Source organism: Scomber scombrus, chromosome 21, assembly GCF_963691925.1.
Source record: "Scomber scombrus chromosome 21, fScoSco1.1, whole genome shotgun sequence".
Taxonomy (NCBI): Eukaryota; Metazoa; Chordata; class Actinopteri; order Scombriformes; family Scombridae; genus Scomber; species Scomber scombrus.
In genome coordinates, this window is record NC_084990.1 from 14,948,448 (window position 1) to 15,018,295 (window position 69,848).

At 39.6% G+C, this 69,848-nt stretch overlaps 2 protein-coding genes across 2 annotated transcripts; both read right to left on the reverse strand.

Moving 5' to 3' along the window:
* Window positions 1–252: 252 nt before the first annotated feature.
* Window positions 253–25,110, reverse strand: LOC134003205 (SH3 and cysteine-rich domain-containing protein 2-like). The gene is made up of 11 exons (XM_062442337.1): window positions 25,021–25,110; window positions 12,798–13,167; window positions 11,228–11,322; window positions 6,071–6,155; window positions 5,604–5,716; window positions 5,399–5,462; window positions 4,196–4,251; window positions 3,969–4,057; window positions 2,022–2,073; window positions 629–766; window positions 253–351 (listed from the first exon to the last, which is right to left on the reverse strand). The coding sequence occupies exons 1-11, from the start codon at window positions 25,108–25,110 to the stop codon at window positions 253–255; spliced, it is 1,251 nt and encodes a 416-aa protein (XP_062298321.1).
* Window positions 25,111–38,897: 13,787 nt separating this feature from the next.
* med1 (mediator complex subunit 1) lies at window positions 38,898–50,032 on the reverse strand. Its single transcript, XM_062442741.1, has 16 exons — window positions 49,891–50,032; window positions 47,984–48,090; window positions 47,641–47,719; window positions 47,396–47,450; window positions 46,928–47,060; window positions 46,699–46,727; window positions 46,510–46,581; window positions 46,061–46,135; window positions 45,754–45,917; window positions 45,523–45,634; window positions 45,174–45,298; window positions 44,504–44,631; window positions 44,010–44,211; window positions 43,803–43,898; window positions 43,572–43,677; window positions 38,898–43,487 (listed from the first exon to the last, which is right to left on the reverse strand). The coding sequence occupies exons 1-16, from the start codon at window positions 50,009–50,011 to the stop codon at window positions 39,608–39,610; spliced, it is 5,484 nt and encodes a 1,827-aa protein (XP_062298725.1). The 5' UTR covers window positions 50,012–50,032; the 3' UTR covers window positions 38,898–39,607.
* Between the last annotated feature and the right edge of the window lie 19,816 nt (window positions 50,033–69,848).

A 69,848-nucleotide genomic window follows, 5' to 3' on the forward strand; every position in this document is an offset into this window, starting at 1 on the left:
TCACACAAAGCAAAGTTATGCTACAAGAAAAGTAGCTCTAAAGAACTCTAAAGAAGTCCCCTCCTTTATGTCTTAACCTTTAAAACCTTCTGCAGTAAAAAGCAAAGTTGTGGGCATCTCCTCAAGCTGTCAATTCACTTTTGGAGGGGAGGAGGTGGGTGGCGCACAGTGAGGTTTCAGGTAAACACTCCTGAGTATTCCTCCGTCATCGTGAACTTTATTAGCAAACTGAGGGGTCGAGGAGAGCTGTCATCATATTTCTAGCAGACACTTCACAGGGACCAAGCCTCTTTTCTTCCCGCTGCTGAGCCGTAGAAAACTGTCAGTCTCCTCATTTTTCCCCACACAGATCTGCAGGAGAGAGGGGAGTGGGTGAGAAAGGGGAGATGGGAGCGTGGAGCAGGAGGAGGGGCAAGTGACATTCAGTATTGTGAGAGAGTTTTTGGACTGAGGCTAAAAGTGAGCTGCATTGGGAAGCCATAACATGCTGTCCTCTGTAATCTCAGCAGTTTTCTGCATGAATTTGCATACATTTTTTATGTATTCAGTGTGTGTGTGTGTGTGTGTGTGTGTGTGTGTGTGTGTGTGTGTGAGCGAGTGATAAACAGTGTATTTTATGCGCGTTCACCTGGGCCTCTTTCACAGTCATCTCGCCTTTGTCTCGGTTACCATGGAAACCAGCCGTGACCTTCCACACCCGCTCACTGGGGCGAACCCGCTGCACAAAGTTGGCCGGGAAAAATCCCACCTTGTCTCTGCTTTTCCCCTGGTAAACATGAGCAAACACACACACATACACAAACACACTGTTAGTCTTTGACAGATATACATAGATTTTTTTTTTTAACCCATTTAGGAAAAAAAAAGAAATGGTCACTAATTACTCGTTTTGAATCGTGGTACACAGTGGAAGAACTACAGGACTTCTTATTGTCTGAGTAAAATGTATCCTCTGTGAAATGAGCCACAATTTGCTTCATTGTTGACAACTACTATACTTTCTTTCATTTCAACACAAACAGAAGAACATGACACAAGCAGCTAATTCAGTCCTTGTCCCACTTCATATAATTAGATTCTCTGTGTTTTTGTTTACTGGACCATTTGCCTGAATATGCATCACATTTATTTCACAATAAAAAAACTGAATTTGAATAAACTATCACAATTAGCAGAAAAATTAAAATAAAGACTGCTTTTGTTCCCTAATTAGCAACATCAGACCAAAAAGCATCTGTATTTGTGGAGCACTAATCCCCCATTATTCGCTTTAGAGACGCTGTCCAAAGGCGTTCAAAGCCAATGGGGGCTGGAGTCACATGAGATGTTGGTTCTTTCACATTAAGCAATGTTTACACAGAAATGGCACTACATTTCTGTGGGTGTAATTGCCAGTTATCTATAAAGAAATGTGTATGTATTTGACATTTAAATCACCCCCATTATAGTGTGCAAATGTTACCAGAAGCATTTGAGTATGAACTGTCCAAGAGTAAACTAGACAGTTCAATTGTCTTATTTTTGTTAAATAATCAGGTTCGAACTAAAAAAAATAAAAAAAATAAACAAAATAAAACAAAAAAACATTTACTCTGACAAAATGCTTATCTGCAGCCCGTTTATGAAAATGGATAATCTGGTACTTTTCCCTGGTGTTTTGTTCATGTAAAGACCCATCTGTCCTTTGGCAGGTGAAGGTTAAGTTCTTCAGCTGCCTTATTAAACACCAACTGCAATCTGTCTTATTCCTCTTTTCCTCTCCATGCTAACTAGCTCTGCTAACACCCACAACTGCTGTCCTTCAATCACACCCACCAGCTCCTTAGTCTTACTGTCTCTGAACAGATGAGCTTTGGATGGAGGAGTCAACTGATTCTATTACCACTTAACTGAAGGCCGCATGTTTGTAACATCTATTCAATCTTCACTTGAGCACTTGCTTAGTAGGAGGAATTACGTAAATGAAAGAAAGCAATAAAGAATAGGAATTGTAATGACTTTTAAATGTTTTCATAGCCCACCTTCCACCAGTCTTCGTTGGAGTCATCTGTGACTTGAACTCTGTCGCCCGGCCTAGAGCAAAAACATTCAGACAAAGTGCTTACAGAGGCAACTTGTACATGATTATTTAAGCATTTATGAGCATCCGCAATCCCAATCTGGCCTGCTGTTTCCTGCTAACTGTTAGCTTCCTATTTAGTCTACAGAACATGAAACTATTTTCACATCTAACTCTTGGCATAAAACCAAACTTACTCTTAAAAATGTCAAACCAGTCTTATCGCAGGAAAATGTCATAGTTGCATTACAATCAGCGATTAATAACTTTTACATTAAGTAATGTTTCAGAATTGAAACATTGTACTGCAAGAGGAAGAGAAATTACTATAATGAACAAGTTATTTCTCAGTATTTCTCCTGAGGAACTTCTCCCATGTGACTGCTAGTATGGCAACAGGCTTGTTTGGTTTTTTACTCATTGTAAACAAACACTTTTGACTACATTTAAATTACACCTTATCTTTAGTGGGTGTAAGTAAGTATCTTAACTATTTTGTCTGACATACCCCCACAGCCTTGTCAGATGAAGTTGAAGTTCATCAACACCATGAATGTGTTCATTTGAAATTACTTCAAACTGAATGTTATTTGAAACTATTAATTATATAAAACAATAATATTCTCATACAATTTAACAGTCCATGTTTAGGTTAGTTTGCATTTGTACAGCTACCAGATGTGATTGGTAATCAGTAGACATTTCAGTCATTTGACTTTTGACTATTTCAGCTATTTGATACTTTTAACTAACTATATTAACCATATATGATACATTTAGCTATTTTAGCTAAATATTTCAATAGTTTAATACATTTAGGTAACTACAACTACTAAAACTACTAATACAGTATATTTGATACATCTAGCCATTTCAACCTTATCTGTTATTGTTAGCAAACTATTTAAAAAGCATGTGGTATCTTTTCTATTCAGTTTCAGCTGTTTGATACTTTTAGCTAATTATTTCAACAATGTCTGATTTAGCTATTTCAACTATTTATATTAGCTAAATATTTAAACAGTTTGATACATTTCGCTAACTATGTCAACTACAGCATATATGATACATTTAGCTATTAAGCTAGTTATTTTTCACAAACTATTTCATCTCGTGTAATACATTTAGCTTACTATCTCAGCGATGTCAGAAACATATGTGGTAACTATCTGTTAGCTACCTATTTCACACATAGATACATTTAGTGGTTTCAACCTATTTTTTATTGTTTATTGATTACTTTTAGCTATTTCATCATGTATCCCTACCTATCTATTCTTACAGTTTAAACTTATAGCTAAGTATTTCAATTATTTAAGTTTGAAAATCAGGCTATAGTGGACATGTAACCTTTGTAGCATGGTTGAAGTTGCTATAACATTTTTCTGACTTCTTGTTCTCTTGTTTTATGTATGCTACATTAAATGTCACACGGAAATGAGTTATTTTCTGTTGAGAATGGATTGCTTTGTCCTCATGAAGAGATGCCTCTTCTTGCACAGACGCATCCTCCAGATTACTGGTGGGTGTCATACCACACTCAGCAGTTTCCTACACCTACTAACACACAAAGACTATTTTTTTTCTGTCACACACTCAACGCAGCTGTTTGTCCTTCCCAGCCTCCCAGCACGCTCCCTTCCTCCTCCAAACCTGAACCCTGCAACCCCCTATGATCATCCTGCTGAGGAGGCAGATGGTGTGTGAGTGTCAATGAAAGTTCGGCTGGGTACACACTTCTTCTCTCTCACCTGATCTCCACACACACACACACACACACACACACACACACACACACACACACACACACACACACACACACACACACACACACACACACACACACACACACACACACACACACACACACACACACACACACACACACACACACACACACAGGACTGACTGTAGTTCCAAGTCGTTCTTCTCCTGAGGCAAGAACTTGTAGAGTGCCACATAGGTGTGGATGGGGTGAACCTCTACCCGCTTGGGAGTCTGAAATAAAGAAAGATGGCGAGAAATGCTCATGTGGAAATCTGAAACTGAGTGAAAAGGATTTTTGAAGGGGGCTGACAGAGTGCAGCTTTGCCAAGAAAGACAAGCTAAAAGAAAAGAGAAATGCTGACTACACACCTTTAGGCTGACCCTGTCTTCTGAATCAGCCTTCTCGCTTTCAGGAGGGGTGAGCACTGGAGAGACAGACACATGAACACAAGGAAAGAGGGAGAAACAGAGAAAAGAAATGGGAGGGAAATATGAGAGTGAATGTGTGAGAAAAAGAAATGGAGAGGGGGAAAGAGTGTTGGTGCAAGAGAAAGAGAGGAGAGGAAGACACAGAGAGCGAAGTCATGTCACTTTGCAGCAAACAGAAGGAAGGCCAAAGCCAAGGTCATTTTCTGTAAAGTGGCAGCAGTACAAACAGAGATGATCCCCTCTCCTGGGACTAAAGACTGAGAGGGAAAGTACTGGGTAGAGAACACACACACACACTCCCACACAGTAGCTATAGTGTACTGTGTGTGGTTAATGTAATTATTTAACAGTCCAACATTTAGCTTGTATTGCTCCTTTACAACAAGTATATCACATTGTGGAAAGACCCTAAACATCTGTACTTCAACTGCCAGGGAAAAATAGTGTATTCTATGTAAAATAAAGTTTTCTGTAAAGTTCCATACACTGAAACTGTTCTTTTTCCTGAAATTTAATAAAGGGCTTGGGAGGAAGGTTTCACCAAACAAACCCCCAAGCTATTTATGATGAATTTTTCTGACAAATTACATTATTTTTATTGTGACTCAAACACACTGACATTTAACAGCAAAGAATATATTAACTGTAAACAGCAGCTGTGTTTTCCGTTTTCAAAAATGCTTGCTTGATTAATCAATTTCCTCTGATGGGGAAATGAACTGCAGAAAAGGAGGAAATACAAATGTTTCCACTAACATCTCTCTTACTACACCAGAATGCAGTACAGCAACAGCTTACATTGTTCTGGATCTAAATAAATATCCAACAACTTAAACACTGTTTGTGTTGATTTGGACACCTGGACCTAGCCACCATTGCATCATTCGTCCTAAACTGACTTACTATGACTAGAAAACCAGTAAAACCATTTTACAGTTTTTAAAAGCCTGATAAAATGTAAACATTGCCACTAAATTAGGAATAGATGAGGCAGGTTAGGGGAAACCACAATATGCAGTTATTGACCACAACTCACCTTTAATGCACTGGCCATAACAAAAGAAAGATATTATTAGGAACACTGAAATACTATGGGGTTCATCTTCAAAGCTATAAAATACAATGAAATCAAGAAGGACTTACTTCCTGGGATAGTTTCCTCTTCAGCTATAGGCTGGTTCTCTATCCTGTCTTGCACGTTTTCTACCTATAATAAAGACATGTTTGCAGCCAGCAATGTCAACAGCATTCTTAGTATGATTGTAGTCGACATGAATTTATGTGAATGACTGGGGTTGTCTGTGTATTTTATGTGTCTGTGTATTTTATGTGTGTGTTTGTTTTATACCTCATGACAGGGCGACTCTGAGATACTGCTGAAGCTGGAGCGACTCATCTGAGCCAGCGATGTCCCATAGCGCAGTGCCTCATACACAGGGTCAACAATGCCATTATCTGCTTCTACACAGCCAGACAAAATGGAACAGAGCAACATATGTGCAATTTTATAGCTGACACTATACTGAAACACACACTTGCATTTACACACACACACACACACACACACACACACACACACACACACACACACACACACACACACACACACACACACACACACACACACACACACACACACACACACACACACACACACACACACACACACACACACACACACACACACACACACACACACACACACATTGACCTGTCAGACATCAATGGCTCAAGGCCACAGACAAGGTGATAACTCATCCTAAGAATCCAGTTGTTTGATGCTGTGATAAATCAGCCAGTGGCTCCATCACTCACCCTGAGCAGCAGGAGCTTCTCTGACCACACCCAGTGGATCGCTGGTTAGCAGAGGAGAGCTAAAGTTTCTCTTAAAAGCTCCTGTCTGACAGGCGTGCAGAGAGATGGGGAGACAGAGAGGCGAAAGGATAGGACAGGGATAACAGGGGAAGGAGAAATGTTATTTGAAGCGGAAAAAGACAACTAGGGCAGATGTTTTGCTGTAAGACAATACCTGTATGATTTTATCTGGGGAAAGTGCAGCTACAGTTTCTGTGATGAAAGCTGAATAGCTGAAAAGGTTTTCCAGCTCAACTGAAATCTCTAACAAATAACTGTTGTGGAAGTGTAGTACAAGTCAAAAAGTTTGGACACCTTCTCATTCAAGAGAGTGGGAATGTGTGTCTAACCTTTTGGCACGGTCCTGAATACTAATGTATGCTATGCAATGAAGGCTATCAGTATGAGACAGGATGTAAGCCGATAATATTTGTCGAGTGCAACGATAATGCCTATTCTCCAGCTTGAGCTCCTTTACCTTACTCTTTGCTAAACTATAATGAATGTCCGACAACTGCCAAGCATTGAAGTTAAATTGCTAATGTAGTGTAGTTGTAAAGGAAACAAATTAATACTACTACTTTATATATTTTTATGTCAAGCTGTGTTTTAGTTTTTCATGTGAGCCCTACAATATATGGACAGCAGGAGGAAGAAGAGAAATTACAACAAATGAGGTTGTAGTTTGGTACTTCTACTCTAAAAGACAGTTTAACAGAAGTGGGAAAAAAAAGCCTTTGACACACTTTTCCATCTTGATTCTTGACATATTTAAGTGAGATCAGCTGATATGATCTACCACTGTATTATTATTACCCACTCTCGGTGGCAATGATACACTCACCATGAATTTGAGTGAATGAATCTCTGAAGAAATTTCCCCAGGCGCTGTATGCCCAATGAAGCATGACTAAACTTTTTCTCATCTCCCTTTCAGCAAATTTATCTACATGGTCCAAGTGTTTAACACCACAAAGGCCCTTCACTGTCAGACTAGAGACGATCAACCAGTGCAGATCAGGTAATGTACAACCTTTGATATCTGATTCTGTTTCTTTATTTAGCCCGAGAAATATGTTTAGCTACAGTACGTGACTCATCAGTCTAATAGACAACATCACAAAGTCCTGTTTTTGACAGAGGAGCTGTGATGAATCTGTTCTATCCTCTCTGAATAGAAACCAGTTACAAAGATAGTATCTCAGCTTTATTTCATCTCAGCATCTCTTTTTATATCTGGTCAAAGTGCTACATGCTGAAAAAAACATGCCATAAAAAAAATGTCTCAAAAGTTATTTTTCTGCCGTAATGCTGCTTGAATTCAGCAGCATTTAACTGCTGAGCTTCATTTAAATCATATGAATATGATAAAACAGCATTTTCTGGACCACATATTATTATGGAGGCGAAAATATATAAAACTTGCCACTTTGTCACTCAGCCTGACCTCAGGAAAGGCAATGTTTTTATTACTTTACATAAAAGGTATTTCACACGCATGCCACATCATGATACATCACCATCAATGAATGGAGACATTTCACTTTGGTGCAGCATTAACACTTTTGAACATGTTGTGCGCCTATCATCAACGATGTCTGCTAGTGAAGTAAAGGAATATATTTATATAAAGGAAATACATCAAAATGACTGCCATGACAATTTGACTGATCTAGTGAGCATAGACCTTCTGCAAAGTACAAAAGTCATCCAAAAGTCAAATGGGTCAATGACGTATAAGGATTTTCAACAACTCAATTTTAAATAATAAAAACAAGCATATCTAATGCAGTAGTTCAAACATTCAGAATGTTGTGTACCTGACAATTCATATTACAATTTGAAAGTGATTTTAGTGGGGGTTTCTCAAGATTAATTGGCACTGGCCTGAAAAAAAAGTCATTTGGTGCGACCATGATTCATCTTGAAATGTCTTATATAAATAAAAGACCATCATTTACAAAGATTTAAAAAAAAAATGCAAATACTTTGTTTCCAAACACTTTATATTACTGAAAACTTGTAAAAAAAGATGTGAAGCGTGTTAAGTAAATTAATTTATTTCAAGATGAATCGTGGTCGCACCACATGACTCTTTTTAGAGGCCAGTGCCAATTAATCTTGAAAAACCCACTAAAATCACTTAATTTCAAATGTATAATATGGAGCTTCAGGTACACAACATTCTGAATGTTTGAACTACTGCATTAGATATGCTTGTTTTTATTATTCTACAATTGAGTTGTTCTAAATCCTTATACGTCATTGACCCAAATATCACTTTAAGGTATGGAAGAAATGTGATGGCGGCATTCACGACTGACTGACAGGAATTTGCCCAGAATCTCTTCTTCGTCCCTTTTCTTAGGGAACACAAACTTAACCTCTGAATAACACTGAAATGACTCCATATCCATTTCATAAGAGTTGTGTCATATTTGAAACTAATAATGCAATGATAATAAGGGGAGTGATTGGGAGTGATAAGAAGTGATTTGATGCCATTATAAAATGAGCAGTTATTACAGCTATAAACAGCTTTAAAAGCACTTCTGCCCATTTAGAAAATCCCACAGGTGCTCTGATACATACCTATGTACAGATGACAATGCATACAACTCCAAGTGTCTTTCAATTTGTGTTGTTATTTTCCTGAATACTGCTTTCATTATCATTGTTTTAATCTATTTGTGTCCTGTGTTTCCTGCGGAGCACTTTGTCACAAACAAAGGATGCCTCTGTAAACAAACTTGGCAAATGCTTCACTTACTGTTGGATTATGCTAATTAATGAGTGGCAATTGCCCTCATCTTCTCTGCCAGGGCTCCAATTTGAATCAAGCTGTTGTGTTCAGAACTGGAGGTAGATAAATTATTTTCTCATCATCAGAAACTTTGAATCTTCCCTTTCGCACCCAGACAAATTACATCTCAAGGTATCGGCAGCGGTTACTGTACAGCATGACTGAACAAATCTTGAAATTCAAGTGAAGAGACAAGCCGATATTTCAGTTTTGCTCAGTTGAGATCCACAGAGAGCAAGATTAGACTCTGACCTCTGAGATTTAACAGAGGAGATTCACACAAAGTCTGCTGAGGATGGGTGTGTATAGCGTTCCCAGAGAGGCACTTATTTAATGCAGTGCTCAGCTTTAATCAAACTATAATACATCTTTAAGTTTAATTAACTTTGATTTGCAAAGGGTTGTCATGATTCCAAAGTCATTTAAAGCTGCTTGATTTTGAGGATATTTTAAAGCCATTTGTCATATATGGCTGCACTCGGCAAATGGGCTGAGAGCGAGCCAGAAGAAGTGCAGTCATCAATATTCTTCTTTTTTTTTTTTTGTCTGTTATTACACTACTTTACATAAATGCAAGCTTGTGCAAGCTGTGCCTTAGTCACACCAAGATGGCCTGCTCCTCCTGCTCTTCACTGGACTCGGGTGCTTAGCGGCCACTTTGCTCTTTTCTCCCTGCAGTAGCCACATTACAACTCTGTCTGACCTGAAGTCATCCCAGCAGTCAGACTGGCACTTCTACTCAGCAAATCAAGTTTCCTCCACCCGTCACAAGGATTAAATTTATTCTTGCTGTTGTCTGACTATTTCTGTCATTTCTTTATCAACATCAGCACATTTATTGCTCAAATCAGCTCTACGTTCCAATATTTTTTTGCATTTCCGTTAAAGTTCAAATGATGCATCAATATGCCATGAAATGAGCAATTACAGAGCTTTTACTAAAATTCCAACAATTTATTTGCACTCAAAACCTTTGTGCGTTGCTGTAACTTCACATTAGTTACGAGTCTGTGAACCCCCGACCTTGAGTTATGTAGGTGTGTAAAGAAGTAGCCTCGAGCTCCATCCAGTTTCTGTAAAATACCTAATACTTGCTTTGATGAATGTGCAATGATCGAAAAGGACACTGCCGAAGGCTTGGCGAGAGCCTGCCGTGTCATATCCTCCAGGGATTTTGTGTGCCTCAAACACACTGAATTTCACACTGAATTAGCCAGACCAGCTGGTACAGGGAGATATTGATTTTCTGACAGAGTTGAGAGGGGAGGAAGGAAATGTAGCACCCAGACAAGAGGGAGGAAGAGAGGAGGGAGTTATGTGAGAGGAGCAGCAGAGGTGTGAGGAAAGGACAAAAAGGCTGAGTGAAAAAATGTTGGGACCTGGACTTAAACTTTATTAGTATCATGCTCCTTAGCTTTTTGTTCCTCTTAAGGCATTTATAGTTGGAAGATAATTCTATCCCATCGCTTCCCTTTCACACATCTGCCAGTGTCTTAGTCTACTTTGCAAAGCCCTGGTCAATTCACATTCCATTTATAACCACTACCTTTTTTGTCTCTGCTGGTTTAAAAAGGGATTTATCCTCTTTTAACAAGAAGGGGGCTTTGAGGCTAAGCATATTACAAGGACTAAAGGCTATGCCAACTGACTGAGAGACAATTACAGCATCCAGATGCAGTTTAATTCTGCTGACACAATGCAGTCTGTGTTAGTCTCTGGCCTAAATAGAACTCATACATTTTCAGTCAATTACTTGAGTACTAGTAGTAGTAGTAGTATTACTGACTACTGTGGCTTTTACTACTGGTAGGAAACTGAGTAAAGCCTACAAGACTAGTCACCCTAATCCTGTGATTGAACAATTTGTCCAATCAAAAGTGGTCTGACTTGTAATTACTTCTACAAGTCAGTGACAGTGATAATTAAACTTTAATACCAACACATGATCATAAAAAAAGTCACTTTTTTAGATAAGTTAACTAAATGCTTCACTAACACAAGAAAAAAAGCAAGAGACTGCTCAAAAAAACTGAATGATCAGTGAGGTTAACTGTGTTGCACTTGAGGTAAATCATTATTGTTGGACCTTATACTAATAGTTAGTTATTAGCAAGTACCTGTATGTATGTCGCTGCAGTCTCACTGACCATGTCATGAATCCAGACATACTTCGGAGTCAAGTATCAAGCCAAGTTCCAGGCACAAACTGTGTGTTACCCTTTACTTTATGTGGGTAGTAAGGTGTAACTGTTACATAAAGGTGCATAGTGTGTGATAGTGAGAGTTGATGATAAGTCAGACTGAAGTGATCTTACCTTGCCATTACAGGGCTGCTGGGAGAGCTCGGACGAGCACCAGAGGTGGGCCGCCACCTTACAGGCTTTACAACGCAGCCCCTGCTTGGAGTTCCCTGCATGGACACGGACATTTACTGTTAAGATAAATCCCTGCTGCAAACATCAGTAAGTTGTGTTATACGGTATATATAGAAGTATACTACAAGTATAATAACAACATCTTTCAAGCTGAAAAAACTACTGTTAATTGTTGTGGTCTGATGTCTGATTATTGCAAATTTGCATTTTACTTTCCTGTTTCCGATTATCATTTGCAAATCATGTTGGTTGACTATTGTAGGGATTGGATGGTTTGCAATTATAGTTATTTTTACAATAAAAAAGATGAGAGCTGTTCGACTTTCCTGGCCTGATAGTCAGACTGAATTTCTGTTTCATTTTCAATTCATTATTTATTCAATTTAAACTGCTGCAAAAAAAATAGTAGTGTGGGTGACAATTTTGTTGTTTAGAACTAGGCTTCCACACTCCAAAGATATTTTGTGACTGACAGCAACTTTACGATGCTTTATTTTTGAAAAGTAGAGAATTTCTAAAGCATTTACCAAAATGTATTTCAAATGAATTTGGGAAAAATATGATTTATTTGATAGATCATTCCAAAACAAGTATTACAATGAGCTATACTAGTCATTAAACCACGACAGATAAACATTTCAAACCATTTAAAATAGTGAAGTTTAAAACACTAGACCTTATAGGCCACACCAATGAAATCATAATACGCTCTAAGGAAGGCATCTGCAGTTTGCCAGTTATTATGAATTTCAGAATATGGGCCCTGAACATAATCATCACAATGCCAATGGCTTTCAAAGTTAATTTTCTGGTTATAAAACTGGTTATGAACTCCTAAATTCCTGGAATCAGTCACATATAATGTAGCAATTCAATTGTATTACAATTTGGAGGCTGTAAATGACCACATAGATTTTTTACTGGTGACTAAAAATTTTAGAAAGTGAGCTGGCCTGTCTAACAGATTCGCTTTTACGAACAGTGCTGTTGAGAAATGTCCACATACCAATTGTAGCACACGTCAATACATCTCCCAGTGGAAGTATGTTAATAGCACACAAGATTGGACTGCAGTCAGTGCTGTCAATAATTGTCATTGGGGACCATTTTCTGCTGAGAATAATCTTGATGCTAACTGTCCACAGTGAGATTTGTGGATTATCATGCCTAATGATCTGCAGTAATCCTTTGAGAACCACACGCACACCACAAGTCCCGGGGGCAGAGACATCAAGTCATGTGCAAATAAAACCCTAAAAGTATCTACATGGCTTGATACCAAAAGGGGGTAAGAGGGAAATGGGTTTATTTGTGAATTGGGTGAGGTTTCTCTTCAAATCTGATGTTACAGAAAGCACATTTTAACTATATTTGCACAGTGCTAAAATATACTTAAATTCAGCCAGATTTCTGCATTTTGAGACCTTCAGTAAAGAAACCACCAGCAACATGCATTAAAACGAAAGGTAAATATGGGGATTTTTACTGCTCTTAAAGCACAATTACCCACCTTGGATCATGTGTTTGCATCGCTGGCAGTTGGTAGGCCTACGGAAGACGTGCTCCTGGAAACAGTGTGTCTTGACAGGCTGCAGCGCCTGAGACTTTTGCTGGATATTGCAGGTCAGTGAAAGTGAGGGACTGATGGAAGGTGAGTGCGACGACAGTGACAGGTTGGGACTGATAGACGGAGAAAGGGAGGGAGATCGCTCGTAGGCCAGGGGAGACTCAGAAAGGGGGGGAAGAGATGGAGCAGGTGGAGGTGTGGTAATAAGGGTGGAGGGTGGGCGTGAGTCACCATTGCTGCGCTGGAAAAAGTTGTCCATACTCTTGCTGCGCATTACTGATTTGAAGGACAGGGAGCGCTTCAGTCGCTGCAGCTGAAAGACAAAGCGGAGAAGAAGTAGTTTAGATGACTTTCCATAATGAAGACATGACACATTACCACCAGTTCCAGGAGAACTGTGATAGAAGGGGTCCAACATCACAATAACATTCCCTGTAAAAGTTAGAGCAGTATTGGTCATTTCCGGAGAAAAATACTTGCAGATTTTCAAGTGACCATTGACAATATAAAGTAGGAACAACACAACTGACCTTTGAAATCACCAAAAAGTGTTCAGCTCGAGGGGATGTGCAGTGTTTGAAAAAGTCATTGTATTAAAATACAGTCTGTTAGCTCTACCCTCTGACCGTCCTTGCACTACCAGGCTAGCTTCTGATCTTCTATGTTCAGCTTTTTCCCCACCTTACTTTGCCATCCCTTGCGAATCCACTTGAGTCAATACCCCTTAAAATTCACGTTTGATTAGTTTTATTGAGCGGCCTGCACCTTTGCATTTGATGCTGTCAGTGATGCACTCCAAACACTGTGTTTATCTTTCACTCTGCCTGCCTCCCCCTCCCACATGCTTGCCATCCTGTGCTCTCGGCTGCAGTAAAGGTCAGGAGTAGTTTTTGTTAAGTTCGGGAATTTTCCTAGTGGGCTGGTCTTGTGAGGGCTGGGTTTCCCCCCCCAGCATAATACAGCCTCTGTAATAGCAGGTAGCTGCTGACAACACAACTAAAAGTAGCACTTGGGCGGTTAATATCTAGCACTCATTAAAAGAAGCAGTTGCTGCCGAAACATGGATAGAAAGAGAAAACCTGTGGTTGGCAGTGTAGAGAAGGTGTGCCAAAAAAGAAAAAGGTTTTGAAAGCTGACGCTGCAAACTGTGTTAAGATGACAGATTTATTTAAGCAGTGTGCAGGTGATAGTGAGGACTGTAGCGAAGAGTCAGAAACATCAAATAGGAATGAGCAGGGAGCAAATGCCTTATCATGCTTGCATGCTGTGTGTCGTCAACTAATTAAATGAACTAACTAAAGAACAAAATGTTGTTGTTGGGGTGTGACATGCAACAAAGGACCTCCGGCCGGGATTCGAACCGGGGTCGGCTACGTACGTGGCATGCGTTCTAACCACTCGACCACCTGTGCGCCATTATTGAATGTTATTGTGTGACTATGACGTAAATGAGAGCACAATACATTATTCATACAATCAGGCTGGATTACTTAGTTACAGTTATTATTGTTGCATTACAAGGTTCATGGCAAGTATGTTGCATAATACACCACATATGTATTTGTCTATGTCAAGGTTGGACTATTCATCATGAATTTTATGAATACACCATATTTGATGCTGATGTCAGATTCTGATGTCTGTCTCATGCATTTTTAACAAACAGATGAACCTGAGTCAGATAGTGAAAGTTTTGAGGACGTCTTTGCAGGAACCTTCACGGAGACAGGTATGTGGCGACTGGCCAGTGCCACCAAACAATAAAGTTTAAAAGTAATTGAAGCATAGATACGTTTTCTGTGGTCTTACTGATTGAATACAACTAATAACTGGTCCTCTGGAAGATTCGGTTGCAGAGTCAGAAAGGAAGAGGTTTGATACAAACATGTTGTGTCAGTTTGAATTTGTTGTATTACATTGGGGCTGCTAGACAGCAAATTCCTGGGCTGCTTTCTGTTACCAGTCCGCCCCTGAAAAAGGAGACCTGGTAATGACAAACAATTACTGGGACGTAGAGTTATGGGATCCAATATATGGAAATAATAATAACTGCTGCAAACTCATACATCAAAAGAATGGCCTACAGAATGAGGGCAAGGATGATATAGAGACTGAAGAGTACCTCACCAATTTACACAGAGCTCATTTAGCTGTCTATGTTAGTGACAGGGCAGCAAACATTGTTTGTAGACCTTCCATAAACATCAATATTGTACATGCATATTTATTTCTGGATTCATGGACAGTTTCTTTTTTGTGGCATTAACTTGTAGTGGCGTAGCAAATAGTGTTCTACTGCAATAAAAGGAACTTAACACAACAGTAAAACTTGATGTTTTATATCACTGTTTAAATGTATGCTTATGTGGAGGAGATAGCATCCTCATCATGCCTTTGAAAGCCACTGTATCGTCCATCTGCACTCCTTCGCAGGAAATTCAATCAATAGCATCGAGCAGGTTCCTCTTTTTCTTCTTTAAGCCACAGATTCACAGATGCCAATTAGTTTGAGTGATGAAAAGAGTTCTCTCTGTTGACCCATTAGTGAGTGCCTCTCATAAATGTTTCCTACAGGGAGCTGAGTCCATGCTTTCCTTAATGGCCTTTTCTTGGCTCGACTAGTGGACCATTCAGTAATGGATGGTCCTCTCTATTAGATTTTTAGTTTTTTTTTTTTAACTCAGCTGACTTTGTTAATCTTATTTGTGGTGAAGGCCAATCTTTGCTACAATTCTGAGGGAAAAAGAACAACTTTCTCAAGCACAAACTGGGCAACACATGACCGATACAATCAATAGCTTAAAATGCCTCCCTGAGCTTTTACAAAGATTAAACAAACAAAGAAACGGGGATAAAACCGAGGCTAATAGGGACATAAAGGAATACTGGCTAGTTTAATGCCACATTTATTTTGTAAGTAGTATAAGAGGGTCAAATCATCAAAAGTGGGGGCGCTCCAACTGTATCTGCAAAATTCCTGTAATTGTATCCCGTTAAGTTTAAGCATTAAAAGATTTCATAAAAAAGTGTTTTATGACTGCTCTCAGTTTTCTGCTTTGGGCACTTTGACACTTATAGAATTATGCTATGTGGTCAAAAGTATGTACACCAGGAGGTTGGTGTCCATTTGTCTTCCAATTAAAGGACATCATAATGCTACAGCATACAATGATCTTTTACAATGATTTAGTCCAGTTTCATTATGACAATTTTAGTCATTTGAAAGCAATTTGAATTGCACCAACATGTATGAAAGGTGCTGTCAAATAAGCATTTGAGTGATTGATTGGCCAGCACAGATCTTCGACCTCAATGCCATCAAAAACTTTATGGGATGAATTGAGTAATGTCTCTAATGTCACCAAACATCAGTGCCTGACCTCACTGACGCTCTTGTGGCTGAATAGGAGTAAATCCCTGCTGCCAAAATTGGGTGGAAAGCCTTGCCAAAAAAGTGGAGGCTGTTATAGGAGCAGATAAATGCCTGCAGTTTCAGAATGAGATGTTCAACAATCACATATGGTTGTATTGTTTGGGTGTCCATCTTGTTTTGCATATTCTTTTTGCCAAGTAGAACAGATATCGGACTGTTGAAGGACCAAAGTCAGTTCACAACACTCCGACAGTCTGTATAACCATGGACTGTAATGTCAAACTACTGCATAACAGCCATATATGCAACCATTTCCAAAGGGGTTTGATAGGCTCATTCACATTAGCAGAACCGGTGCATTCGAATTTCAGTGTGGTAAAGTCTATGGAGACTATAAATCCTGTTGGAGGGATGTGATCCTAAAACCATAGTTTAACCTCACATAGCTGGGCAAGTTTCTTTGGGAAAACATTAAATGCATACAGGTATTCAGATTTAGATACAGGTATTTCAGAAGTACTATTACAACAAAAGGTATCATTGTAGGGCTGCAACTAACAATTATTTTCATTTATCAGAAAATTATTTACTCGATCAATTGTTTTGTCTATTAAATTGTCAGAAAATACTGAAAATGGGCATTATAACTTCCAAGAGAAAGTGCTTACATCTTTAACACCTATTTTGTCCAAAAACTGGAAGATATTCAGTTTATTATCATGTGTGACAAAGAAAAGCATTAAGCCATCACATTTGAGAAGCTTAAACCAGAAATATTTTGGTATATTTGCTTTAAAAAATTAATTATGTTTTGATTATCAAAATTTTTGTAGATTAATTTTCTGTTTATCAACTAATTGATTGAGTATTCATTGCAGCTTTATATATATATATTATAACAGCACTAGCTTTTCAAATTTGTGAGCTCCAGAGCAACAGTATTTATTATCTACTGTATATGTGGCTTTGTGTTTAAAATTTTGCTCTGAGTATAGCTGCTGTTCATAAATACGAAGAAATTAAAATGAGCTTCACTGTGTTTTCTTACACCAGATAACTTCCTCCCCTGAAAACAGAGCAGAATCAAAAGCAGAGCTCTAATGAATGCAAATCTCTATTTCTCCATAGCACTATTTTCTCTCTCTGTAAGGGGTTTGAAAAGTCTATTTATGGATCACAGAACTGGAGACCCGTCACACTCTGAACTAGTGACAGCAATTAGCTCATCACAGTGCGTGTAGATGTGTACTAGAACAGACTGTGGTTTGAGGAAGACGATGAAGGAAGGAATAAGAGAAAAGTACGAAGGCCGTGAAAGAAAGCGAGGAAAAAACGCTGCAGACAGAAACAAGGAAAAGAAAATGGTCAGAGAGTGAAGAGAGTGAAAGATACAGTGAAACATCCCACCATCACAATCAACCCCCCTTGTCTTTAAAACTCCACAATGCACCAGGGCTTTTCTTTATCAGCCCTCTGACAGACAAACAGTACAGTGGGGCAGAGCACACGTCTATGCTTTGTTCTTTGGTCCGTTTGAAAATGAGCACAGAGCGTAAAGATGTTTGGTGAAGGCTTCTATAAATAGACTGTCGTGGAGATGCCTGGATAAATTAATGATTAAGAAGTGGGGGGTGGGAGTTCACAGAAAATGCAGGTGAAAGGCGAAAAGCGAAAAGTCATCTTTGTGCCACTAGTATCCAGTGTCTCTCTTTTTCTGCACTATATATGTCCTATTGTACAGTCAGGATTGCGGCACAAATGCAATTTCTATCAGACACTTCTATCAAAGAACTGACCAATTAAAGCAAATGGTAAAATACAGCTAGATTTGGCTTCTTTGAGTAAACGCTACTCTCAAAAAACCAGAGCAGTAACAAGGACTCTAATAAAAATATGTGAACATCTTAGTTAAATTAACAGCACCAAACATACCACATTTGGAGGAGGTTAATATGAATGAATATGATTGGACATTACTAGTGACGCACCTGTGAATAAGCCAGTGATTGTGACGCATTTATTAAACAGTTGGTGCTAATCAACCGGTACATGTGTGACTTCAGCGCTGCACCTGAATGAACATGATATGCTTCATGTCATAACAGGTGATGCAGTGAGGTGGCAACACAAGTTTAACGATTTATTTAGAATGTTTTGTTTTTGGCCATTCAACACACACTCCTGACCATTGTGCCTTGTTATGTTTGAAACCCTAGATCCTACATTTTCTGGATCAGGTACTGTGCAGAAATATGCATATGACCACTTAACATGCTGCATTCATAAACCTAGTTTGGACAAAAAAGTGCTTGTTTTATCCTTGGTCAGGCATATCAATCATCCTTGAATAGTTCCACAGCTGTGTTTGTGTCCTTGTACATGGCTATTATTTAGCAGTATAGTGTATGTTGTAAGACCCCTATTTATGATGAAACATGAGTGAGCCAAATATGCTGAATAATCTTATATTTGTTAATCTTATTCCTACAATATTATTGGGCAGTTTGCATGAAAGTATATACATCTCCATATTTCTCTTGTTTCTTCATGAAAAATGCCACGTGTGTTATGTCAGAAACCAGATCTATAATGGTCTTCTATCATGCCATGCTTGCAGAGGCCTTATGTGCAGCTGGGACTCAGCTGAACAACTAACTCCACAGTGTCTGCCTAATCTTGTACACAACATGCCTGGCTCATGCATGTTTGTCATGGAATCTCTAGCTGCTCATGATACTCAAAGCGTTATTGAACACAGTGACACTTAATTAAGTTTGGCATTCTTCTTAAAGTGACCACAGTTTTGAATTAAAGATGACCTCATTAGGCGTTGTTCCAGCTGGAAGTTGTTGGGTAAAAAGTGCACCTCCTGAAATGACCTTTTGTGCAAATGGAAAGTTTTAATGCTTCACTGCCCAAGCTGTCCTGCTGCACACTGGGCTTGGAACAAATTGACAACTTCCTGGAACAGAACAAAACCGACAGTTTAACTGCAGCTTTCTCAGTGCTAGATAGATCTCCTCTGTCTCTGTATATTAAAGGGCTTTTAAGTAGCTTTTGCATTATGCATTTCATATTCTTCCAAAAAAGCACCTGTGAGAGCTGAGGTCATTACAATTGTTACTAATGTCAATTTCCTTAAAGAAAAAAAACAAAGTCAGATGTAATGGCATTTACTTTTATGAGAAACTGTTACAGCAGCTCAGGGGGTTCATTTAATATTTTACAGGCATGACTCACTGAACTTTTACTGTAATACATAGCAAATCATTGTCACGTCAAAACTTTATTACTCAAGAGGTTATAGATCATAAAGATTATAGATTTAGGATTACAAACTTGGTGATAAGGCATTTAGTTTAAGGATTGTACACATGGGAAAGAAAACGTGAAATGAACCTTAAGAACCTGAGGTTTCAATCTAACCACTTACATTAAATCTTAGTATCTTAGATGGAAGAAAAGGTGTAAATCAAGATACATTTTTCTCTTATGCTCCTTTCTTTGTCACATTTACAGCTCTGTGTGTGGCTGTTGTTTTTTAAGGCTGTGATGAGCCTCGTGCCAGTGAATACTTCTGCCTGCTCGAGTGTGCAGCAAAAGAAGCTTGCATTTCCAAATCCAGCCGTTTAAAAGGCTTAACTGCATAAGGAGCTTTTGTAGCTTGCATTACTGCAGGTGACTGCCACAACAGCTCTTTGATGTTCACACAATGGTGAAAGAACACTTATTGGGGTGCGCATAAGAACAATTTGATTACGTTTTGATGGTATTTTCACTTTAAGACACAACACACAAAATTAATGAAATGTGATATTCTGGGCAGAATATATTCTACAGCAAGATTTACAATTATCACAAAAGGAGAAAGGTGACTCCATTTTTAGTTTTATATTTAAATGTGCACATTAAAGTCAATAATGTCAGTCACCTTGTTTCACTATTCATTTTTTGTGTTTGTCTTCATCTTAAAAGCTTACAGTTAACTGAGGGTTGTTCAATTGTTTTCCCCATTAAAGTGATTTTTTTCCCTTATCACGGGTCTAAGGATAGAGGTGCTGTTTCACTTTACAAATTGTAAAGCTCCCTAGGGCAAATTTGGGATTTGGGATATCCAAAGAAACTGACTTGACCTGACTTAAAAGAGGAGAGAGAAAAAGTGGGATGTTCAGAGTGCAGGATGAGATCATCTTCATTATTGTATTCAAAGCATAACCTACTTTACTGACTAGAAGGTAAATAGGGTTTAATGTAAATGAAGAAATTCCTCTATAGATGATTTATTCTATATTCTTAGAGAGAGAGAGAGAGATTCAATGTACAAAAATAATTTAATCTTAACTGTTAAATGCTCTTTTACAAACAATAATGTGCTAGCAGAATGCTCTTGAAGAGTAGATAGCCCATTTACAACCTAGTTGCTAAGCAACACAAGCTCTTTTTAAGTTATGACTCGTGTTTATACACTAATCGTTCATTCAGTCTTACAGTCAAAGGTGAACATTTTTCAGGTGTTATCAAGGTGAGTGTGCCATTCAGAGCTGAGGATCAGAACTTTTATTTTTTCCACTCCATTACATCAACTTTGCCTTTTATAAAGAAAATAACCTCAGAGGTTCACTGTCAATGAAGCAGCAACCTGAGGTCAGTACTAAACAAAGTCCATTATCCCCAACAGAGCCAGCTCTTACCCTGACACTGCACATGGGGCTCTGCTGGATCAGCAGCATTTTGGAACTCAATCAAGGACAGTAATTCAGTGACATTATCATTAATCAAAACGGTGCTGGGTGAACGATGGATCAATGCAGTGTGACACCGGGAAAAAGGAAAAGTTTCAGCTTGTATTCTGTAATGAATAAAACATTCTGGATTTCATTCCTCTCTTTTTCTATCCTTTGCAAGTTTTCTGTTGTTGTAAGTATCCATCTTTCACTGTGTGCCTGTCTATCTGTCTATCTGTAAGCTTTCATCCGTTTTCTGTACAGACTAGTTTGTTTTTTAAGTTCAGTGATGCAAGTCAATCATTCCGGCAGGAGAAACATATTTTTTGTCAGAAGTTAGTTGACTGAGAGATGCATCTTCCTGCCATAGAGAAGAAACAATCACAAGGAGGCAGAATAGACTTAGTTCCAAAATGTCATTTACACATATAATCACATTAGTAAAGCTCTGCAGTCTCATTTGCTTCTAAAGGGAGTTTCTTCACCATCTGACATTCAGAAGTTAACCAAGAGGAAAACTCTATTGAAAGGAACAAAAACAATATCATTTTCATTGTATAATGATTTGCTTCCCAAGCTGTAAAAAAATACAAATTGGATGTTTCGCATGTTTGCATAGTTTGAGAATTAAAACTGAAGATAAGAAAGGTGGAAAATGGAGAAGTCTTAATCATCAACCCTGGCAACCCTGGTCTTGCATAATTCTCAGACAATGAAGAGACCGTGAAGAAGTGTCTGTTCACTGTCACTCACATCTTCTTTCCGGTCTAGCCTCTTCTCTTCTCTTTTGTCGTTTCTTATCTCCTCTTCAGCAGGTTTCTCATATCCATGTACTGTACCCCTCTTTTTCTCTGTCTCTGTCATGACCCCTCGCTGGCTATCCTATTTTTAAATCGCTCTTATTCTTTCGAGCACTCAGGCAGCCATCAGCAGCCAGTCACTCTCTCCAGAAAGTGAAGCGGAAAGCTGTGAGGAATGGTAAACGGTAATTGTACCGCACTTATATAGCGCCTTTCTAGTCTTCTGACCACTCAAAGCATTCTTACAATACAAGCCACATTTACCTATTCACACACACACACACTGATGGTAGCAAGCTCCCACGCAGGGTGCTGGCACAGCCACCAGGAGCAATTTGGGGTTCATTTTGACCAAGATATCTTGCCCACACATTTCCACATGTGGAGTGGAGGAGCCGAGAATCGAACCGCCGATCTTCTAATTAGTGGACGAGCTTCTCTGACTCCTGAACCACAGCCGCCCCCGACAGCTGAAGACGATGCGAGAAATGAACAAATAATTAGAGAAAATGGACATAAAGAGAGGTGAAGTGCAGGTGCGCTTCGCCAAGCCACGTCTCAGGTTTCATTTTAAATGGGGAAACAGTCAATAGAAAAATAAATTGGAAATATGTACTGTAAGTCTAGAGCTGGAATTTAATTAGATAAGTAGAGGATAATGCAGGCTGATAAGGAAGTTAGTGGAAAGAACAGCAAAAGGAGGAGGGCTCAGAGAAGTGAGCGTGAAGGGCAAAAAGAGAGAAAAAGCACTGCCATCATTTCACCTCATAAAAACGTCTTTGTGTTGGCGGACGATGTGATGAGCCGTGTGAAGGCCCTGCCAACCGGAGCACAGCAGCACACCGCATTATCAGCATTTACACCCACTTGTCTTTTGTAAATATCAAACTTTATGCAGCGGCTGATTCTCATTTCCTCCACCACTGAACAACGTAGAGCCTAACCGTTGCTTTGTCTTTCCAAAGTTCATCTACAGCTCCATTCCTCACTTAATGCGAGACACTTCATTGGCATGTGCTCCAAGTGATTAGAGTGGAATAATAATATTTTCGGAGCTATCACCTTGCCCTTAGGTGGAGGTGGAATAGCTATCTGCTCCACTGTCACAGTCTCTATTAGAAGCACTTGAGAAAGCTGGTAGGCTCACTTAGCGCTGTAATAAATACTTTGAGAGCTGAGGGACAGTGGGGAGACAGAGGGGGAGAGATGAAGGAGAGGTTGATGAAGAGATGAGAAAGCCTTCAGAGAGAGGCATTAAGAGGAACTGAGAGAGGGGAAGATGACAACAGAAGAGGGAAAGAAAAATTTAACCAAATGAATAGAGCAATACGTACTGTAGAAATGAGAATATTGAGAGTGACAGAAAGAAACAAGTGGACCTCTAGAGATATCCTCGAGCACACTGCTCTAAGAGAGAAGGGTAAGTTTCACCAAAACCAAGTTGTAACATGCATTTAATCTTCACCACCCTCATCTCGTCTTCATTTTTCTTCTGCAGGATGCGGAGTGGTCGCTGCTGCCGGCGGGGGCTTGGCAAACACAGAGCTACACGGCTGACGCAGCTTGGAGGATTGTTTCCTCCCAGTTCTGTTTTGTCTGGGCAGCCATTTGTGTGAATTATGACCCAGCCCCTAGCTAGACACAGCAAACATCTGCTAGCCGATTTGCTCATAAATTCACACAGCACCTTAACGCCCACCATCCATTGTCTTGTCTACAGTCATATTGAATGAACAAGAGTACGGCCCTGCCAGGCTCATTCCAGGCCCCTGTGGTGATGACCAGAAATGTGATTTGCTGCTGCAATTAAGGCTGTTCTTCACACTCATTTGTTAATGTTAAAAAATAATTGTGCGGCAGGAGATTTAGGTCAATAACTTGCTCAAAAGATCCTCAGTTTGAAGTTTCTGATGGAGAGGAATGCATGTAAGAAATAGAAAGATCACAAATAACAAGCCCATCTTTCTTTAAAAAAAACTCACCCAAAACTGGATTACCAACTGGGGCCCAAGAACTACAGGGCCCCAAGAACTGGAGGTTTACTGTGTGTCAGCTGATTTATGCCAATTTAATTGAAAATTTGTTTAAAAATATGCACCACTACAGCATAATACTCTACTGACATAATAAAGGCCATAAGGTTAATCTTGCTTTGCTTCTTAATCTTGAGACCAAATCTACTTTTACACCTTAATTTAACTTATAGTTTACTTAACCTGTATATAACTAGGAAAGCACCATTTAGGTTGGCAACCTTTTTTGCAAAGATGACTTGGCAAAGAAAACAGCACAAAAAGTTGCAAACAAAACAATACAAAAACCAGCAACAGATAAAGAAAACAGGTAATATCACTAAAAGGCTAAATGTAAACTAAGAGCAGAGACAACAATAATGAATCACTTACAATATACATACAATATTCTTAAAGATATCAGTTTCATCAATCTATATTTCTTTTTCAGACTATCCCAAGTGGCAGAAGCAGAAAACGTGAAGGATATCAGATATAATGTATATCTTGTGATTTGGGATATTGATTTCAAGATGAACTCAAGATGGAAGATATGTTACATATTTCTAAATCAATGTGTTCAGTCAAAATTGCTCCACAGCTAACCAGGTTATAATCTAGCAGAGAAAGCAAAGAACTATATGAATTGTGTGGAGAGTAGGGGGAAAATGTGGGATTAGCACCTCACTTTTTACCTGGGCCACCATACCAAATTAATCCAACAATGTGTGCAATGTTTCCATGATGCTTTTTTCTGAGCAAGAGGATACACGACCACCAAAGGTACAAGCTCATAACTCCACTGGCATAATACTGTATATACTAAATATTTAGGATGCTTTCTATAAATGAAGAAGCACTATCTTCCTGCATCTCATTCTCTGATAATAATAGTCTTTATCTGAGTTCATTTCATGTCTCTAACCTTTTTTGCATTCACTACACATGCAACAGAGAGCACACACACCTTCATGTAATCTCTGCCCCCTACCTCTCAGGTCAGGGTAGGTACAAGAATTACAGAGGCTTAGGGTTGTTATGTAAGACCTGCAGACGCCACAGAATTAAACTCGTAAAGAAAGAAAACAAGCTTTGTCAAACTCCCCTTTAAAATGATTATGGTATAAAAATAAACCAACCTAAAGCTGGAATAAGGATGAATTTAGCTATAAATTAACTTAAGAAATCCATTGCTTCAGTTTCAATAACCTATTATCTAGTCGTCGTATACAGTAATACACACAGGTGTACTGTTACCTTTGATTCAGGTTGGCTGGGCACGGTCGCCTGCGGTCGGTGCAGGTCCCGGTTTTGTGGTTCGTTCTCCTTCTCGCTGATTTCCGTCATCTCCGGTCAAAAAAATGCTCCTTCAACAGCAAACACTGAAGCACACTGATAAGTCCACGGCGACAGAGTAATGAAGAAACTATGCACACAGAGGTTAAAGCATCGCCACAGGCTCTCATCCACGGAGGTAGGGCTAAGTCATCTTTCTTTGGCTGCATCCATTTGGGAACTTGAATTTTTAAGTGAGATAATTCCGTCGAGAACGTGCCTCTTGTTTTCGGGTTTAGCACTCAAATGAGCGAGACCTGTAAATTAGGCTTTATGTTCGGTGGGAGAAAATATCCACAGGAAGCTGCTTGGTTATTATATTTCTCTCTCCGTCTATCTCTCTCATCCACCGGCCGGTTTGCGTCTCCTCGCGCGCACACACGCGCTCCACAACTACTTCCATTTCGCCAAGTGCTCGGCGCGTCCTGATTGGTCCAGACGCCTTAAAATACGCCAAAAAGGAACCGCTGGAACTGGATCAGTATTGGCTCAGAGATGATGACGTCCGCAGAGGTGGGCGGCAAGTTGTAGGTGGACCAACTGTGGGCAGATGAGACGTGTGAAACTATACTAATGCTGCTTTGTTTACGTCTTAGATATTTGATAATAAGTTACACAATAATTAGTTAGGAGAAGATCAATCACAGTCCATTCAGCCTAAGTTAATATCAGTAATAAGTAGTCTGAGTTGATAAAATCAAATCTTCTTAATTTTCTGTTATTTTACTGAATTTAATCATATCTCTCGGCTGAAGCTCAGCAAGGAAACACAGTCTTTAGAAGCACAAAGGTATGTTTTGGAAAACCATACCTGTTTGCATCTTAACTGGACTATGTCTATGATCTGGTATTACTGGCTGGATATTGTGTTCACTTGTTTGTAGTATGTGACAGTTCTCTCAGTCTGTTTATGTTGTTAGTATTTATTGATGTAACAATGTTTATGCTGCTCTCTTGGCCAAGTCTCTTTTTAAGAGTAGATTTTATTCTCAAGGAGACTTTTACCTGGTTAAATAAAGGAAAAAGAAAGCGGAAACTTAACTGTTTTTAACTCCTGGAGCTTCATAATAGCTCCAGATTAACTTAACAGTGAATTTATCCTCCATTACTTACACTGAAGCTGCTTTAGGGACAGATCTAATCATGGCCAGCATAGAAAAGAGGAATGATTTCAGTGACATGTTGCGTGTAAACTGCATGGGCTAGATAGACCTGAAAATAATATGAACCTATCCTTTAATAAAGAAGTAGATTATGTTAAAACTAAAACTTATACTTATACTTATACTTATAATATTATAAGCTAACACTGTTGGGGGGAAACAATCTGAGAGCCAGGGGGCAATGAGACAGACACAACAGTCTGCAGTGAGCCAGAAGTCCAGCACGGGTGGCTGAATCAGCACCAAGGACAGCTCCTCTCTCTGTCTCTCTCTGCCTGCCTCTCTCTGTGTGTGTGTGTGTGTGTGTGTGTGTGTGTGTGTGTGTGTGTGTGTGTGTGTGTGTGTGTGTGTGTGTGTGTGTGTGTGTGTGTGTGTGTGTTTCTCATTAATTATCAGCCTAAGCTTCCCATGTAAAACTGCTAGACTGCTCGCCTTTTTTTTGTCTCCTTATCAAGCACGCTCAGTTTTACATTGATACCCTGTGTACAGTATGAAGTGTACTGGACCACTCTGAGCTAAGTATAGAACAACAAAGGAATGGCACTGACTACTAATGATTTTCTCACCCAAGCAGATATGCAGCCTGATAAGTGAACATCTTTTAAAATTCTGCCTTTGGCACCGCATTTCATTAATATTTAGATAATATTCTCAAACAAACTAGTTCATCCTTGAGCATGGGGAAAACGGAAAACACATCTATCTATCTATCTATCTATCTATCTATCTATCTATCTATCTATCTATCTATCTATCTATCTATCTATCTATCTATCTATCTATCTATCTATCTATGCTTTTTTAACATATTGAAGTCCATTACAGAGTAGGAATTTCACAACTAAAACACCAGTAGATTTAACTTTTTCTGTTCAGCAACATATTGTCTCAGAGGCAGAGTAGGTCTGCACACTATGTCCCAATTTGTTTTCTTTTTTCTTTTTAGTGGCAGTTGTCTGAAACAACCATGGCTGGCCTTTCGTAGTTTAACAGTACACTGAAAACCCTTGCTGCCATTCTCCATCACTGAAACAAGATTTAGCTGTAGTGCAGCAGGTAATTATGCAAATAAACCACCACATTATTTTATCATAAATGTATTAAAAAGCTGATAAGGACTTCTGAAGGGCTTCTAAGTGTAATTGTGTGTGGCAGAAACAGAGCTATCAGTTTTCAAACTCAATTGCAAGTGTGTGGCCTTACATATAGTGTAAAGCTGCACATATACAATATATATTATATAGACAATATATTGTTAAAGTTGAATCAGCTATACATATTATTATTTCCTAATGCTTTAACTTGCCACAAATGGTAAAGGTTTATGTTGTTTGTCAATCTTTGTTCATTTTACATTCTGAATGCAAATTATTATTATTTGGGTACAAACCACATGAAGAATGTCAGGACTACACAAACATCAAAATGTATTTTACAACAAAACATGTAGAAGACAAATAACAGAAGAAAACATGGATATCGTTTGCTCTTATGTCATGTCCAAGCTCTAGCTGGTATCCAACTTGCAGCATCATCTTTTATTAAATGCTTTAGGGAACTTTTTTTTTACGCTCTACTTACGATACATTACCCCGCATCCGTTCACTCTCTCTCTGCGTCTTTTACACACACACACACACACACACACACACACACACACACACACACACACACACACACACACACACACACACACACACGCACGCACACACACACACACACACACACACACACACACACACACACACACACACACACACATCTATGTTTGGCAGTACTCAAAGGTGTTTCACTTTGAATACGTCTTGAATTAAAAAGGAATGTATTTGCACCAGTTACATGCAGATTTTGTAATGCACCCTGTATTTTACCTGTCTTGTTCCTCCAGTCGTTTCTCCTTCAGCTCCAGGTGTCTTTCTGCATTTCCACAACTGTCACCATTTCTTATATAGGAACAGCGTGTACGCTTATATGTATGTGATGTGGAGCTGCGAGGAATATGAGAAGAGGATTAGGGTTTTGTCTATGGTACTGTAGGCATCTGACCTGACATGACTCTAGTTAATCTCCCCATTAATTCATATTAGCATAACCCTGCTCCCCTGTATCTAGCCCCTCGTCTTCTCCTCTCGCAGTTTCAAATTTGACACTCTACACGCTCCCTCCCGTTTGCTTGTCATCACTCGTCATCTATGCCAACATTCTTTCTTATCTATATCCAGTAGAAAAAGCAGCCATCTCTTGCAGCAGGCACACTGGTGAGGCAGCTGATGTCAGCTGTTTCTCCACACAGGATGGCCAGAGGATGTAGTTTTTGCTTAGAGATGCTCTGGGTTAGAATTTGCCTGATTTGTGGTTTATCTGAAAACTGACACGTTCTCATGTGGTGCTGCTGGGCCTCAATTCACGACAGATACTCCTCAGTTATGATAGAGGAAGAGCTGTTTATAGTGACTGTCTAATAATTGTGCATTTAGTGAATCTAGCTACTGTGTGTAGAATGGTACCTAATTGTCTTAATCTTTTTGTGTACAGATGTTCGATGCTTTATTATTACCATAATCAGAAATATAATCAACAAAACATTCAATCTCTTGAGTAAGATTCTCAGTGCTTTATTATTCTTCATTATACGCATTAACTCTCCACTGAAAGGGGCATCGAAGCCATAATTAGAGGACAATGATGTGAAATTAATTTGCTAATGCAAATGAGGAAGTGCAGGGAAGTAAATGAAGTATCTGCACATTTAACTCAGGGCTCAGGGATCTTCCCTGCATGGTGCCAACAGATTTTATTAAACAAAATTACACCTGTGAATCCAGCTGGGTGACATTAAGTTGTAAAAATGTATTAGTCAGCTGCTGGCCTTGTCTATCTAAACATGTTAATGGTCTCAGATGAGAAACAGTATCTTAAAGGTAAAAAAGGGAGAGAAGTCAATTTAAAGGTAATAACTGTGGAAATAGAGACTATAATAGAAAAAAAAAGTCATTTTTACAAGTAGTACTGCAGTAATGGTTGTGGCTTTGACTCACAGAACATCTGTTTTGGGGTAAATATTTAAAAACAAGGACCCAACAATTCATCAGAGATAATGAAGAATGGATGATTTGTTTTGATACATGAAAAGGTAATATTACAGAGAAAGTATTACAAACCAGAACACTGGCAGTAAACAGGGTTGAATTTACATAATAATCATTATATCCCTAATTTTTGTATTACTCCCGGTCTTAATAAACATAGGAATCTAATATATATGCAACATAAAACAATCCATTCAACACTGAAACAAATCCATGTAATATTAAGAATACGATTATTATGGTGAAAAGTCCTTATTAGAAGTTATGATATGAAATTATTTAACGATTACAGACAAAGGTTCAACAGACCACATGTTAAATTGAAAACACATATTTCCAACTTACATATTATGTTTCATTATACAACACGGACGGACAGGCCTAAAGGGAAGAGCTTTTATAACTTCCTGGTTGTGTCTAGCTACTAGTTGCAGTGTTTGCAGGGTGGTGGGAGTGCATCCTCTCCACACATGTTTGAAGAGTGAATAATAATTTGTGCCTGGAGATTTCAACTTTCCACACACACATGTGTAAGTTGCATGAATCACAATTGGCTCAAAACTAGTCACGATATCACAAATGATAGATTTTCAATGAGCACAGAGAAACTTTCCATTTTCAGTGGCTCAATGTGTAAACAGCTGTCCAGTATCAAACTCAGAGTGAAGCTCAAACATTCAAGTGAAGTAACAATGAGCAAAACATATTTTTTGAAAGTAGGGCGACTTTATAGGTTAAACTAAGCATGCCAACTCATGATTTAACAATTCCAGTCCAGTAAATTCTTCACACAGTTGGCCACAAGAGCCAGATACTTTCAGCACCCACATTTTCCTCATGTCATGAAACCACATGGCTCAGATCATGATTATAATCATGGCTTGCTCATGGCAATGGATCCAAGTGAGTGCAGGTCTGTGCAGAATTGTGCAGGTCACTGAGGACGGTCACCAAATGTTATCTTGTCATGTGCAGCAGGGTTTAGGATGCAAATCTCTTGCTACCCAACTGAGCCTTGGAGCAGTCGGAGTTGTTAATGATTTGAGCTTCATGCCTGGTATGTAGACAAAATTTGTTTGTGATACTGTAGTTTTAGCTTGCTTATGATGGAAATGTGAAATGTTATTGAATGTGGGAACAAAAAAGGTTATAAAAAAAGCAATAAGCCCACTAGGTGTAAAAGTATGTTATTATAAGACCCTTTCCTATTTAAATGAGAAAGCTTAATTTAAAGTCTTTGATGTGATGCATATCCACAGATCAGTGATGTATCTGGGTCAAACATTAACCCACTAATTCCTGATAGGAGACAAATCTCTTTTATGATGTAACAAGCAAACGGTTGCTCATGTGCGAAACAGCCTTGTTTTTTATTTATCACTTTGAAGACTTTTTCCACTGTAAGCCCGCTCCATGTGGAATACATGGCCCACTTCTTTCTGCGTGGATTTGTTGTGTACTATATGTTTATGGTGGATTTAGCCTATGATGTTTTTTTTAATAATCTAGACGTTCACGTGCGTGTTCATGTATTTCTCTATTTTTCATGACAAGAGAGGGGAAAAAATGCACCGCGTCAGAATCGAATGCCAGTGTGAAAAGCCAGTCGCCACTGTGCAGCTGACGTAAGACTATTTCCACAAGGTTAGCTGTGAATAACGAGGTGAGCTATCACAAAAGGAAATGCGCAAGCGAGGTGTTCAGGGTATGTGAGGAGACAGTCTGGTGTAAGAGAAACATGAGCAAAGAAATAGCAAAACAGAAAAGAAAAGTCTTTAAAAAGATCCAATCCAATAAAGTTGATACCAGTAAAGTTTATCATATTTTAGAGCCAACCTTTAAACTTTAATAGATGTGGGTTGTTTTTTTTTTAAATCAGCTGAAACCCCAAAATTGCAAACAAGTACATGAAAAGTGACGTTAGACAAGATTATAAACAATATATTATGTAATATTTGAATATGACGGAGAGCAAACGTCACCTTGGTGCAATAAATGATAAGTGGACATTGGAGTTGTTTATTTATTCCTACATTTGATATGCATGCATACTCCTATCATGTGATATTTATACACCAGAACAGGCATTTAAGACCTGAGGAACAACTTACAAAATGCTGTGAAAACACAGAAATTGAACAGAAGATGTAAGTGTTACATAGACACTACAGGCACTTAAGTGTAAGTAATAAATACCTTCAGATTCAATTTTTTATTGTTTGTGTTACAGAGAGAAGCCAACAGTGAGAAACAGTGACTGGTGGAGCAAACACAGCCCAGGATTTAACCTCATTACAACCAAGTAAAATGATTATAACTTAATAACACCAAGAAATTAAATTGTCTGACTTTAATCTGATTACATGAAAATGATTCTGACCTCATTCCAGTAAGAAAACATATTATGTGCTGCCTCACACTCTAAATAACACGGATCATTACACACTCACTGAGCAGCCAGAGAAAGATGAATATACTGTAATTACCGCTTATAAGACCATGTGGTCACCACTTCACGATGTGGTACAGGGATAAAGATTCATTTTCACCAACATGAGGAAATATGAATGTACATATTAATATGTTTGAAATGAGTCAAGCAATTGTGTTGATCTTGAAAATCTGTGTAAAGCTGTTTCATGCCAGTTGAACAAAGCAAGTAAGACTAAACAGTGTTAACCTTTTTTACCAACAAAACACCTGTGAGTTGTGTCTTAAAAAGAGACAGGTAACCAAAGCAGATGATGCCAGTATCTTAAAACACGTGGAAAATACAGTCCCTCAGAATTTTTACTCTATGGAAAGTAAATGTTTGACATTTTGAGACATACACTTTAAAATTTTAAATTTATTTGCATTATTTTACAGGTCCTTTCATTTAATACCAATTTCCTGGAAATTTTCATAGTAATTTGCAGATATTTAACAGTTAATTTTACAGAAAGGGTGGTGTAATTTGGTACCAATCATATGGAAAATGGAAAAAGGTGTTAAGTTGGTATGTTCTCATTCAGTTTGGGTTCACACATATATTAATATATTAGATTATTCCTATAAAACTTAAAAACAGCATTACATCAGTGAATACAGTTATAATGCTCTTTTTCTCTCCTTGTGCAAGCTAGTTTAGTCAATATGATAGTTTAGTAGTTCTAGTTTAGAAGGAGGGTATCTGGTTTGATCGTTACTGCTTTAAGGGTTTAGGAGCAGGATGTGGATTTCAGGTCAAGGTAATGGTAAAGGTTTTGGCAAAGACTACATCCACATCTATAACCTCTCTCTCTATTGTGTTGGATGATACATTAGGCGAGGTCACTTCTGGCAACATTACGTAATTGTGTTTCACGAAGGACAAAAGTAAATAAATAATACAATAACACAACAATGATACAACAATAATAAAAATAACAATTTTCCACTACTTTAACACGTGAACACAGCAACAGCCAGGGACAACCAATCTCCACTAGCTGCCTGGCAACTTTGTGATGACAAGAGTCCAGGAAGTTGCTGCACTCAACTAAGTTTTTCATTTTTACACAAACCCAGGCTAGCTGTTTCCCCCTGTTTACAGTCTTTTTGCTAAGCTAAGCTAATCGAATACTGACTGTAGCTTCATAATTAATGTACAAACTTAAGGCCGATATCAATCTTCTCCTCTCACCCTCAGCAAGAAGTCAAATAGACATATTTCACAAAATACCCTTTAAGAGGCAAACATTCCTTCAATATGTTGTAATTTAAAGCTATACCAGCTAACAGAGGACATATTGAATTTAGATAATTTTGATGCCAATCCAATCTAAGAATTGGGCTTAATTTACGTAGTGAAAAAGAACTACACTAATAAATCAGTTTTACCGTAATTGTTTTTTTAACGTATAATACAAGTGTCAAAGCAAAACTAAAATCATTTCAGGATAAATATAACAGCATTATAGGAGATTTAATCCCATAGAGAACAATAACGTCTCTCTAAATGGAGCAGCACACTCACAACAGCCCCATAAATGTCTACAGGGGTAATACAGTGATATTTCTTCAGAGAGACACTTAAAAAAGCAGCAGCAGTGATTCTGTGAGTGAGAGGGAGAGATGGAAAGAGGGAATAATAGAAAGATAGAAGGATCAGCAGAGAGGATGGGCAGGTGGCCAGAATGACATTGGGGTTTGTGTTTGGAATGCCAAAAGGGGTTGGCACTGCCATTCGCTGACTCACACCCCAGCCCCGGAGGGATTTAAGGGACAATAGACTTCCATTTCTTTTTAATGAGCGCTACAGATTATATGCCTTACAGACATATCATCGTGCAGAAATACAGCTACTGACAGGAGAAACAAGTGGAGGACACAGGCCAAATGACCCTCTCTGGACAAAATAGCCTTTCAGTTTGTACCACCGCCCAAAATTACTTTGGAAGGTTTGTGTACTTTAAACAGCTGAGGAAATGTGTATCGTGACTTAACATGACATGTTACTTTGAACATAAAGTTACTGTAACTTAGGTTTTGTTCTATGACTGCATGAGGTTAAAAGAAAATGGTTTTCCTTCATTTAAATCAGTGGAGAATGGCTAAACTGGGAAAATATAACAGTTGCCCCTCATGCCAGTCCATTTGAGCAAACTCTATTCATTGAAGAAAGCCACAAGATGTGGCCCGAAAGCTCTGGAAAAAACAAATGGACCTTGAGATTAGAGTCTTTTAGTCGAACTGCCATTTCCAAGCTCTAGAATGAACCTCAAACTCACCATTTTCTATGTTTATTTCATTTTTCATTTATTTTGAGCAACAATCTTACATTATACAAGAAAAATGTTATAATGAATATGATGAATGAAGGGAAAAAGTTTCAGTCAAATTATGCTATTACTGTTATTTATATGTTCTGGATCAATTTTCTATTTTGACCAAATCTTGCAGTGGTTTTCAAATGAGTGGGAAAGTAAATCCTTATTGTTGACATACTATAGCCATGAACTTAGATGTACCTTCTCTTCCTTCAGTTTTGCACAAGCAAGCAATACAGTTTTACAGCTCAGTTTGCCTCAGCATAACTCCAAAGCTTGATGCAGTTAGGAAAACTTGGCTTAGCGCAGCAATTTAAAAGGATTTGCAAACACAAAAAATACACATAAGGCTGTGAAGAAAAAACAGGATTCAACTTTTTGTTTTTTTCCATTTCAAACTAGAATAATTTCAGTGAATGAAAATGCAAACTGCTGGTTAATTTCCCTTAATAAATGTAAACACACTTTTTTCATCATATGTTGCAGTAACATTTTTTTTTAAAGAAAAAGAGGGTTAAACCAAATGCAGCCTCCATTTGAGTCCATACAGCTGTCTCTTGTCAGAGCAATGATTATTTACTGGTTGAAGCTGATGTACATGACCACTTACACAAAAATACAATTTATTGGCACAGTGACACCATTGGATTTCTATTATTGTTGAGTCAAACCAAGAAAACATTATTCAATTTAAAACTCAATTTGCTCAGACAGCATCCTTCGAGTCAATGCTGATAAAATGTTCTGCTGCCGTCATGCTGTAAGCTGATGCCTTACTCCTGAGAGTATAAGCTGGAGTTTGTCTGTGGCTCTCTTGCTATAATAATATCCTTAGTTAAGGATGCAGCACTCCCAGGCTGAAAATACATCTACACTCTCTTCTCTTTCCTTTGCCTTTATTCTTACTATCTCCTCTTTCCCCCACTCCACCTTTGCCTCCTAAAGATGACTGTGTGCAGCTATAAAGCTTAACTAACTGGCAAATGACTGCCTCCTCTTGCTTGCTTATCTACAGGATAAGCTGGGAGGTTATTTTCATGCTATACAGCTCATCAACAGTCATGAACTGCAGCCCTTCCTTCTGTGCTGAAGGGGAGACAACAATTTTGCTGAACTCAACTCGCTGTCTGCATATTTTGTGTCACACATGCCTGAAATGTAATAAATCCAAACGCCATAAATGCTTAATGACTGGCGAAGCGGCCAGATAGAAAGTAACACATACACACACTATCAAGTGAAACCCACTAGCATGGCTGCAGCTCATGTTGCTGACTTTTACCCCCTCCACACAAACTGAAGACAAAAAAGAGTTCAAAACAAACCTGTGAGGCAAAACTGGACTTTGGAGCTGCCAATTTGGAAAGTCAAAGTCAACAATATAGCTGAGATAGAAGAAGATTAGAAACCAGAGGAGGAGGAATTGGTGGTTATAGAAAGTGGAACAGAATAAAGATGGAATCTAGATTTTAGTAATAAGAATAATCAGCACGTTATATTTGCATATTTTGTCTGCTGCCATAGACATTTACAACAGTAAAGAATTAACTAGAGACAAGTGTACATGCCAAATGAAAATGGACAGACAGACCAGCTACTGCAATGATAAACCATGGCAGCTTGTGGCTGATTTTAATGTCAACCAATGAGTTAAAAACAAAAGCAAAACAAGCAACGCTAGCTGCTCTGAGGCTCGATCTAGGCACAGCAAGCTAAATTGTAACATTAACATGCTAACTTGCTCATAATGACAATATTCTAACCCTCTGATGCACTAAATAACACTGAAGTACAGCTGAGGGTAGGGGAAACTTCATCTGTTTTAGGAGTATCAGGTCATAAATCAAAGTAATGGGCAAACTGAAATTTTGACATGATGATAGAGCTACAAGAAAAGTCATTGTATCACCAAAGTCATTAGAGTTTATCCTCTAAGGACCTCGAATATCTGTAGTAAATTTGACAGTAATCCATCAAGTAGTTGCTGAAACATTTCACTTGCAAAACTTGCTGGTGGTGCTATACAAAAGATCAGGGGGTCGCCAAACATTGAGATTTATCTTCTGTGGATCATGATTACCCATTTAAATTTCATGGTAAACTATCCAATAGTTGATATTCAAAATAGATATTTCAGTTTGTACCAAAGCTCAACTAAAGACCAACACTGCCATCCATTATTCTATGCTATTAGCTAAAAATCTAAAACTGACTCATTTACAGTTCTTTTATTTGTTGCTTAATGAGCACTGTCCCTGCCAAACAAATAAATAAAAAACATATGTTATAGAACTGAATTAAGCTGCAAAATAATTTTGGCCGCAGAGTAAGCTACTCTGCGATGAAATTTGAAAATGTCAGGACTTATTTTTGTGTACTGCACATTAAAGACAGTGGGTTACCCATGCTGGAAATTATTAAGACGTTTTTTAAAGCAGTATTCCTGTCAGCCAACCTGATCTGAAAGTTCTCAGTAACATCACAGACGCCTGCAGTCGGCCTCAGGCTTGTGTTTGAGAAACGATGAAAGAGTACGCGCAGGATGAAAGGATGGGAATAATGTGTGAAAATGTGAATGTGAGAAAAGGGAATGATGTGGATATATTCCAAGCTGAAGGATTGAATGTAAAGCCAAGCATGAAGTTTGAGTGGCAGGGTCGACAATGGAGAAATTAGCTGTGCTGGAGAAAAGAAAAGATCAGCAGTTTGAAAAGGTTGACAGGGAGTAGAGAGTCAAGGAGCTACTGGAGGCAGAAAAGAGGAGAGGAGCTTGCAGTCTCAGGTTTTCTTTTATTTTCCTGACATTTGACAAATTGGTTAGAAGGACCTGGCAGAAATTAGTGCACTGCCTGTAATGAAGTGTATACTTTAGTATATGAGTGTGTGCTTGTGTGCAGAAGAAAAAAGGCACTAAATAACCAATTAAAGAAATGTTAGCTCATAATAATCTAAAGAACACTTATTTCTTCCTTAAAAATTAGAAAATCCACACATTATTAATAGTTGTAGTATCTTCGATGGCCATAGACTACTTTAGCCTCAAGGCATATTCATCTAACATTCTACTGATGTGGCTGAATGAAGCAACTTTCATTTGAATAAGTAATCCTGTCTGTAATTTAGATTAGGCAGTGAGTTGCTGAGGTTGTGATGCATTATTTTAGGACTGGGTTGTACAAAAATATATAAAGTAAAAAGCAAACATGTTTTGTTTTTAAGCAAGGAGAGATCCCTAACATTTTCCTCGTTAAGTGTGTGTGTCATTTATTTACAAGGATATGTATTAGTGGCAGTAATGACATTCAGGCAACCTCCTGCAGTGTTGTTGAATAGTATTTAGCTGAATGTGACACTTTTCTGCATCCATCCTCACAGCGAGTTTGTACATATACAGTACAAAGGGTTAGGCAACCTCCCTCTGGGGCCCTTTGGGATACTGTCAGGAATGGGCACCAACCAACTATTAAGCAGCCTCTCTCAGCAAGCTGCTGCCTATTAGGAGCACACAGTTGATGATATGCTTGCGCTATTTGAGCTGTTTCTTCAAAGCAGCTGACTCCATGATAAGATTTTTTTTTTTATTATAAAGAAACTCCATTCATTTGTGTTAGCTAAGCAATTTAGCAGGGTTTTTGAGGCAAAACAGTCCAGTCAGCAGAGCTGGAGAAAAGTGAGGTGATGGGTCAGAAGATCAGCTGACTGTGAGCCTCGAAGCCACATTTGGTTTTATATGTTGTCACTTGGGACAAAGGTTAGACTGTTTTTCTTTTTTCTATACACAGCCAGATATGCTATTGATTTCCTACAATATGCTGGCATTTTATGTTCACTACAAGGCACGATGTGTTTTTGTTTGCATGAAAAAGAACAGTCATTACCCTCCAAACAAGATATTCTCTATTTATTCTTTTAGTTCTTTACAGGGCCAAGACAAAATCAATGGTTCAATCAAATCACCATTACTCTCTTCTAAAAAGGAGTCACATCAGGTTGCTTACCACACATCAATCGCATCACTTGATTATATTCAAGCTGTGACCGATGTTCCTTTGCTTCAATGTGTTTTGTTTCTCAGACCCGCAATTAACATGTCAAATAATTTTGCTGATTTTGAAAACTTGGAAAAGATGATTTGGCCTTCGAGGTCTGTTAATCATCTTGTGTTGCTTTGAAGACTCACATATCAGTGCAGATTGCAATACCTCTTTTATAATTAATACTGCTTACTAGTATCGGCAGCATATTTGAAAGTGTTTGCACCTGTGCTTTAGTTATTTTTAAATCCTTTTCAGTGTGGAAATCACATTATTTTGCCATACCCTGTTGTGTCTTAGTCTGAGAGATCAGAGAGATCCTCTCAATGGTGCATTGAGATGACTTAATTATTAATAATTCATTTTTCATTTTCACTGATGACATTCCTTGTAACTATCCTGATTGGTTTTGTGCAGCTTCTGCTGTTTACTTTCTAAGTCCTTTTGCTTTGACCCCTAGTTGCATCATAATTTCACAAATCTTCTTGTATAATACCTGTGAATAAAAGGTGTGAAAATGAATTTAACCTCTAAGCATAGCCTCTGGGAGTGTGTAAATTGTCATTGATGGTGTCTCGGAGTACCTTGTAATTTTGCCAACAGTGATGGAGCAGTCTGATACTCTACTGCCTCCTAGTGTATTATTTGTAGCTGTTCACCTGCAACAAAGACAACACTTGAAACTCTACAAAAGTTTATAAAAATACACAAAATGTGACAGAATTTTTCCAGAAGTGAAATGTTTATTTCAGGCTTCCAAAACTTCTACAGTTTAAAAAAAGTTACCAGTATGTCTCTTTTCCTCCATCATCATCATTATTATCATCATAATCTGTAGCACCTCCTCTTTACCTACACTAATTTACACAACCATTTAAAATGTATCAAAATCTACAAATTCCCAGTTGTATCTGAAAAACAAGGCAACTGAACACTGTACCCTTCTTGCTTTACAATACTTTTTAAAACATACTTATTTTGAGAACATACAATATGGTGGCATTATGGGAGGTTTTTAACAACAAAGACATGAACAGTATGACGTGGAATAAACAGAAACATTAACTGACAGCAAAGACCTTCTGACATCACGGGAAAGATAAAAACAATGTAAATTTCTCTGAAAAATATACTGTTTAAAGCCAATTCCTTAATGACGATCAAGGAAGTTGGTATTCTGAAGTGGATTAGGATGAACATGTAGCATCATATAAAACTGACATCACAATCGCCTAATATACACCGATACTCCAACAGTAAAATATGACAGTGAAATACAGCTTCAACAGGTAAATGATCACTCAAGGACCCACAATATTGTTCTGTTTCAATTTGAGTTAAATTGCTTGAGTTAAATAAATTAGAGTAAAATTGTTTGCTTAAAAGGCGTGCTTTAAAAAGGTATGCCAGTAAAATAAAGTGGGTGAATAAAATTAAAGGTTGCCAGTGAGAGCTGAGTCCATGAGGTCATCATCTTCATTTCTCATATACATCGGGCTTGGCCGGGATGGACGCTCTGAACCCAGCATGGACAGAGACGACTCTGAGGCTGAGATGGGTGACCTTGACCAGCTGTCTGCTTTTATTGGATGCGAGGAAGGACCAATGGACATGGATGACTTATTTTTCTCTTTCTCTCTGTCCCGTTCTCGGTCTCTGTCCCTCTCCCGTTCCCTCTCTTTCTGCTTCTTTTTCTCTTTCTTGTGTTTCTTGTGCTTCTCCCCTGAGCTGACGGGGATGGAGCTCATGTAGTCCTGTGGGTGAAGAGGGCGCATGGTCTGGTCGTCGTCTGAGCTTGGACTGTTTTGGTGGGACTTTTCTGCTACCGAGCTGCTGCCCGACTCGCTCTCGCTGTCATGGTTGAGCGGGGTGTATCCTGGTGAGCGGCTGTGGCTTGGTGAGGAGCGGTCATGCTTGGGAGTTGAGCCACTGAAAAGAGGGGAAGCTTTGAGGCTAGAAATTTGAGGACGCATAGACTCACCAGATCCTTCCCCAGGTTTCTGAGGGGTCACTTTGGCCTTGATGCTAGGTGAGCCTCCATCAGGTTTGCTGATGATGATTTTGGCCAGACCGGTCATGCTCACCCCTCCTGTTTTTGGATCCATCAGCTTTTTATCCCCACTGTTTCCCACTGAAACAGAAACTTTTGCTTTTCCTTCCTTATCAGACTTTTCCCGCTTGTACTCCCCACTTGAGGACGATGTGGAATGCTTGGAAGGGCCCATGTTTGAAGATCCACTGCTGGGAACACTTCCAGGAGCAGATCCAGAACCAGTTCCCCCTCCTGGTGGACCAACCTCACAACCATCCTCTCCCACCCCCCCACCACCTACGCTCTTCAGTTTGTCTATGACTGCCGTAAGAGAAGGCTTCTTGTTTCGACTGGGAGACTTTCCTTTCGCGTTGGGGTTGTTTGAATTATTTTGACCACCCCCGCTACCTCCTCCGCCTCCACCCCCTCCGCCTCCACCACTACCTCCACTTCCACTCCCTCCTCCTGCCCCTCCTCCTCCACTTCCACCTCCGCCACCCCCATACTGAGACTGGGATCCTCCAGAGAAGTTCATGGAACCAGATGAAGAGGAAGAATTCGAGGATGATGAGGAAGATGTGGAACCAGAGGAGGAGCTCCCACCCATTGGTTTCTGGGAACTAATGCCTCCACCAGAAGAAGACTTGGACCCTCCTGAACTGCCACCACCTGAGCCCATTGGTGATTTAGCCTTAGAAGAAGGGGGTGTTCCTGGAACCTGGGACTGCTGCATTTTCATAGGGGAGGACAATTTGTCACCAGAGCTACTGGAGCGGGAGTGAGAAGGGGAGATGTTGGGCTTTATGCTGGGATTCATAAGAGACCCAGAAGGCTTGCCCCCCTGAGGCTTCATTTTACTACTACTTCCCATTCCGCCTCCACTACCTCCAGGCCCAGACAGCCCATGCTTGGTGATGGGGGATGATCCCGGTTTTCCAACACCCATACCTTGGGAGGAGCCTTTCGACTGGGATGGCCCCCCTCCAACCCCTACTCCGACACTCCCTGGCTTGGAACTGTTGCCTTGTGCCATGGAGCCTTCTTTGGACTTGATCTTCCCAGAAGAGGAGGAATGAGAATGGTGGCTTTTACTGCTGCTGGTTCCACCTGCTCCTCCTGTGCTGCCTGTAGATGAGCTGCTAGAGGTGTATCCACTATGGGATGAAGTTTTCCCCCCAGTTATGGTCCCTTTTTGAATCTGAATTGTTATTTTAGGAATTCGAAGGGTGCCACCACCAGGAGGTGTTTGCGAGCGTCCTGAACTACCAGGAGACTTGGAGCCTCCTCCACTTATGCTTCCCCCAGAGCCAGAGCCACCACTAGGAGGTGTATAGGGCCGTCCACCTGAGCTATGAGAAGGGGACTTGCCATCAGGGTCCAGCTTTTTGCGTTTGGGTGGCTTCTCTTTAGACTTTCCCTCACTGGATGGAGTCCTGCTACGTTTGACCTGTTTGCCCTCTGTTGAAATACTTCCCATTCCAGAGCTGCTTCCTCCGCTTCCCCCATTTTCATCCTTTGGCCGCATGAGTCCTTGTTGCTGTTTCACTTTGGGTTCTGCACTTTTAAAGTCACCACATGCTGCTCCCAGGCCCATCATGAGGGGGCTCTGGGAGCCTCCACCATGTGTGTCTCCCAAATCAGGAGCTTGCCCCAGAAGCGGTTTACCACCACCGCTGTTGCCCCCAAAAACAATCCCCATATCAAAAGGGTCCTTCAATGAGGGCTCTGGGGTGCTCTGCCCATGTGGAGTGGGATTCTGAGGTGTACCTGATGGGGTATTCTGTTGGCTACTTCCGCCAAAACCCTTGACTAGGTCCATGTCTCCATCTGCACTTGGAGAACTGTCATCAAAGTAGCTCTGAGGGAAGCCATGACCTGAAGTAAGGAGGTCAGGATTGAAGTCAGCAGCATCAGGGAAGAAGTTAGTAGAAGAGGAATCACTGGTGGGTGTGGCTGCAGTTGCAGCTGCTTCAGCAATCAGTTCAGCAGCATCTGTAAAAGGATTCTCATTGCTGTTGGTATTGAAAATGTCAGCCGAGTCAAACACTGCACTGCCTTGACCTGAGCTGGAGGAGTCCCGAATAGGGGTACCTAAGGGGCCTCCATCCTCTCCTCCACTGCCCATCGTGTGCTGACCATGGCTCCCACTGCTGCCTTTGCCTGTTTGCTCAGGTAAATCTGACAAGATTTCTGTGATATCCGGCACGATGCTATCAGAGCTGGAAAGGCGTACCATACGAGGTGGTACAGTACCTGGTGGTTGCTGTTGCTGCGACTGGACATGAGACTGCGAATAAGGCATACTGGGGCCAGAGGGTGGGGTTCCACATTGGCTAGGAGCAGGAGTGATGCTGTGGGGAGTGTCTAAGCCATCACCAGTCAGGTTAACATCAAAGATAGAATTTTGAGATGCATCTACATCCATAGAGAGGAGCTCACGGTGGAAATCATCCTCATGTGTGACTTGATGGTGTTGGTGGTGCGACATGGATCCCTGTTGGGATTTCATGCCTAAAGCACCACCTCCACCACCAGCAGCAGTTCCAGGCAACACCCCACCTTTTTCTGTCCCCCTTGGACGCTTTTTCTTCCCTTTTGTGCTACTTCCAGGGCATGTCCCTCCCATGCTGTCTGTGCGTGGTGAGCCAGATGAGGAATTCTGTCTCTCTAATGGACTAGAACCATACAGTGTAGCAAAATCTTGTGTGGGGTTGTCTTTCAACAAGTTCATCAGCATAGGGTGATTCTTGGTGTTGCTGGCAGGGGATGAGGTTGGGGGTGGAGTTTGGTGGGGTTGTGGTGCATTCTGGGAGCTGGGACTAGAACCTACACTTCCAGTTGTCTGTAATAGACTTGTCAGTATTGGATTCTGTGTGACTTTGCTGTAGTCATCTGTATGGCCTTGACCTGCCTGTTGTTGCTGAAGTTGTTGTTGCACCTGCTGCTGCCCAGCCATCCCACCTTGGGATAGGCATTCCCCTCCTTGGGCTTGCCTCTCTGTCCGGGATATCCCAAACAGGGAACTGATTGGACCTGGAAAATTAGGTCCCCCTGGAGGTCCTCCGCCAGTAGGTGTGCTGCCCCCTCCAAGCCCAGGCAGTCCCATAGGATTAGTTACATCGCCTGCTGCCATGTTGTAAGTGGGACTACCAGAAGGTGGCAGGTTGTTCTTCACCATGATCTCTACTGTCTGTGCAATCAGTGAGAGGGCGGGAGTGTCTGCCTGGATGGTCTCCGCTTTCCTTCTGATGGCCCGCATTGTTACAGGGATGGACATGCATCTACAAGAGGGAAGAAATGATTACCTACATTACTACTAAAAAACATAATGCCCACATTTATGCATTGACGAGGAAATAACTCACCTCTGGACCACTTTGGTAATGAATTCATCGGTGCAGATTAGAGCATCTGACAGTCCTTTATATAGCTTGCAGGATACCTGCCTGGAGTCGATCACTTCCATTACAACTACAGGAAGATGTCAGGAGGGAAAGAACACCGAATGACACAACTATGGAAAAAAATATGTTGAAGAAATATCTACTTATGCTTGATTATTGGGATTATTTTTTTTTTTACAATTGAGAGCTCACCACAGACTAATGATTCATTGACAGGATGCTGGAAAGAGACGCTGAAACTTGAGTCGGTAAGAGGGCATACTTCAAACTGCAGCAGGCCTGCGCTATCTGAGGGTACAATAGCAAAGGTGCAACATTTGTCAAAAGTAAATTAATACATCAGACACAAAAATCACCATTGACTAATCAAACACGGTGAGTCAGGAATGAGATACACACCTTCTCTAATAGAAGTACGTTTAACGCAGCTGCCAATCAAGGTGTTATAGGCCGCCTGGTGCCGTATGATATCCAACAGTAGTGGCACCTGTGCTGGGTGGCGGAAGGGGATCTTGGTCACCAATGCTCCTTGAAGAGAATGACCATCCTGCACTGGAGCATCACCATTCAGGAAGTAACAGTGCTGCTGATCTGGCAAAACCTGTAAAAGCATGACGATAGCAGTTTTCTCATATAAAAGTGATTTGTGTGGTTTATCAATTGGTGTTTGTGTTTGATGTATGTATCTTGTCCTTTTACTTATTCATTTTTTTCCCTTTTCCTGAAAATAGCTGTCTGTCATGAAGGAAGGAAAACACTGAAATCTAAAACCATGAATGTTATTTTAAAGACTAAGCGACTGAGATAATATTTGACAGATTAATTAGTAATCGAAATAATTTGTATTAGCAGTACCAGTAAAAAATACTGTGTGTGAAGGTGTGTCTGCTCACAGAATAGAAGTGCATGTTGTGTGATGGCGGTGGTGTGGTGCTCCCCTCCTCCAGGAGCTGGAGCTGGCTCTGGACGATTAACTGGTAGAGAGGAGAAAGGCTGGGGGAGCTCTCAAACACAGGGATCGCTGAGGGAAAGAAATTGAGATAGTTGAACTAACTCTATAAGTCAAATAACCATTTTCATTAAAGGTCATTTTTAGCAGTCTACAAACAGGTTGGTCTGATTTGCAGGGTGTTAAAATCACCCTGCAAATCAGAACCTGCTGGTTCCTGAAACTTACTTGAGTTAGGAAAATCAATTGATCAAATAATCTTTTAACACTGCAAATTCATTTTCTTCAGTTAAGCACATAAATAGATCACAAATTGGACGTTGAAATACTGAGTCTACAGCAGTACTGTGAGTAATAGGAAACAGTCCCCAGTTACAACTGCTCTAAGACCATGTGATGACAAATGTGAGGAGAAAAAACAAAGGGGGGGGGGGGGGGGGGGGGTGTATTTCCAGCAAATTTCAAATATCTAAGTTGGTTTTCTTATTTGTGTAAGAAAATGGAAAGGAAAAAATGTCAGATGTTATATTATTTGTATTTATTTTTTTTATGTTATGAGAAAATATAAACCATTTAAAAATCATTAAATAATTTCTGAAACCCTTGAAACTCACAAGTTGCGTTGCCCAGCCTCTGAATGAAGGAAAGTGAGAAAGGCATGGGGCGGTTCATCTTGAGGAAAAAACAAGCTGGCAGGTCCACACAGTTGGAGTTTGTGACAGTAGAAAAGGAAGGGGTCCTGCAACAGACGAAATATAAACTCATCAGCCACCTGTCTACGTCTTTAGCTACAAAATACCAACACTAAAATAACTCTCACCTGATTGCCTCATTATGTGAAAGTGTGGCATTATCTCAAATACTATGACTGCACTTAACCATATTTAATAAATCTTCAGCACACTGGTACTTTTTTTACACAAATTTAGACATTGTTCTATGCAGGATTTTAGGGGTACTTACCCCTTGTTGTCTACTGGGTGTGATCCAGTGATGAGGGGAGCAATGGGGAGCTTATAGACAGCGGAGGTTCCCTCAATTGTGACAGAAACACTGACACCAAGGGAGTGAGGCACTGCAAAGAAAATGTAAAGTGTCCACGTAGACAGAAGTTGAGTTATTTTGCAACTCAAATGACTAGTGGCTGATTCTCATCCGTATCCTTTATTTATCAATTTGTCCGCAGCAACTCACCATTGCCGTCTGTTAAATTGAGGTGTGAGCCCGTTCCCTCCTCAAATATGTCATAAGGGGAGACGTAACACTGAAGAGAAACAAGATGGCCACCACTCCTGGCTGTCAGCAGGCCCACACTGCCGTGAACAATTGTCTCTACGGTATTAGCATTGGTTGCCAACCTAAAAAACATAAATAAAAAAGCATGACTAAGAGGAATGCTAAAATCTTAAACTTATTACTTGACACTACTCGTAAAAGGGTATTTTACCAGGAGCAATGACTCCTTACATCTGTTAAAATTACTCACTCTTTTTAAACTTACCTAAACATGTGCATCATCTTGGTGAGATCAAGTTCTAGAGACTGCAGAGCTATATACATCTTGGTTTTCAATTTACTAGAGGGCAGAAATAAAATTAGATTATTAGATACAACTGACACAAAACAATAACAATCTAAAAGAAATACAGCATCGGTCTCTTTATGGGGGTTTGTGGGATTCATCATTACTGTCCTTTCCAGGCATTAATTGTGATTACACCCTCATAATGAAGTACGAATTAAACCAATATTTTCAAAAGATGGACTGAGTTCAGTTATAGTTTGGAGATATTAATTTTACTTTTTTGAAATGGTTCAATGTAACATTGTGACAAAAACTAAATATGTAGCTTCATTTTAAATCTGACATTTTAATCATTATTTTTCTGGAAACTCTCAGACTCACATTTAGGTTGGTTTCAACCGGACATGCCTACAGTTACTACTTACTTGTCTCCAGGGAGCTTGTATAGGTCTACCAGTCCTTTCAGGTGTTTGGAAAACTCTTCAAAGTTCTTCTCCCTAATGATGAGCAGGAGAAAATGTGCAGCTGGATCAGTGCACAAAAACCGAAAAAAGAAACCCTGGACCACATGGTCTATGCTGCTTATGATATTGTAGTGTGCAGTTTCTACTCACCTTAGATGCTGACTCAGCTCAGGGCAACTCTGTGATCAACATATTGAGAAAAGATATAATACATTTCTGTAACAAAATATTTTCCAAAACATGTTATTATAGAATAATTGAATTGTGTGAAAGTGGGGAATCAACAAGATTTAGAAAGTCAGTCATAACATAAATCAAAGGAGTGAAAGACAGTTTTCAGATTTTTTGTCTCAACTTGAGGTATCGAAGTCATACTGACCGTAGGGTTTTCTCCTTGATGAGCCACTTTGACATCCATTAACTGGCCAGCAGTGTCCAGCTGCACCTCCACATAAAACATGTCCGATGTGATGTAGCATTCGGTCCCTGATGGGCTGAGGTGGGAACCCAGCCTGCCCAAACAAGACAAAAAATCATCACTTCAATATGGCTTCTGCACAAATTATTAGCAGTATATAGAATTTGCCTGACTCCACTAGATAATTAATAGAAAATCAGAAGAGTAAAAACAACTTAATGTTTTGTGGGTAGCACGCTCAGCTATTCAGGAAAAGCAGAAGGGTGTTTCATTCCCAATCATAGTGCAATTTTAAAAAGCAAAACACATGAGTTATGAACACCTTTCATTCTCCACTCTCCTCTATTTCTTGTGCTCTAGGCGAACTTGTGAATCAGTCATATTTGGAAGAGATGAAGTAAAAACCACAGCAAAATGGTGAAAACTCACATGTGTTGTCGAGCGATGGATTCAAGACGATCTGTCATGGAAGGCAGAGATGAGACTGAAAGAGAAGGGCAGAGAACAGGTAATTGGAAACATCATATAATGTGACTAGGTGCATATGTTATTCTCAAATTAAACACAGTTTTGGTTTTCCTTAAATTATCCAATGATGGAAAGAAACATGATCTAATGGAAAACCGTTGGCCTGCTCTCCCTTGTCTTTCTGTCCTACGATTTGACAGTCTCACCTTTCAGCGCTCTCTGCAGGGTCTCGAGGCAGGTGAGCAGGAGCTGGTGACCTGCTGCATTCATCATACCGCGTTTCTCCTGGAACACAGTGTGCAGAAAAACAGAAAGTAAGAAAATCGCTGAGTAAAGAGACTTTAGTTATGCTAATGTTTTTACTGGCTTAGTCAGCGCAATAGGTCAGATATTTAAATGTCACTACTGTAGTTTCACTGGCCCTACTTGTTTGTACAAATAGAGGTTAATTTCTATTCTTGTGGGTAAATAGATAGTAACAGAGTTCAGGTTTGCACTGCTGCTTTGTGAATAAAAGTGTACATTTCTGTCATATAACAGATGTCTCACCATGGCCTGACGCACAACTTTGCTGGTCTCCTGCCATGGTCGTGAAGCATTATGTTTGGCATGAAGCTTCTCCAGCAAAGCAGCCATGCGACTCTGCTTCTCTGCTTCTGAAAAAAAAAACACATACAAAAAAAAAAAAAAAATGCACCAGTGTTTCTCTGTGATCCCCATGAAAACAGTTCACATTCCTGTCTCAGCTAATTTTCTGTTAAAAAATTGGGTTTGGGGCATCGTTAGCACTTGCCATGATAACAATCAGCAAAAACACAGAATTTAACTAACTGCGTCACAATATATCCCAAAAACACATGTGCAAATCAGATCACACATCACTGTCAATCTAATCAAAAACATGTTGTTTTTATTATGTTTTGTAATCATAACATCATCAAATGTTGAATGATAGGGAAAAAACTGACATGTTACTTTAAATACCTATAGTGGATGGTTATTTACAGTTTATACAGCCTACTCAAATATACAGTAATGAGTGAAATTTATGTATATGTATGTGTTTAGTAGGGCTGGGCAATATGGACAAAGTCAAATATCACAATATTTTTTAACCAAATACCTCGATATTGCAACAATGTTATAGAGTCGACTGTTGGTGCATTTTTACAAAAATATTTATATAAGGAGATCTTAATCATCAGTAATGTGGATATAATATTATTTATAACAGCTACAACAGTCTGGTAAGTTCAGAAAATAACTAGACTAAATCTAATCTCATGGTGCCACACCACAAGACTGAGGAACAGTTTTTACCCCTCAGCTGTTCAGGAATTGAACTCTCGGCCCCCTATCCGACTGCCCCCACCTCCACCACCCAATTAGCCTGATGACCTGTTTCTGTGTCGGAAAACTGTGTGCAGTCGCTAAATGCACTTTATACACAAGTTTTTTATGTATGTATGTATGTATGTCTGTATGTATGTATGTGTGCATGTGGGTATGTATATGTGTATATATACAGTACCAGTAAAAAGTTTGGACACACTTTCTCATTTATGTGAATGGAAAGGTGTGGACTGGTACTGTATATTTATTTATTCTTCTCTTTTATCAACTTTATTTAAGTGTGAGATGTGTGTGTGTGAGTTATGACCGAGGAGGGAGCTGTTTCATTGTATTGACCTCAATGCAATGACAATACATTCATTGCAATTCAATTCAATTCAATATCATAATATCAATATAATATCGATATAATGACCAGCCCTTGTGTTTAGATTAACATATATATATATATAATGTGTAGGTGCAGTGGATATTATAGTGTTTCAAGGGTTATTACACGGTGACTGAGGTAACTGTTCATAAAGTGACAGTTGTGTCTGGTAGTTTTGGATGATCCTACTCTGCGTATATAAAGTAAATTATCACCCGTATATAGACATAATATATTATTGTCGACTTGTTGTTTCTCTATGTATTTATCATTTTAATACGTAAACATACCTGGCCAATAAAGCTGTTCCTTATTCTAATCATCTGTCATCTTAGCGTTACTACAAATGCTTTTCCATATCGAGTAGGTGCGCATCTTGTCCAACCTCCTGTCAAAACGAGCTAAAGGTGGAGGTGTGGTGCACTTTGTCACCTTTGTGTATTACTCTGTGTCAGAGTTTATACAAAGTTGATGTTAGCTCGCTGCTTACTTCAAGGAGCTAACTTAGCTGTTATTTCATCAAAGAAACACACTGCCTAGAGCCATTGACTTGACTTTTTACGAGTGAAGGTTTTTGAGTTATCAGATAGCACAAAGACGTGTATTGCCACAAAAGACAGAAATGAGAAGCAACCTCTGGCGCTGCACAGTCAGCTAACTAAGTGTTAGCCGATGTTAGCCTGAGCTGAAGTCCAGCAGGCCAAAACTAAATAAACACGGGTCATGGTCTTACCTGTGACATCTTCGGTTTTGACCCGATCTACGTGAGTTTGGTTTCCAGCTTGTTGAACAGAGAGAGTTAGCTCTCTTGCAGGACTACCGCCCTGCATAGAAACACCAGGCCCAGCCGCCATTGTCCCCGCTACCCGTTTCGGTTTCCCAGCTTCCCCTCCCGAGCTTCCGTACTACGCCGTACCCAAATTTTAATATTGCAAAACTAAATAATAATACCAACAAGAATATATTACAAGGCTTAATGGGTAGGGTAAATAAATTATATAAGGAAAGAAGAAAAGGAGTATATAAAAAAAAAGGCTGAGCAGTTCAGACAATTATACATTTTACACATTTAAGACTTTTTGAGTATGGGATTCAGTGACATCTAGCGGTGAGTTTGCAGACTGCAGCTAACTGAATCCGACTGGGGTTTGTAGAGTGCTGAATAGTTTGTATTGTTGCATTTCATTCATAAAATAAGTAAACATAAGTTTTCTATAACAAAATGTACTTTTGTAAATGTGAGATTTTGCATGATAATGAAAACTGAACAGAAATGTTCAAAAATAAAGCATGAGTGTGATTGTTTCACCATCAATTCCACAGAAAGAGAATTAATATCAATCTCATTTTCTTGTTTTATTGTTTGGCTAGATAGCCTTAATGGAAAAGTTTGAAACAGTCATTTTGTTTGTGATCAAGTATCTTGAAGATCAGGTCCAAACTTGTTTCCACTTGATATTCGGGATAAGCCTTCCCCAGTTATGGTTTACATGGGAGTGTGACAATATTTTTAGAAATATCTGATCCTTTTTTTCCATTTTGAAGGGCTAGATAAAAATACTACATATTTAGAAAATATGTTATTTGGAATAATGTTCCAAATGAATTCTGGGTTACAGAGATTTTTCTTTCTTTTCTTTGGGGGGGGGGGGGGTCTTAAATAGATTTACAAACTAGGGAATCAACATATAAAGCAAGAGCAGTGTCAGCATGGATATACTATTGACTTAATATATTTATACACACACATAATGATGGTATATCCATCCAAAGCTGAAGGTTTAGGCACTGAAATCCCACTGACTGCAGTCAGTTTGGGAATTTGGGATTTGAAACTTTTTGAATGTGTTTAATTGCTGCTAGAATATTGTCTGAATCTTTTTTTTAAAGTGTGTTGTCATCACCCTCCTGACTTATGGACTTTAATGTGGAGAGGAGGTGGGCAACAAGTAAACGTAGGAGAGAATGGGCAGCCTTGATGAACACCACAAGATAACTGAAAGGGGATGAAGTACTGCACCATACCCCCTGAACTGGGGTCGACACCGTGTGACACTCAATGTTGCAGTTTGTGCTTGTTTGCAGGCTTGAATATGGCTCATCATTTGTAGCTTCAGAATAATACATTTATTTGGCGTATTAAAGTATGTCACACATTTAAAGAATTTCAGAAAAAAATGGGGCTATAGACAGGGTATGATTGACAGTTTGCACAATTATTCTTGATTATTTATCAACATAATTGAATGAGAAACACATCTTTTCTTTTATTCGTTCAAAACTAAAACCCAAATCACTTGACTTGGCATTGATGGGAATAAAAGACAATGCACTGATAAATACTCCAGATGGCGTACGATCTCCACAAGTAAATGATTCATGTTGTGCCAAGAGCAACTAAGAGGCAAAATCCAAAAGAAGGTTGAAATAATCGCATGAATCGACTTCAAAAGCTGAAAATATAGCACTTATATGTCAAAGTGTATACCTTCATTTATATATCAGTCACATAAAGCAATAGGAAGGTAATTAAGCACTAGGTGAAAAAAAAATGTAAACAGCAAAAGCAGCCATGCGCCTGCACTGGCAACCACACACACACACACACACACACACACACACACACACACACACACACACACACACACACACACACACACACACACACACACACACACACACACATACACACACACACACACACATATTCATACTGCATAGACACACCTGAGCCTATGTACAGCTGAGCCTACGGCATTGAGTGTTCCCTGGGGAGGATTTTCCCACCAACCATTATGACCTGCCTTAGAGAGGGAGCAGGAGTGTGTGCATGAATACATGTGCATTTGTGCATATGCAAGGATATATTTGGGAGCATGGTATAAAAACCCACGCTCACACATCACACACATACATACACACACAGGAGATAGCTATAGACAGCAGTGGAGATGGAGAGGGACCAGATTGGCATCATCTGAGACAGTAGATAGACCCACAGATAGAAATGAGAAAAGAGGGGAGGTGCCGCTATGTAATTGATGTGCCCACCAGGAGCTTTAGCTGGCTGCCTGGCATGGAAGAGGAGGTGGGCGCCGCTGCCAAGACAGCAGTAGGAGAAAGGAAAAGGGAGGCACAGGCCTTGGGGAGCACAGTAGCAGGCTGAAACCATGCCCATCAATCAGAGGCTAGTTCACCTTGCCATGCCAAGCGGGACCCCCCTCTGTGCCGAGGGAAGGGGTGGCACAGGGAGTGAGGCTGGCACAGTTGCTAAACCTTCCCTAATCCTCCTGGTGGGTATATCAGTGCCACGTCCGAATGGCAGTACAGTGGGCAGAGCCAGACATGAGCTAAAGAAAAGAAAGTTCAGCCCCTGCCCTCAAAGAGGTATCGCTGCATGTTTGTTTTTTCTTTTACATTTTGATCTTATTTAAAGACTTAAAAATAGCTGGAAAAAAACTCTTGACTTGACTTGTTCATGTCAACTAATCTAGACAGATCTGTCCTTTAAATGTTGCCCCATACACTATATATGTTCTGTAGTTGGGTTGATGTTTCTTTGAGTGTTCTTGATGTTCAAGATACAGGATTTTGAAATCATCTATGAATTTATGCCCAATAAAATAAATAACAAACATAAAGTGTAGATGACAGATACCACAAAACAGGATGCCCATCAATAATGAAGAATTGTAGTGTGTAATATACACACATGCATCACCATATACAAATATACATACATATAACTGTGCGCCAGTAAACACACCTACATATAACACTATATGGTGGATAGTGTACATACTATGCACACCATAAACATACTGTAGACAGAGCTTCCAACTGGTGTTGAAGGAGATGACTGTGTAACATCCCTATAAACACATATTTGATTTCCCCTACATATTTCCAGTTTTAACACAGGGGATGAAGATGTGTGAACAGCTTGGCAACCTTACTGAGAGCTTTGAAGTACACAACCTCCTTTTTCTCCATCTCTCTTGGTGAACTCACATTTTACCTGCTGCAATTAAAAGGTAGCATATTTGATGCTTACAGGCCTCCTCCGCAATTCATGGCTACAAGTCAAATTAACTAGACAATGCAAACAACAGATTTGCTATATGGTTTGGCGAGTTGTTTAGAAGCAGTTTTATTAAGCTGAATCTCGTACCAATGTGCCAGACAAGAGGAACAGACTGCAGCCGTTTTCTTTTCACCTATCGTACAAGTTTGAGACGAGTGAGCCTGAAGGCTGGATGCAGTCCAGAAAACAGTGCAGCATTATCAGGACACAGTTTCTGCTTCTTTGGCATCGAGTGCCTTGAAGTGCAAGGGCAGCTGGGAAGACTAGCTGGGAGGGTGGTAGAGGGAGGGAAGAGCAAGAGACAGAGGGAGAGGGAGAGAGAAAGGAGGGGTCGGCCCTATAGGACCATTTGTGATGAGGCTCATTTGCACAACGGCACTTAATTGGCTACAACAATTAATTAATGTGTTGGAAAGTTGGCACAAAAAGTTCATTTAAAAGGGTTTTAATAAGCAATTAGGGAGAAGTAACCAGTGAGGTAGAAGCAAGCACAAAAAATGCTGAAAACTCTGAAAGTATAAACTCTAGCGAGGACTTTTTGGGAATAATGTGCCATATCTGCAAACCAGGATGTGGTTTGCCGTTATGGGTACTTACGGCGCATCCCATTGTGAACACTGATGACATTAAAATACATTATTTTTACCCCATCCTTTTACAACCCCAACTGTTCATGGCACCCACTTTCCAAAAACAGCATTGTCTCTTCTCCCCTTCACTCTCCCTCCCACTGTCTGCCTCCCTCTCTCTTTCTCACTCTGTGTATGAAATATCGCATGACTAATGAGTGGAGCAGGTTGAAATCCTGGGGAAGATGTCCTTGGAAGACGAATGCATTTTCAGCAGAATAATTAACTTAATTAACAAATTCACATGCATATTCATCAGCCTATTAATGTCTCCTCTGCGCGGCTTGATGAGCAGTGGGGTAATAACCATCTCATTTGCATAGCCTGTTCACACGACTCCCCTTTTAAAGACAAAATAAGGGAAGGAAGAGCACAGGAGGAAGAAGGAAGAGAGAAATTGGAAAAGGAGACAACAAATAGAGAACAAGGGAGAGGCTCAGCGGGGGAACGTGCAGAGGTGAGGAAGTGACGTGGGCTGTTTGGAAATACTTTATCTGATGGATGGGTGACACGAGGAGGGACGGCAAACATGAGCCCCAACAGATTGACTCAATCTCCTTCTTTCTCTTTCTCGTCCCTCCAGTCAACCTTGTAAACCATCTTCTCCCTCCTGCTGTTCCATCATCACCATTTCCTTGCTTCTATGCCATAAGATTCTTTTTCCTCAAAGCAAGAGTAAATCCTCTTTTGACATTTAATGGGCCTCTTGGTGTTATATCCAAGTCAGAGTACAGTAATATCACCCATTAGATGTTTATCTTGGTAGATTATTCTTCTATCATTCAGTGGAAAACACATGATGATATCAGCGGGTCTCTCCCTCTCTGTCTGTCTGCCTCTTTCTCTCCTTGCTACAGTCTCTCAGGGGGAATCTTCTTGGCATTGCTCCACTCCTTTCTTCTCCACTGCCAGGCTGCTGCTGCCGTCTCTACTCTGTTACCACTGTCTGCACACAACCTGGTGCTCCTAGCAACGCCACCTCTCTCACATACACTCCACATGGCGGTCCGAATGGCACGCATGTGTGTGTGTGTGTGTGTGTGTGTGTGTGTGTGTGTGTGTGTGTGTGTGCACTAAACACACATACCTCATGTTTACTGTAGGTTTACTGCCACTCTTAATTTGTTCCTGTGCTTACATAAATCCTTGGTCTACATCATAAAAGCTGAATGTTTATTCAACCACTGCTAAAGAAAACAAAAGAAAAAATGTTAAATTCAATTGTGAGAATTTTTATTTACTAGATTATGTCAGACAGTTATATTACCTTTATTCCCTTTATTACTCTATAAACACAACAGTTTTACCTCTTTCATCACAAAATGCATTACACGTCTGCTGAACATTGGTTTATAAATAAAACAGGCAACACATGCCTTTTCCTCAATTCTTTTTACCTCTCTATTTTGGCTTTATTTCCTATACTTTCATTTTATTCCCATTTCCAGTCTTCTTTTTGGATTGTTCTGAGTGTTTCTGTGGCCTCTCTCCAAGTGGTGTCATAGTAAGTTGCTTCATGCACAGGTTGGGAAATGTATTTTGCCATTTTCTTTCTGTTCGTCTTTGTTTTTTCTGAAAATAGCTCCTTTGCAATGTTCAAAATGCTCCTCACAGCACCTGGCATCTGTGTACAGCACCAAGGAGGACTGACAGTCTATAGCTTCATTCTAACCAAAAACTTCAGCAGTTGATTAACACATGTAAGTGCCCTTTTTAAAAACGGAGACAACAGGAATCATATATCACAAGACATTCTACTAAATCGGTGTTGTTCCTCCAGCATATTTCAGGGCTTTTTTGGCCAAGTAATGATCTGATGCTTCCTTGGAGGCGTGCAATGCTCTGGGATTTTTTTCTGTCATTAGTATTCATTTGTCATGAAATTCAACATGTCATGGAAGATACAAGAATGTGAGAGAACATAAATTGCAGCAGTCTCCTTACAGATTGCTTCGATACACTTCAAGTTTCACACCTCCCTGTGTGTGAACATTGTTTTGAATTTCATTTTTTTGTTGATAATAAGAACTTGGTGTCTTATTCTCTCAGCCATGCCATTGCTCTTTGCATATAAAATGGAGAAAGTCTTATGATTTAGTAAATTCTTCTGTTATATTTTTACTGTCATATTTGTTTATGATCTGTCTGTTTTCCCACACAGGCCAAACATTTTTCTATGTCATAAGTTTTCTTTTCATGATATCCATGTTAGCTGTGTGTCAACACATCCTCTCTGAATGAGTGAGCTATTTGGGTTTTCGAGCATTTAAACAGTTTTGTTGAACTATTTTCTTCTGTTTCAGAAGTGAGAAACACAAGTTGGACCCCCTTGAAAACGAGATGGTTAATCTCAAGGGGACTATCCATTAATACATTTGATTTCAAGTGATTTGCAATAGTGTGGTGAGCATTTCCTCCTCAGCTGTGGCTGTTCAAGTATATTGGCGTCACATGAACTTGGGGGTCTTTGGCCCCTGTCAGAGTGGGGTTAGAGTAGGTTAAGTTATTGCAGCATTGCATTGTGTTATGTGGAGTATCATGTTCAGCAGGCATAATGTACGTATAACAGCACATAAGCCAATCACAAAAATGTAACACACATGGAGTCAAAACATGATCATGCAATAATAAATTACTTAAATGAAAATTGTAAACTGTGTTGTACATATGCATATAATATACTAGCATTTTAGAATCAAATGCTCCTGGATTTAGCTGAAATGAAGACTTCATGGTGTGACTAAAAAGCTAATGGTTTGATACAGATGTTCATATGGTGACCATGAAACCCAAAGATCTGTCTTAGTTTGGCTTTAGTTTTATTTCATGCCAATGTGAAAATTTCTACTCACAGATTTAAATAATTTAGAGTAACACCAACCTACGCCACTAATGTTTTCATCAGTCATGCCAACACATTGATGTGTCTTTGACATGATTTTGTCATGGTGTCTGTAGTGATAACTGTGATAATACACAGTTATTTTGTGTAATGTTGTTTTTACTGTGTCTTAATTATTAAAAACAGAATCCTTCACTGAGGGCAAAAACTAGGCAAAGGCTAGTGAGGTGTTGCCATTCAATTCCTGTTTGCAGAATACAATTTTGGGATTATGTGTGAGACTGTGAGATCATGATTTTACTGATTTTCTTTTTTTAATTCTTACTTTAAAATGTGTCTCTAACTCTTCTTGGGTCAGCTTAGACCAAGCTGATTGGCTGAGCACAGGCTGACAGCAGGATGTTGTGTAGCAGTCGCCAGAGGAAGAGCCAAAGGCGATTGAGATACAGAGCATTAGCCGGTGTCAGGAGGAAATTAAAGGCCAGATCGCTTTCTTAATCAGAGCACAAGCACTGCGTTAAGAAGGAATTAGGTCGGCAGCTGCTGTGTCGCAGCTTACCTTGCTCTCTCTCATGCTTGCTGCTTTCTCTCTCTTCCTTCCTGATAATACACAAATGTTCTTCACTCATTCTCATTGTCATTCATGTCTTTTGTGTCACTCCTTCAACCTCTAGCCACTAAAACTTCTTTTTTCAGTCTTTCCACTGGGTCATCACTCTTTGTTTCCTTGTCTCCTACTACCTCCTTGGCTCTTATCCAATATCCAATATTTTTCTTCTCCACATATCAGACCTGAGCTTTGGCCACAGAAGAGAAGAGAAAGAGAAAGAGATAGAGATAGAGAAAGAGAAGAGAAGAGAAGAGAAGAGAAGAGAAGAGAAGAGAAGAGAAGAGAAGAGAAGAGAAGAGAAGAGAAGAGAAGAGAAGAGAAGAGAAGAGAAGAGAAGAGAAGAGAAGAGAAGAGAAGAGAAGAGAAGAAAAGATGTATGATGGATAGGGAAAGGTTTTGGTTCTGTTCCAGGAGGCTCAGTAGTACCCCTGTGGCTGATGGATGAGCTGTCATTGTTTAGCTCTTCCATGTACACCTGAGATGAATGGACAAACAGCAGTGGCCCTTTCACTGTCTATCCATCTTCCTCTGTTTAGATACATTCTGCTGTCCACATTTGTCCCACACCTAAGGGGCTTGTCAAATATGAGTTTTTGAAGACCATTATTTTTAGACTGAAGTTACTAGTTGCAAATAAAATCGGCTGAATGCCAAAGCAATATATCAGTCTGAATTTTAGTCACATGCACACAACCAGCCATATTTGAATTCTTGGAAATCATCGATCAAAATATCACAGTCCATATTGCCGGGCTCCTATGTGTCAAAACTTGGGAAGACTGGTCACTAAGGTCAGGAGTCACTTCACTTTTTAATTTGGCAAATGCGGCGTATAAATTTTAATTTGTTGCTTTAATTAGTTGAACCAACGCTTTAATTAGTTGAACCAACTGGAATGACCCTGAGCCTGGTTGCCAGCGTCTTTCTGGAGACATCAGTTTTTCTGGCATATTGTTCAGGTCATGACTCTGGGGAAACTGACAGGTTTCAATATTGAGGAATGTCTTTCTGTTTATTTAAAGTTCAACTGTAGTGGAGTAGCTGCTAAAAGCTTGCTAAAGTTTGAAGATTTTCCTTGAGTTGCAGTTTCATGTTACTTCTGTTAAGGGGAATGATTCTACTGTAACGCTATGGTGGTGCCATATTAATGGTAAGTGGATATGGGAAAATATGTAGGTGTTATAATATACTGTAGAAAGGTTTTGTGAGATAACACATTTTGAAAAACTCTGTGCTCATTCAATTATTTTTGTGTTTTCTACATCCATTTAAACGAAAGTACCAAATGCTAGGCTAGGTTTTTTGTTGTAAAATGGGACTTTTAGAGCGGCATTGTTCAACAGCGGTTTTGATGACTCATACTGCAAAGAAACAATGGAAATACTATATTTTGGCTCTCGTCTAAAAATTGAAAATTGCTGATGAATGGCATGTTTTCTTCATGTTGCATTAAATAAAACAGTGAGGGAATTATCAGATAGCAGATTTACTGGAACACACACCAAAAATTACCTTCATGAAGTCATTTAGATACATACAGTCCACATTAACCCATCTCTCTGTGGCACTAACACACTTTGGGGTAAAACTACTGTGTCCTCTCCGAGGGGAAAGGTTTAAAAACATTTAATTAGGCTTTTGGCATGGCTTCACTTTTAGCCTGGAGGTGTTGGAGGAGGTTTTACAGACTTCATCCCTATTAGAGCCTGGCAGATTAAACATTCATGAGAGCAATCAGCAGACCCTATGTGTTCTCTCCTGCTGTACAACTTCATCTGTAGTTTGCACTGCAGTGTTTGGTGTCACTTTGGTGCAGGTTTATGTTGTTGAATGATGCACTCGAGTGAGTATGCGCACAGTATTCTACTGTCACTTGATGCGACAGTGAAGTGTTCGCATGTGAATCATAGCACATTGAGGTTTCATCTGAATATGCATCATTTCATTACAACTGTAGTGTGTGTGTGTGGTGTGTGTGTGTGTGTGTGTGTGTGTGTGTGTGTGTATGTATGTCTCTCTGAATCATCCTGTTTGGTGGTGCCCAGAGTCAGCCTAAAGATGTGTCGTATGGGTAGGATCTGCGCAGAAAGGCGGAGGAGATTTGGGGGAGAAGGATGGGATGGTGTTGGGAGGAGGGGAGGGGGGGCAACAGATGGTACGCCACGCTGCGAGGGACGTCGGCTGCCACGGGTTGGGGGGTGGGGGGGGGGGGGGGGGGGGGGGGGTGGAGTGGGGGCAGATAAATGGGGGTGGGAGGGGGTACTTTTCCCCAAAGTGCCAGCAGGGATGACGAGGAGGGGGACTGGATGTGTGTATGTGTTTGCATGTTTGCATGAACATGCCTGCATCTCCTTGTGTGCTTGCATGTGTGAAAGAAGAGCCATATACTCAGAACTCAGTTTCTCATGGTGTGAGGTGAGAAGCCTTTGCCTCTGAGCTTCATGCCCACTCAGTGTCTGTCTGTGGACATTGCAGAACAAGGATGACTCCCCACGCACCAGTACACAGCTAGTTCAAAAGCATCAAGACTATATGAAGATAATGCTGAAATTACTCGTAACCCAGTTGTTGTGATGAACTACAAATTGTAATCCTCACGTCAGATGCCATAAATCAGCCTCCAGCAAAATGGCCATATGTGAAGGGAATTTAATAGCGCTCATTTGATTTTTTTTTGTGCTTTTTTTGACCAAGGCTGTATTTCATTCGCTGAAAGCTGTTGAGCCAAGGGTAGCAAAATTGAAACTTACCCTCAATATCCAGCATCCCTCCTCATCATCACTCTACCTCCCCTCCTCGTCTCCCCTCTATTACAACACCTATACATGCACAGACGGCACACATGCTCGCACACGCACACACCAACCTCCAATTACAGTGGCTGCCTGTAAACACACCAGCTTCAGCAGTATATATGGTGCTGCCTATTGAACAGATGTTGTGGAATTTAAGATGCAAAAGCACCACCCAACCCCACCCCCTTACCCCCTCTCCAACACACACATGCACAGACACACACACACACACACACACACACACACACACACACACACACACACACACACACACACACACACACACACTGTCTCCCTCCCCCCCAGCTGGCCCTGCCATGAACGTGCCATGTGGCGCTCCATTCCCCCTGGCACTCCGACTCTGGTTGTGCCAACTCTGCCGCGTCTGGCCGCCGCCAACTGGAAAGACCAAGAAAACAGCAGACTCAAAGTGGACTGTTTCTTTGTGTGCCTGGGTGTGTGTGTGTGCCTGCACAAGACTGCAAAACTTGAGTTGTCAGTCATTGTAACTGTGCAGGTGTACGGTGTACGCACGTATCAGTGGAAACATGTCACACTGTTAGTCCGTACATGCAGGTTGTGAATCCACTTGGGAATGGCAGTGGGATCCCTGTTACCATGGAGATGTCCAAGCTCATCGGTAATAAAATTTCAACTTGAGAGAGATTAATTCAGGGGAAAGTGTTGATTTATTCATCCTGGTGGATACTGATGCACTTCCTCATTCGCTCTGATGTTTGACTGTGATGGCTGCCCATTCGCTGACTTTTTTTGTCTTTTCATACCGTGTCACTGTTGAAACGTGGCTGCTGCTGTGCTTTCTGTCTTCATCCCTGCACAATTTAAAGGAAAAGTGGCGATATTTTATATTGTTAGTCAACAAATCCCATGAAAAGACCAAAACCACCAATGAATTGATCCTACTAAAAAGTGTTATCTGTGTTTTCAAACCCTGATATTTATTATTTTCTGTGCCGTAAACTGCCTTTTTTCCCCAAAAACTATTAAAAACACATCAATGGGCCACACTGTTGCACTGAATGACATGTTCCTTCATAGCAAAGAACATGGGTACTGTAGTTTAATATGAACTGCTTCCATGTACCTTGTCCTGCTGCCGTAAATGGCACCAAATGTGTATTCACCCGCAGCTGAATGTAATCAGCCCCAAAACACTAATAACTGCTCTTTGGATAATATTGGGTTAGAACTACAGTACCCCAATTGTTGAAACTTAAACAAAAACAAAATTATACATTTATTACCTGTTTTTGTGGTGCTTTATGCAATGAAACTGCTTTTAGTGCCTCCTTTCGACTTAACCTTTATAATTAAGGTCAGTTCCTGAAGTTAAAATACATATTAATGCTGTAACTCTTATATCAATTTATTTATTGTCACCACACATTACTCAACATGTATAAACATGTATTTTCAGTATATCAAAAGAAGTTGATATGTCACTCATAACTTCATAACTGAAGTGGTAACAATCCTGTGCTCGTGTTTATGTTCATAAACACATAAATGCATTCATGAGTGCATATGCATGAGCATGTGTTCAATACCAGCATGTCTCTAAGTGACCCTCAAGTCTCCCTTTAATTCAATGGATGACCCCCTCCTCCCTCCCCACCCCTCCTTCCTCCCATGTGGTGATGGGAAGTGAGAGCTACTCTTCTCGTTCCTCTTCTGATAATCTCTTTTAATCTGAGAAAGCAGCCACAGGCTTCTATGTCAATACCTCGTCTCAAAGCTGCCACCGGGACACACACTCCATTTTGTTTACTTCCTCTCAGCATCCAAGGAGGGGTCGAGGGAGACCGAGTGGCAGACAAAAAGAGGAAGAGAGAGCGAGACTGAGCATAAGGTGGAGAGGGAGATGCAAAAACAGCAGAGAGAGCAGAGAAAGTGGGCACTGACACATGGGAAATGGTGGCGAGTATGAGAAAAAAAAGTGACATATAGGTCTGACCTCTGATAAACAGCATGACAGAGATTGCAATTGTGATAATAAAGGTCAACAGTAGCAACTAATTATCAGAACACGATTACCAGTTGTTTGCCAGTTGCTGCTTTACATAATAGGGTACAATACAGCATGTTTTTATCAAGCTTTAGCAAATTCATCATAATGCACGATAAAAGTCATATTACCATAGCAGCAGTGTCTCACAGTGCTTCCTATCGGTCTACACTAACTGAGAAGCACGATAGAGATGATAGAAAAGGTTGTAATTACCAAAAGTAAAGATACAAAAATAACAAATTCAGTACTTATTCAAATCAACATATAATTCCAGTCATGTATTTTCTATGATGATAAACAAGTGCTGCAATACTTCATTAAAGTGAGGTGTTGTTCCTGTGAAGAGGAAGCAGAACATTAGATGTATAAATTGTGACAATACAATGTATATATAACTGTGCTAATAACGTAATATATTAGGTAAACTTAACACATATTTTGCTTTGAAAGCGATGGTGATTTTCAGATAGAACAGCAACCACAATAGCTAATGATTTGATGTATTTAAGGCTCAATGCAGAATACAGAAGAACAGTTCATTAATTGCTTTTAAAGTCATTGAATGTGTGTTCTGCTATTTCATGCATACACTTTTGTTTAGGGGAATGTTCATTCCACATACTGTTTATATCACTACAGGTGAGACTGTAAAACTCTTATTTGGCTAGCCTAAACTCCAAAAAAATTTGAGTAGAGCAGTGATTCAATAAATGTACCTATTAGAGCTACTGTAAAAGCCTGCTTAAGCATTTAGAAATCTCATATAAACCATGTTGTAACAGAATTCTGTCATTAATTTAAAAAAAATCTAGCAATGACTGACTGTAATGAGGGAAAGGAGTAGCAAATAGAAAAAGAAAGGAAAAGAAAAGATAGAAAATGTACATTAGACATCAATGTATATGATTTCAATTACCTTCAAACATACTTGGTTGAGATTTACTGTAAAATAATTACAAGAAAAGCAACACTTTCAGCATTTTTGTTCTGATGAGAGACTTTATTAAACAAATGTTACATATGCACACCAAGCTAAATACACACATGGTCAAATGAACACTTAGAGGTCAGGCCTACACAAAGTCGAAACCTGTGGGTAGCTGCTAAGTCAAGGCCAGCGACTAAAGAGATGTCTGTCTGTCTGTGTGTGTGTGTGTGTGTGTGTGTGTGTGTGTGTGTGTGTGTGTGTGTGTGTGTGTGTGTGTTGTGAGCATCTGCACGTGTGAGGGACACTGTGGTAGTCTCTTTATGTGTGTGAGGGTGTTTAAATTCAGTGACAGCTGTTCATTAGTCCATTACAACCCCACACTGCTGATTCCTCAAAGCAGCAGACACCAGCAGAGAGAGAATGGTGAAGGCACCAACTCTGCAGGAAGGACATGATACATTTCATAAATGCAGAAAAAAAGACAATTTGTTTTGTTTTGTCTTTATTTTGCTGTTTTTAGTTTTATTCGGGTAAAAATATTTAATCTGGTGTTGTAAAAGGGCTGTAATCTAAAATTGACTGGCCAAATGGTAACATGAAAGATCTTGATTTTTTTTGTTTAATGCACCACATTTTAAAATGGTAGATCATATATTACATCAATTACATTGACCATGTAAAAAAGTGATTTGACATGATCAATGTTTTTTTGGTGCTAGTTGATGGATTCAGGGAAAACATTATTCTTCCACTTTAAAATATTTTTCTGGCTTGGCAAAAGATGTAAACTTATAGTCACCACAGTGGGTCACTTTTGTAACGTCTTCTATCACTTATATGTGTTTCACTTAAAGCTCAGAGAAAATACCTGCTCATACTAACATCCATGTTCTGACTGTACCACAGCTACACCATAACCGTGAGCCTGTAAATCTATATTACAAATATAGCCGTAATTTCATATCAGTACTGTTTGGACAGAGAAAGAAAGGAGGATGGCTGCATCATAACATCCATGCTGAGAAATCTCATCTTCACCCTCCTCCAGACTGAAGTACCCCAGGTCTTTTTTTAACCTGATGTCCTCTCAGTTAAACTCAATCCGTAATATTACATATTAAACTAAGTGATAATGTTTTTCCGTACCTCTAAACTGACCTGCATGAGTATCTGGCAAGACGTTTCTGCTCCATCATGCCTGAAAAAAAGAAGACGAATGTTTTTGGAAAGGGAAAGGGTGTCTTGGTGGATGATCAGTCAAAGCTTTTGCTTTAAGATGACAGACACAAAATGAGACACAATTGCAGGGGTGGGAACTGTTCTGTGTGTCTCTTGGAAAACCAACTGGATGAGGTGTGTTTATGTGTGTGTGGAGAGAGAAAGTGTGTGTGTGTGTGTGTGTGTGTGTGTGTGTGTGTGTGTGTGTGTGTGTGTGTGTGTGTGTGTGTGTGTGTGTGTGTGTGTGTGTGTGTGTGTGTGTGTGTGTGTGTGTGTGAGACAGAGCATGTGGGTGACCAGTGATGGAGGAGCTAGGCGAGGGTGTGATGTACTTGAAGAAGTTGAAGCGTTAGATAGAAGAGACCATGTGCCATGAGTGAGAAGAGAATAAAGTAAAAGCGAAGAGAAAGGTGAGGAAAAAAAAAAGTGATATGCTGGTAGGGGAAAGTGCTGGAAAAATAAGTGATGAGTGTGAGGGAGAGTTGTTGTAAGTTTCGTGTATGTGTGTGTGTGTGTGTGTGTGTGTGTGTGTGGGATGAAGTAGAGATAAGATGTGTTGGAAGGGCAGAGGGAGAGGAGGGGAACAAAAAGAAGAACATGCCGGAGAAGGAGAGGAGACAGAGGGAAAGAGAGGAGAAAGGAGCAGAGGAGCGAGGGCAATGAGCTGGATTGAATACCATCTGACAGGTCCAGCTGGGAGTTTGCCCACCCCGCAGCACCGCAAAACCCCTCAATATGGAGGCCAATTACTGCTGCCCGCGTGACCGTGGCATGGCAGCATCAGAGACGCAACCCTCCTCCTTGCCTCTCCGTTCCCTTTTGCTCTGCACCCCCCCCCTCACCCTCCCTCATATCCTCCCCTCATTTCCTCCCCCCCCCCCCAGAAAATAAATAAAAAACACTCCCACCATCTGTGCAGAGTGACAACAACCTCTATACCCTACCATGCACAACACAGACTGTACACTGCACACACACATTTGGGGCAAACACACACATCAAACATGACAAATCCTCACTGATGGGCTCTGTGTGCTTTTTATACTCGACAATAAGTCTGTGAGGTTTGGTTTGGTCATGCATGAGTGTTTATGTGTCTTTTTTGACCAAAAAAAAACAAAAAACACCACAATGAGGTTTTTCATACCTTTTTCCTTGCAACACACAAAGAAAGTAAGACACAAGTAAGGAAAGTAAGGATAGGCATTCAGGGACAAACACACACCTTTGTTCCACAGATGCGGTGGAATTTCGGCCTATGCCAGCTTCATCTCTTTTCACAGAGCTGGGTGTGTCACTCAGGCTGGCAGGGTAATGGTGGTGGTGGTGCTGATGATGATGATGGGAGGGTGCAGTGTGGGTGAGCATGATGCAGTGGCACCCAACGCCCACTGCAGTGGAGGTGACTCCCAGATTAGCTCCTTGTGCAGCCCTCTCTTCAACTGGTGTGTGGGGAAAAGGGGAGTAAGTGACAAATAAAGCATGTTGCATCTATCATAGAGCTATCTCACACACGCACACACACACACACACACACACACACACACACACACACACACACACACACACACAGACACACACACACAGTTGGACTTTGTCACTAATATTTTAAATTGTAAAATGTTGTGAGGTTGTTTTATTTCTACTGTCACTGTACTTTGCAACCAACCAAATTCGATATTTTGATGATGAGTCCCGTGAAAAATTAGAGATTAATCTCAAAACAATTAATCCGATAAATGTTTACCTAATCTGATAAATGGGAGTAAAACTATCCAGATGGAGATTTATGCGCTACTTTGTGTCGTGTTTGAGCTGGTCTGCTGCAAATTTTAAAGCAGCTACACTGAGCTCTGTGCTGGATTATTTCATTACGGTAATTGCATGGTATTTATGGTGTTTTATGAACAGTAATTTGAACAATTACGCTTGAATAGGATCCCAATTAATTGATTTTATGGACTTTAGTTACGTCAGTTAAGCCCTATATTTAGGATCACCATTATATAACAACCCACTGTTTTAGGAAAATGACATGCAATTCAAAAATAAATAAATGAACAAATAAAAATGATATATAATAAACCCTAATAAGGAATTAATAATTATTTCCATGTGGTGCACTTGAATTTCTTAGGGATTAACAAGGGTTAATTAGAATCAATAGACGTCTTTTTGTATTAATAATAATAATAATAATAATAATAATAATAATAATAATAATAATAATAATACTGATAATAATAATAAAAATGATAATAATACATTAACCCAATTTAGGCTGTTGGAACATAGGGCTTTAATAAGGTTGGGCCCACAGGTGAGTTTACCGGGTTAAAAGTAATACATTTTTAAAGGTGCAGAAGTCACTAAGTGAAGCTTTAATAAAAACTTCTTTGATCCTTCAGAAATGTTCGATCACATTTATGCGTCGGGCTCACCACAGCCTCCTGCAAAAGTGCATCACCGCAAAAAGAAGGTGTATTTTTGTCCGGGACCGCGTGTGGACATTCAGCCTCCTTTAACGGCGGAGAATAATGAACAGATGCTGAGTGAATTAGGAAAGAAATACTGGGTCCCTCCCACAAGGGCCACTTTGGCAGGGGCCGCCTGGCTGCCACGTGGCGCAGCTGGCACCGGGGTTGGTGATGGTGGGCTTTACTGGTCTCTGGCTTTACTGGTGCTCAGACATTTAGCGACTTGGCACCGCACTCCGCCATCAAATCCTCTGCCAGCCGCCGTTCCTCTTCACTAAAAAACATACCCCACCGTCTAAGTGAGAGGTTAGAACAGAAAATACAATCACTCACCTTGCCCTCAGAGGCCTGCCCTTCACCTGGGACAGGAAACTAAAATACACTAACCCTGACGCAGGACGATGCTGGAAGAATCCCAGCAAATCTCATTTCAGAACCACAGCGTTATACGGTGATCAAACTCTGCCACACAGGCCTACAAAATACCTCTCTAATATAATGGTAATACTCGTTATAAGGCGTCCCACCGCTCATACAAGTGTCTCCGTGAACAGGCACTTTTCTTTTAAAATGACTGAATCAAACTGCAGTCAGTTCGATGGATAAAATGATTTTTAAAGAGGAGTAAAAATCTATCTAAGAAAGGGGAATATCACTTTTAGCCAATTTTAAAGACTTATATTTTATTACACAAATGTCTATATAATGCCGTAGCCAAAATGAATAACATTAACCCAAAACCTAAAGTGTGGGATAAAAAGATTCTTAAATGTCTCTAAATGATTCATTATTCATTATATCCAATATACTACAATATCCTCAATTTCTGTGAGATAAATCCACCTAAATTAATTAATTCCTTGCATTCGACCTTAATTATTTATTAAATAAATGGATGGAAATGCTATGAATCTGTATCAGCTAACTGATGTAACATAGGCTCTATATCAGGGTAATGTTTGGAGAAAAACAAAAGTTTTATTTGAGACCTGTCTTTAAGAAATTTAAAAGAAAATGTTTTAAATGTTTTACCAGTCTTCCCAATTAGTGTCAATTGTATTTATGTGTCTGTAGTAATGAGGAGTATGGCCATTTGGACTTTGTGTGTATAATGTGTATAATATAGTGAAAGGTGTGTGTGTGTGTGTGTGTGTGTGTGTGTGTGTGTGTGTGTGTGTGTGTGTGTGTGTGTGTGTGTGTGTGTGTGTGTGTGTGTGTGTGTGTGTGTGCCATGCGTGGTCTTCTTCATTTGAAACCTACGGGCCATTGATTCACCTGATTTTGCACCTGCCCAACACTTTCACTGTAATTCAGTGTAATTTGTGATTGTGTATCTTTATAAATAAAACTGACTTGACTTAATGGGCCTTTTAAGTTAAACTTAAAATCTAATTAAAAGTGTAAAAATATCTAAATGTAATAAAAGTACATTTTTGCAGTTGTGTTGAATTTGCTTACACTTCCTCTGTTCTTGTTTTGCCTGGGTCAGTGTTGGAAGGGCCAGTTTCCACCCTGCGGTGCTCGGTGCTGATTTCCCCTGGACATCCGCAACAACATATGGGACCAAGGGCAATGGTCCAACATGGAGACTGCTCCCACTATTGATTTGAGAAATAATCATATAATGTGATCTGGCCACATAAATTAAAATTTCAAATTTGAATATGAGAATACCAGAAATATGAATCTTTAATTTAATTTTTTTTTTAAATCTCAGAGCTGCATAGAAGGGTTTTTCTTTTTTCTTTTTTTGTAGCTGAACAGGATTTATTAAGCAGTTTATCTGTTTAGTCATTTTTGGTTAATACTCATATTCTATTTTGGAAATGTGTGTTATGACTTGTTTCCAAGATCATTCTTTAACTACATCTGGACAGATACGCTCCCCTGAGAAGCCTAAAAAGTGTTTGCTTTGAATCAAATAATGTTGCTGTGACTTCATCTAGCTTCACTGTGCTGGAAATCAAACTGAGTTCTAAAATGGACCCTGAGCTGTACAGAGTATGTCAAATGTTGCTCTGAGTGAGGCCTTTAGTGGCTTAAATGTTCAGTCTTTACTGATCTATTGCATCAGTGAATTAACTGTATGTGAAGGATTAATGTGAGAATATGGTGTACAATATCATTTGTACAAGACAAATTAAAAGGTGAACCATCTTTGATGTTTTAAGTATTTGTTGGTTTCACAGATCGGTGTGAAATCGTGCTGGTCAGTCACTGAAACAGCTTCACCCTGTAGAAGGCAGTTATTTGTTGCAATAAATGCATAAATGAGTTATGAGTGTGTGGCTTTCATATTTTTTGTTTGCTGCAACATAACATCTGTTGTTTTGTTAAATGTATCCGTGCACCTTGCCTTGAAATACTAATTCATAGAAATGATAGAAATTTGAAAAATGAGCATTTATTACCTTCAGTAGTTTATGCAGCACACTCACCAACAGGTCTGATATTTGAAGTACTTAATATAAGCATAGTTTACAGGTTGCTAGAGGACGTAGATTTATTCCCATATACTTTAGTGTTGCTGTGTGTGCATAACCTTTTTCACAGGTACAGTTATATAATATGTGTAATAAAGTGTAAAGACATATGTTTGTATTTCACAAAAGGTAATCCCCAAAGAAACATGCTGTATGCATTTTTGGGGTGATATACCATATACATAATTCCAATTAAAGCCAATTCTTCCTCTCCATTTTGCCCTCAAAACCCCTCATAGTCGCTGACATGTGTGAGCTAGAATAACTCTGTCAATGAAATTAAAAGTCTAGATTTCTTCCCTTTTAAAATGTGTAATTTGGTTATTTATGCACAGACCTTTCAAAACACTTGGTGTGTACTGTGATCCTTTGAAAAAAACAATTAATCACTCATTTGACTTGCTTGATTAAGCTCCATACCTTATCTGTAATATGCAGCATTTATATTTATTTTCACTATTTAGACACTACATCCACTATTTTAGTAATTCATAACCAATTTATTTTTAACTATATTAGTATATATTATTATTATTATATCTAAACTATTTAAGATTGAAGATTGGTTTGGGAGTCATGGTTTTTTGGCCTGTCAT

Bases quoted from the DNA above. Each gene is read 5' to 3' on its own strand.
- LOC134003205 (XM_062442337.1), bottom strand. From the start codon at position 25,110: ATGACGGAAATCAGCGAGAAGGAGAACGAACCACAAAACCGGGACCTG. The intron at 11,323-12,797 runs GTGGGTAATTGT...GTGTCCATGCAG, and splicing joins ATGCAAACACATGATCCAAG to GGAACTCCAAGCAGGGGCTG. The intron at 4,058-4,195 runs GTGTGTAGTCAG...TCTTTATTTCAG, and splicing joins AAGACAGGGTCAGCCTAAAG to ACTCCCAAGCGGGTAGAGGT.
- med1 (XM_062442741.1), bottom strand. From the start codon at position 50,011: ATGGCGGCTGGGCCTGGTGTTTCTATGCAGGGCGGTAGTCCTGCAAGA. The intron at 44,632-45,173 runs GTGAGTTTCAAG...TCTTTCCCTCAG, and splicing joins GAGGCTGGGCAACGCAACTT to CGATCCCTGTGTTTGAGAGC. The intron at 43,899-44,009 runs GTGTGTATCTCA...TTGTACCCTCAG, and splicing joins ACGTACTTCTATTAGAGAAG to ATAGCGCAGGCCTGCTGCAG.